The sequence below is a fragment of the Hibiscus syriacus genome, unplaced genomic scaffold, assembly GCF_006381635.1.
Source record: "Hibiscus syriacus cultivar Baekdansim isolate YM2019G1 unplaced genomic scaffold, ASM638163v2 tig00113124_pilon, whole genome shotgun sequence".
Classification (NCBI taxonomy): domain Eukaryota; kingdom Viridiplantae; phylum Streptophyta; class Magnoliopsida; order Malvales; family Malvaceae; genus Hibiscus; species Hibiscus syriacus.
The window spans coordinates 1,283,132-1,355,220 of record NW_024063444.1 but is presented as its reverse complement, the minus strand read 5'-3'; the positions used below and the strand labels follow the sequence as shown (position 1 = coordinate 1,355,220).

The following is a 72,089-nucleotide window of genomic DNA, read 5'->3' as shown; positions in this document are numbered from 1 at the left end:
TGCAACGTTATCTCAAAGAGTTCGTTCTGATGATTTGTTTCGACTTCCATGAGCTTCTTCTTGGTTTCCTCCAAGGTCTGGGACAGTGCAGCTAATTCATGTTCTTTCAAATCAGATTTGGACACTGTGTCGGCTATCAGTGATGATGCTTGTCCAACGACTTTAGCCATTGCTTTCAGATAATCAGATGTTTCTGAAGCCTTAGAACTCTCCTCTCCTTCGTTTGCGGATTTCGGGACGGAATTTAGTTCTTTCGATGCATCGGCAGCACCTTTGTTTGCAGATTTTGGGACGGAATTTACTTCTTTCGATGCACTGGCACCATCAACAGCGGATTTTGCTGTCGAATTTAGTCCTTTTGATGCATCAGCATCGACATTGGCAGGTACCGGGACGGAATTTAGTTCTTTCGACACATTGGCATTGTTGGTTGTAACACGTTCTTCAGATTCTGCTTTCGGCTTCAAGAACTCTTTCCCTGCTTTCGCCTTCTTTGGCTTCTCTTTCGTTTCGTTCTTCGGCAATGCCGATGAGCTTTTCAGGGCTTCGAGATTCTCGATCGGCTGCACATTCTGGGAAAGTTCATCAAGATTAGACTGTGCATCTTTGAAACGAGATTGTAGATTTGTCTTTTGGTTTTCAATACTGTGGTTCAAATCCTGAATCCCTTGCCACTTGAGCTCCAAGTTGATTATCTTCATCTTCAAATCCTGGTTTCCATCCACCAGGTTAGCCTTACCCTCTTCTAAGCTTTGAATTAGGCCTTGAAGTTCATCATTTTCTGATTTTAATCTATGAATAAGAGCTTCCTGAGACGAATTTGAAGTTTCTAGGCTCGTCACCTTATTCACCAGCACATCAATCTTCTCCGCCACGTCGACCTCGGAATCACCATCTCCAGCCTCCGATTCCGTATCGTGGGCGATATTATGCGCATTTTCTTTCCTTTTTTTCGCCCTTTCATCTGCAATTTTGGTCACTTCCGCTGCGGATACTTTCGAAAGGAACACTTTCTTCAAAGCATCCACCTTCGCCCTTGCTGCGATGATCTTCTTTTGTTCGACTTCGGCTTTGACAGCTGATCTCTCGTATCTCTTTATCAGCTCCTCCAATGTCTCTTTGCACGACTTAAAAACGGTCGCCGCCATCAAATTCCGAGCTTCGTTGTCTTCGATCACCTTACCTTCGCCGAATTCATCTTGCAAACTATTAACTTTCTGTTGCTCTTCCTTGATCTCATTCTCAACTTCCCTGTACTTGACCAATCTACTCTCATAAGAACTCTTAAAAAATTCCTTCTCGGTCTGCAACGCCAGGATTCGTTTCTGAATCCGATCGATCTCACCGATTCCCTCCTCCTTGGTCAGACCGGAGGACTTGTTCACGGACGAAACATGCTGTTTCGTCACCTTCTTCTCTTGCACTTTCTTCTTCGTATTGGTTATGAATTTCAATTCTTTAACGGGTAGCTTGGGAACACTGGGGGCTTTGCCCATGTTATCCGAAGGCTTTTTCGGGAACATTGATGGGCAATCGAAGTCATCGTCATCGTCCAAGCCCCTGACTTGATCGGGACAAATTGCAGCAATAGTGTTGTTGGCATTCTGTAGCTCGGTTGATAAGTGATCATATCGATCAGCTAAGGCACGGTAAGCTCGGAAAAATTCTTCCACGAAATTTATGATCTCAGGTCTCTTTCTGTAATACATTTCGGCTTTCTGGATAAAGGAGTCCCCATCTTCTTCGATCAGTTTAAGCACAGCAGATACCTTTTCCTCCATATCTGCAAATTTTCCCACTTTTCCAAATTAATATCCATATCCAAATTAGAATTCTTTTGCATTGGACATGTTAAACAAAAAAACACAAAAAAAACCCAGAAATTCTTATGCATTCAACATTAATAGATGTACATTACCTTGAAGGTTTTGCTCCATCCATTTTGATTGCTTAGTTCTGATATGGCTAGCCATCCACCATGAGTAGGCATTGCTAGCAGCTCTTTGCAACATCTTTGGTTACTTTTTTTTAAGAACAAAACCACCAAAACAGTTTGCAGAGGAAAGGTTTGTTTTAAGGTAAATTAAGACTCCCCCATGAAGCATCCAAAAAAAAAACCTCTTTTATCTTCCAATAAAATAAAGAGTAGACATGGGAAAGCTAATCAAAGAGAAAAATTGGGGAAGATGGAGCGAAGAATAAGATAAATTTTCCTAGTTTTGAAAGTGAAATATGAAAAACAATGAAATTTGTTGTGTTTTTTTGGTTTCATTTGCTTTTGTTATGGAATCATGGAAGCGAGCAAACCTCGCCCCAATTATATGCTTGAGACAACGAAGCTTTCTTTGTGGCATGTTTTTTTAAACAATCACAAGAGAAAAATAGTTTAAGAGTTTTCAGCCACTGACCTTTCTCCACGTGGCGACCTGTCTTTTTATCAGGGTGTTCACAGTTGTCGGATTGGGAATTAGGATATTTTCCCCTTTTTTCCATTTAACCGACTTTTTCTATTTTTATTTTATTTAATAAATAACATGTTGAGATGTTATTTTCTTTGGGAGATAATGTTCAGCCATATTACTATTTTTTTAAGGATGAATGATACATTCATTAGTTAAACTTCTCACTCGAGGAAGCATGTAAGATTTTATTATTCTTTTGTAATAAGTCGATGGTATAAATTATCGAAAGATTTTTTTTTTGATAGAATCGAAATATAAATTTTTAAAATTTAATGGACAAGATAAATAAAATAAGAAAGTATCTTATGAGATTATAAAATATTGTGAAGCACGAATCAAACTTACCTCAATAGTTAAAAGAATTATTATTGTTCCTAAAGGTCCCAAGTTTGACACTAACAATTACAGTAAGATAATTGAACGGTCATTGTCAAATATTTAAGAGTATTAAAAACATATATTGTCCATTATAATCATCTTAATTTAATAAAAAAAATAAAACATGCCGCGAAGAACTATAACTTACAAGTCTTCTTCATATGTGCAGGTCGTTTTGGAAGGCATTTGGAAATATATATATATATCTGATTGAATGATAAGAATTATTCACAGTAGAACTTGAGCTGAAAGCAAAGTCCATTTCTTTTCCTGCATATTTACAGCATAACTATCTACAGAAACCAAAAAACAAGAGCAGCCATTTTCTTCATGTTTCCACAGATCACTTCAACTGCATTGTAAGCAGAAAGGATGATTTAACAGAACAGAGTGACAAACACGAAACATTAATGTTCTCCAGAGTCCATCTTTAAGGCAAACATCTCGATTTTCCATGGATGTTGACCCCCTCACATTCCACCAGAATCTAAAGCAAATCATTGCCTCTTGCCGGTACCGGACACCTGTTCTTACATTATTCGCAAATACTAGAAATATGATCACTTCAAGTGTACTTTCGTCTGAAATATTTATGGGAGATTTCATCTATATAGTAGGAAACCACTGCTGGAAGGAGTCCCCTCTGCATATTTATAACCAAAATGCAATAGAGAATGTTGGTATGCATGAAGAATTCTTCAGCCTGCAAAAAAAGCACCGATTTTAAACACGAAAAATCCCAATGCAGCATGTACAAACATTGAAACACTTGAATCACACGTCTTCAAGTTCAACAGAGTTAAAGATGATAAATCCAAAGCTCCAGTCCGTGAAATAGAAAGCTCTCACACAACAGTGCACAGCGGATTGTGGTTGAAATTGTTTTCAATACATATGCAAAGCTTAACCGTTTACAAGTAAATCGAGCATTGGGAAACACAAGTTTCTTTACACTTCGATCTATGAGTCCATGAAACGTCGACTATAATGGGTTGCTCGAGAATAAGATTGCAACAGATGGTGCAATAAGTGCTCCCTGAAAACTGATACTGCAGAGCTTACTGATACATTTGGACAAGTTGCATCAAAGATCACCTACCAATACCTTTCTATCTGATGCTTTCAACTCAGAATCCACCTAAATCAGACCCTAATGCTCACGCAAAGTGCGCACCTTCCATGAAAAGAACAAAGGGGACGTCCCTTCAAGTTCTACATACTAGAGGTTGAGCCTAATGCTCACTAAGTCTAAAGAACCATGTTAAGTTAAACCAGTGCAAATGTGAAGCTCTAGATTTCGTCGAAATGTATGTCATTCAGAGGCTTTCCCTAGTAATGCCACCCACCACAGGGATTTTGTGCGAATAGAACTTCGTATCCAACAGATATCTGAACATATTTAGACATGGATATGAAATATGATACTCTAAGACTGTCTCCCATATTCAAGAAAAAAAAATCAAATAATCAAACATTCCAATATTGTACCCGTATCCGACGCACACATAAAGTCCAAGTAACAAAGTTGTGCAATGATCATCCAGGTATGCAATACAATACATCACTTATGAATTATGACACTGCCTTGCAAAATCTGTATCAACTTCAAAGTTCTCAACACCTTCAAAGTACCTAACACTGGTGTTTCCATCAGGCAGAAACAGCAAAAACTTACAATCAGGCATTGAAAGGAATGAGGAACGATCTCAACGACTTGATAAATATAGATATAGTCCTTTAACTTAACATAAGGATTCGGTACAATAAATTCTTGATTGCACTCGAGAGCTGGTTATTAGGGCCTTGTACAAGTTCTTTGCAACCACGCTTATAACAAGGAACCAGCACAACAAATCCACCATCATCATCATCCTCATCAACTTGAAAACCAGGACCATGGGGTTCTTCCCATCCAATCGACCATTCTGGACCATCAGATTCATATCCAGATAAAAGCAAACCATCCGATTGAACCACCCTTGTCTTCTCACAAGCTGGCCGCTTTCCCTTTGAAGGGGCTATCTTTGTTTGGAACTTAACAGTGTCAGAAGAAGACGATGAAGAGTTCAAAGAAGACTCATTTAAAATAAGTTGTTTATCTTTCTTCCCAACACTCCGAAACCACCACGGGAACCCAGAAAGAGAAACTGCCATTTTTTTTGTTGAAAAATCTCTACCTTTTTCTTGCAATGAACCACAACACTAGGAAATTATCAAATCGAGTTAATAGAAAAAACAAGATCAAATTTGGAAATTTAATGATTGAATCCAACAAATTTTTTGAATCAAAATTAAAATCAAAAGCTTGTGAACTGAACTCAAGTACACTGACTTCAGCATAGAGTTGTTTCTTTCAAAAAACAATCAAACCCAGACAAGCTTATGATCCAATCAAAAGAGGTTTTATTTTTTGGTCTACACTTTTATGACTCTTTTCTCTAAACCTCAAACTCGTCAAACCAAAGTTCATCAAAAAGTCGACAAACAGAAAAGCTCAAAATTTTACCAAATATTACAGCTTCTACTGCGAGAAACAGCTGAAAATTCAAAAGGTGATTTTCAGCGCTATTAACGGCGAAACTAGAATCGGAAGAAAAAAGCGTCAACGGAAGATAAAATACACGTTGAATTATCTGGTTAAAAAAGTAATAAAATAAGAAGGTAAAATTCAACACATGACTGGAGATTGGAGATTGGAGATGGGGAGAAATAAACTTTCAATCAAAGAAAAATTAAAGGGAAAATCGAAAACCCTAATATTATCTCTCACACATTTCCATTTTCTTGCTTTATTTGTCCTTCCTACCGTGAAGAATCAATCTGAGAGAATCTGTCTTCGTCCACCATTTATACAGTTTTCTTCTTCTTCTTTTTAATCAAAGAACACCAGACAGTTGGGCGATTTTCGGAGGTGATCTGTATATATACCGATCTAATATCGATTAGATTATATTTTTTGATCTAATACCCGTAGCAGTAAAGCGCGTCCCTGAACCGAACCACGTTATATGTTGATTTGGACTCCCCATGTACCGCGCTATACGCTGACTAAGTAACACGTGAGGTATAGCGCGCCCCCTGCTCCGCGCTATATGCCACGTAGGGTCCGCGCTATACGCCGTACCAAAATTATATTTAACGTGGTCCATGATCCGCGTTATATAATAATTACATATAATGCGTTACAAGTATCGCGCCTTATATGTTTATAAATACCTCCCGTTCTGGCATCTCTCCTCACATCTCATCGCATCTCTCATCTCTTATAAATTAATACAACAATTCCGTCAACGAGTAATAATTCTGACAATCTTATTATATTTGATTTAGAAGTTCGTGCGATTTTTTGTTATAAGGTAATTTTGTTATAATTTTTTAATTATACTTATTGTTTATTATCATTATTTAAAAAAATATTATACTAATTATTTTTAATTAATTTTTATGTTTGTAAAATTGAAAAGCGGGAGCATACGTCGAAATAGTTTTGCGGTGCAGGTAATAATATAAAATTATATTATTTAAATTATTTACGTTGATGTGTAAAAAAAAATTGTGTTATATTTTCGTTCATATATAATTTATTTAATCATGTTTGTTTAAGTTTTTTTTTGCAGATATAATATTGTCGTACTTTTAAACTCAAAGAATGACGCGACTTTCAGCTATTGTTTATTATGATGGTGAAATTCGAGAAGATGAAACCGGCGTTATTTTCGTATCAAATGAGCATGTTAAAATATCATTCAAGAGAAACATAACTCTTGAGGAGCTGATAACGAAGATTTCGAGGAAGATTCATTTTGGAAGTAACATATTCATGTCTGTAACAAGCTTCTCAAGAAGGCATGAAATGTTTCGTGTCACAGAGTTGTCGCGACCTCTTCAAGGGATTGAAGCTGTGTCGTTAAGAGTAAATCTAAGGGACAGAACGTGCGACTGCAGGTTTTTTCAAGCTCTGAAGTATCCATGCTCTCATGAGATAGCAGCTTGCTCGCATACACGTCAAGACTATAACCATTTTGTGGATTCTGTATACCTACTATCTGAAGTTTTTAAGGTATACGAATTTGAGTCTCCCCAATAGGTAATGACAAAGACCCTGATGAGGTTTAAGATTGGCTTCCGATTGTACCAAATCCGAGTTTATTGAGGGAGCGTGGTCGTCCAAAATCCAATCGAATTCATTGCGATATGTATATTCGAGAAAGATCTAGACAAGACAGAAGATGTGGCCATTGTAGAAACCCAGGACACACTAGAAAAACATGTCCATTTCTGTTGTCATCAAGTAACAATTGATGAGGAAATGATGTATTTGTTTATCAAATAATAATTTTTGTATTTTAATTTGCATTTACTTCAAGTTAATGTCATTCGATAATCGCTGATGAAGATTAAAAAAACGAACACAATCATTAAATTTTATCAAACTAATAACAATTTGGTATTTAAATACAACAAACTTACAATAAGAATTAAATGGTAAATGATAACCAAATTACAATAACTGATATTAAATGGTAATAAACAAAATTAACTGAAATATTTAAAAAAAAAAGTCCAAAATTTAACAAAATAAAGTAAGTATTAAATGAGAAATAAAAAAATTACAATTAAACAAAATAAAGTAAATACAAATATAATTAAAAAAATCTATCGATGCCTGCGTCGCGAATGTGTTCCGCAGGGCGGTGGCTGTCGGTCTCGAGGAGGATTTCTTCGTATCACTGGTTCTGACTCCTCGCTGTCATCGTCGTCATCGTCACCATCATCGTCGTCGTCGTCGTCGTCGTCCTGAGCAAGTACATTAGGTTGATGAGGAGCTGATGACGATGAAGCACCTCCATATAATAAGGACCTTGGAGGTGTATGACTGACTATCCCACCGGCCTGCGAAAACTGGGAAAACCCAGACATCGCTGAGTGTGAAAATTGTACAGGATGTGTCTGTGCTGTGGCCATGGGTGATGAGGCTGAACCCTCCAAATATCTAGCATATGAACCCCAAGTCGGATCTGCAAACATAGACCCATAATAACCTCCAGGAGGGGTCATCTGTGACGGTGGTGGGGTCATAAAACCAGGTGAAGGCGGCGGCGGTGGCATCTAGTAATGGAAAGGCGATGGCGGTATCATATATGGATGCGGCATCATATATGGTTGCGGTGGCTGCTGGGAAGGTCCTACTGATACAGCTGAGGATGAACCGGAAGCACCTGCTCTCCGTCCACGAGTCGGGGGACGATGGTGCTGTGTCGATGAACGTCTCTGTCGACGTCGTGGAAAGGTCTACCCTCGTACATCCTCGGGAAGTAGAAACGGTTTCCCGTTACTGTTGAACCACTCATAATAATCCTCAGCATACATCAAGAAGTCAGTAAAAATGGGCTCTCTACGTGGAAAGCGACGATGTCGATCCTCCCATAACACGACCCAATCATGATGTCTCACCAGCCAATCTGTATCTGTCTTGCCGCGTCTATCTAAGCTATGCAACTCGTCCATATTGCGAGGTGCTTCCGGAATTGGTTGAAAACAACCAAACTGCCGGAGCACACGATCAGTAGAGTGTCACTCAACGGTCGCATAACAGATCAGAGGGACCATCGCCATCCAAACATATGATGGACCCCTCAACTCAGGTGGGATCACCGCCCTCACATCATCAGTAGAATATGACACTCATTCAAACTAAAACAAATAATATATAATTTTTATCAAAATAATAATCTAATTATATAACTATAATCTAAAATCGATTTTTAAATATCAAAATTCATACATGTGTGCCAGCCTTCTGATCGATTAACACCCTAATTTTTTCTAAATCATCAGGTAGCTCCTGATGATTTTTCCTATCAGTAGACCACCTATTCAAGGAAAATAAATTTGTTATACGCTGTATAAAATTATTAATATACAAAATCAGTTTTATAATTACCTCAGAAGTTGTGGAAATACGAATGGGTTATTCACAACAGGACATAAAAAGGGCAATCGATATCATGCCCAAGACTGCAGCAGCAGGAGACATCCGCCGATAGCATTACGTTTATAGTCAGTGGCTCCACACATCTCCATTTACAGCAAAGCCAAAACTGTCGAGCCCCAACTGAATGATCCGGCGAGACGAAAATCGCTAAGATGTCGCATCCACATGCAGTGAACTAGGTTGCGCGATTTGTCCGGCATCAGCAACCCTCCTATCAACTGCAGTATGCATGCCCGTGCATACATCTTAACCTCATCCTCAGAGGCGTCTGCGCTCAACTCCCGAAAATTTGCATATAACCAATTTAACGGTATCCTACCTCCGATAAAATTTTCTGGGACACGTCATAGACTATCCCGACACAAAGTAGTCCAAGAACCGGAAGCTATCCCCGATATCACATCTCCATCCACCGGAAGCCCCAGGTGCATAGAAACATCCTCAAGCATGATCGTGCACTCTCCGCACGGAAGATGGAATGTGTGGGTCTCCGGCCTCCACCGCTCTACTAAGGCAGAAATCAGGTATGGCTCTATCTTACAGTGACCCTGATATCTACCTATGTAACCGAATCCAGCCTCTACTAAATACGGCAAGACACGGCTGGTTATCACTAACTTAAGATTCCTAATAAAAAGATCTAATACACGGTCATTCTCCTAAAAATAAATAATTACAAAAATTAATTCATACTCTAATAATCATGCATTAAATAAAATAACTAATTATTACTAATAATTTAAATTAAATTAAAACGTTAAAATGTTACCGTATCAGCAAAGTGTCGAGATATTTAATTCTTAATCTAATAATCATGCATTAAATAAATCAACTAATTATTACTAATAATTTAAATTAAATTAAAACGTTAAAATGTTACCGTATCAGCAAAGTGTCGAGATATTTAATTCTTAATATAATAATCATGCATTAAATAAATAAACTAAATATTACTAATAATTTAAATTAAATTAAAACGGTAAAATGTTACCATATCAGTAAAGTGTAGAGATATATGATTTCAACCGAGCGAAGTAGACTGTCTTCCATTATATATCTGTAAAAGAATTATATTAGTAAAATATTAAATAAAGTAAATACATAATAGTAAAAATATTATAAAATATACCTTAAAAGATAGAGTATTTGAGAGAAATTTAGAGAAATTGAGAGAATTTGGTGTGATAAAAGTGATTGAAGATGTGAGTATTTATAGGGAGGATGAGGACATGAAGGGATGGGTATTTAGGGGTATAGCGCGCGCCCTTCACCGCGCTATACCCCACGTGTCATATACAAATGTATAACGCGGATCAGAGGGCGTGCTATACCGTCGTGGCGTCAGATCACCGTATATCGTGGGACAGGGGATGCGTTATACCCACGTGATGTCAAATCAGCGTATAGCGCGGTTCAGGGGCGCGCTTTACTGCTACGAGTGTTAGATTAAAAAATATAATCTGACTAATATTAAATCAGTAAATATACCGATCACTGATGATTTATTGAGAAAATTATTACGGTCTGAATAAAATATTTGTATTCTAGAAAAAAAGATAATTGGCTAAAAGTTTCATTATGTTTTTAACCGTTGATTCAGCGACAAGTGGACTGACATCCCTCCAAATTTGCTCACTTGTGTAGTGTAAAGTCCAATCAGTGTCTGCTCACGACATCTAGATTTGACACGTGTAAATTAACTCTTGGTTTCTTAAAGAATAATAAATATTTGTTGTTCTGATAAAGATTTTCTAAGGTTATTTTATAAAAGAGCTGTTCAGTAATACAAGGTTAAGGAAAGATATTATTGATAATGTTAATAATTTTTTAATAATTTTAGTAAATTGTTATCTAAAATATTATTTTTTATTAAAAATATTAATATTGAGTGATATTTAAAATATTTAATATTTTCGGTAAAGCGTTAATTAAAATATTATTTTTTTTACAAGAAATGTTAATATTAGGCACTACCTAAAATAAATTTTTTACCAGAAACTAGGTAATAAAATTAATATTTACGGTAAAAAATAATATTTTAAGTATCAATTTATCATAAATGTTAAAAAATATTAATATTTCTTATAAGATAATTCCTTAATCGTATATTAATATTATCGTTTAGCATAACAACCCTAATAAAGTTATATGTTTAAACTTTTTTAAAGAAAAAAAATCAATTTGTTATTACGTAATTTAATTTTGAATTTTTTAAAAACAAAATTCTTATATTTTAAAATAAAACTTTTAATTTCTTTTAAAAAATATCACAAATTTCATAAAAACTCCAAGTAATTTTAAAACATTAATCTCGAAGCTTTTTTTAAGAGAAAATAATCTCAGTGACCGAAAATATCTTATAATATACGATTTTAATCAACTTTTTTTGAATTTGCCAAAATAACCAACAAAATCGCAACGCAAACTCTAATTTTTCAACTTAGTTTCTAAATTCACAACGCGAATATCCATATTCGCAACGCGGTTTTGAAAAATGTGTTGCGATAGTTAAAATATGTTGCGATAGTTAAAATGTGTTGCGAGAGTTTGAAAAACGTGTTGTTGTGATAGTGAAAAAGTGTTGCGATAGTGAAAAATCCAAAATAAGTTTACATTTTAACTATTCCAAATTCACGTGGAGTTTGAAACAATAAAGAATGTGTTGCGATAGTGTAAAAGATTCCCAAGCCATTTGTAAGATATTAGTTTGAAACAATAAAGAATGTGTTGCGATAGTGTAAAAGATTCCCAAGTGTTGGCAATGTTCAATCCCACATAGTATTGGAAACACTATTGGGAATGGGTATTTAAGGCTTGGATTTCCCACTTCCTTGTTGAGTGGAAGAGAACAAGGGGGACTCTCGCGCACCGCCGCCGCCGCCGTCCCGTCTCGGGTCGTGGCCGTGGTCGTGGTCGTGGTAATACGTGTCTTCAACACGTCCGCGCGGATACTATCTTTTTAGAGAAAATTCTTAAGAAACAAATGCAATACCACCAGTCGTTGCGATTTTGAAAAATCGCAATGCGAACTTCGACTATCGCAACGTGAACTTAGACTATCGCAACGAATTTGAACTAACGTAAATTTGGAAAATCGTAACGAATTTGGAAAATCGCAACGCGAACTTTGGACTATCGCAAAATCGCGTTGCGAATTCGCGTTGCGATTTTGTTGGTCATTTTAGCAAATCCAAAAAAGTTAGTTAAAATCATATATTATAAGGCATTTTCGGTCATTGAGGTTATTTTCTCTTTTTTTAATTAATCACTCGTATATGATCTATTGACCGACTAATTCATATCGGGTACTATAGAGGCGAGGGCGACCCTCTCAACCCAGTTTACTCCATTCGCAAACGTCAGGATTCGAACTTCTAACATTGCTTAAGAGACTAAATGCCTCATCCCACTAGACCAACTGGTTGTTGGTTCTTAAAGCTTATTATACCCGTCAATTATCACTATATTTTCGAACACTCATCCATCGTCCGACTTCATTATTGATTATCCTCTTATTGTCATTTCAGTTTGGGATGAGCATGAGTCGGGTTGGGTTTTTTAATATTTTTAGTAAATTATTATCTAAAATATTATTTTTTTATCGAAAATGTTAATATTGGGTGTTACCTAAAATATTTAACATTTTCGGTAAAACGTTACTTAAAACATTATTTTTCTACCAGAAATGTTAAAATTAGGCACTACCTAAAATAATATTTTTTATGGGAAACTAGGTAATGAAATTAATATTTACAATAAAAAAAATAATGTTTTAGGTATCACTTTACCAGAAATGTTAAAAAATATTAATATTTTTTTGTAAGACATTTCTTTAATCGTATATTAATATTATTGTACAACATAACAACCCTAATAAAGTTCTATGTTTAAACTTTTTTAAAGAAAAAAAAACAAATCAATTTGTTATTACATAATTTAATTTTGAATTTTTTAAAAACAAAATTCATATATTTTAAAATAAAACTCTTAAAATTTTTTACAAAAATATCACAAATTTCATAAAAAATCCAAGTAATCTTAAAACATTAATCTCAAAGCTTTTTTTTTGAATTAATCACTAGTATCCGATCTATTGACCGACTAATCCATATAGGGTACTATAGAGGCGAGGGCGACCCTCCCAACCCAGTTTGCTCCATTCACAAACGTCAGGATTCGAACTTCTGACCTTGCTTAAGGGACCAAGTGCCTCATCCCACTAGACCAACTGGTTGTTGGTTTTTAAAGCTTATTATACTCGTCAATTATCACTATATTTTCGAACACTCATCCATCGTCAGACTTCATTATTGATTATCCTCTTAATTTCATTTCAATTTGGGATGGGCATGAGTCGGGTTGGGTCGGGTTTTGGTCCACCCAACCCGACCTGAGAACAAGACCCGATCCGACCCTGAAAAATAAAAAAAATATTTTTATTCAATAAAAACAGTGGCTTAATTGAAAAAATTATATATATATAGAGGTATTATTGTAATTATTCCTAAATATATAATGTAAAATTATATATTTTTTCGGGTCGTGTCAGGTCAAATATTTTTCACTCTAAATCCAAAACCGACCCGAATTCACACTTAAAAAAATCCCGACCTGACCCGAACCCAATTTTTTTAAAAATCCGACGCGATTGGGTCGGGTCGGAACCCGTCGGGTTCGAGTTGAGTGCACATCCCTAATTTAAATCCCTTAAATCACTAAACTTAAATATCTAATCTCCTTAGATCTAAAATTATTAAATCTATAATACCCGAATCTCTTCCTCCTCTAATCGTTCCTTCCCCCACCCAGAGGTGAGTTTTTGATATGTACCATTAAGATCAATTATGTACTTTTAAATTCAGAGACGGAGCCAAGATTTCAATTTGAGGGGGTAAAACATAATTTGTCTAAAGTCAATAACAATTTCATGATTATTTCATAAATATTTAAATTATATATATAAATTAAATGTAAAAAAATTGTTGGGTTAGGGGCCCATGACCCCTCCCATTGCCTCAGTAGTTTTGTCGTTATTTGTATTGTTTTGTCTAATTTAGTAATAACTATTTATTTGTTTATAATTTAAATTAATATAAAATATTGATTTAAAATTTAAATTATTATATAAAATATTAAATAAAATTAGATATTTTACTAAATACATACATAAAAAATCCAAAAGGAAGTTGAGGTGTTTTGACAAAAAAACACATTCTGTAAAAAAATCCACCCTATCAGATACATATTTTTAACTATTTCCCGATCTAACACATTTTTTTAAAAAGAGAGAAGGAGGCGTTGTGCACAGAATGCACTTTTGATGGGGGAGAAGGAGCATCACATAAAATGCACCTCCCACCTAAAGCGCGTCCTAGGAAATGTGCCTCACTTGAATGGCACGTCTTGCGGCACAAGCCTCTTTGATCGGCGATTTTATGTTTAGGGGTTTAGTTTAAGATGATTTTAGGGTTTTGATTAGTAGTTTAGGTCATTTTCTTAGTGGTTTAGGTATGGTTTAGAGTTTTTAAAGAAGTTTAAAATTGGTTGTATGTTAGGATGTTTGTGTTTTTAGTTGCATGTTAGATTTTAAGAAATAAACGTTAAACATTTAACTGGAAAAAATAAATAGATATAAGAAATAAAAAAGTTGAAATCACATTAATAAAAACTAAAAGGAACTGGAATAACATAAGTTGAAACATAAGATGATATGATTAATTGAGGGGTGGTTAACGGTTACGTGATGGTTTGTGGTCGGGATTTCTACAATGGCCACATCTTAATTTTTGTCTTGACGTCTCTCGAATATACATATCACAATGAATTCGAGTGGATTTTGGACGACCTAGCTCCCTTAAAAATTTTGGATTTGGTAAATTGGAAGCGAAGTATAAACCTCATTAGGGTCTTTGTCATTACCTATGGGGAAACTCATATTCATATACATTGAATACTTCAAAAAGTTGGTATATGGATCCACATAACGCTTATAGTATTGACAAGAAAATGAGTAAGTTGCCATGACATTGGAGCATGGACACTTTAAAGCTTGGAAAAACCCACAATCACATCTTTCCTGTATATTAACTCTAAAAGAGTTAGATTCAATCCCTTGTAGGGGTCATGGCATTTCTGTGACCCGAAATAATTATTGGGTGCTATAAAAGTTATTACGGACATGTTTTTTGATTCTATAGTCTTTTGCTGCAGAACAATTACTAATTGTGGGTGATAAATATGATTGTTTTGTATCCAAGTAAGAGTTTGTCCCCCCGAGCTTGGCAAAAAGTTGACACAAATGAAAATACGTCATTTTAGGCAAAGTAGTCATTGTTAAATGGCAGGCCCCCTTTAAGGTTGAATTGATTACCTCAGCCAAGTTGGTTGTCATATGTCCATATCAATATTTACCATCGTATGCATTTGTCCACTTTTCTTTGTTGATTTCATTGATGTAATTGTATTCATGTTCATTTTTCTCGCAATTCTTGAAGCATATCCTCAAATGTTTGAGGTGAGAGTTCATAACCTAAGAAAAATGAAGTAGTTAGTATAAAAAATGAAAATAAGAGAGAAATGAAATTGGAAAAAATGTAACATACTCATGCGTATAATTAATTGTCGTTCATCGTTCTTCTTATATATGCCATGATAGTTTGCAGCAATATGTCAGATACAGAGACGATGTTGGATGTTTGAGGTTTTTCACATTGGGCCCAAAGAGTCCATTGCTGCTTTGATCCAAACTCCTCGATCTGAAATGATACAAATATGGTCCCAAGTGATGACATGTAGCCGTAGATTTCTTAGGAAAAAACCCAAGACTCAGTATCTTCTCCTTCAACAAGGGCAAAGGCAACGGGAAGAATGTTGTGATTACCGTCTTGGATAACTGCCAATAATAGAACTTGCTTGTATTTCCTATACAAGAATGTACCATCAATTTGGATAACGGGTTTATAGTATTTAACTGCATTAATGCATTGTGCGTAAGTCCAAAAAACACATTGAAATTGGCAATGATCTCGAAGAACTCGATCATTGTGGTAGGTATGGTGAGTTTTGAACTCAGCTACTGTCCCAAGATTAATTCGTTGAACCAGGTTAAATCATCTGGGTAATTCATTGTAAGATGAGTCACATTCACCGTATAGTTTTATAATGGCATTTTGTTTTGCCTTCTACGATTTTTTTGTAGGAGACAGTGTACTCATATTGAGATTGTATTGCAGAAACTAGTGTGAAAAAAACCCGATCAGACTGATCCGATCCGTTGATCCTATCCGAAAATTCGGATAACTGATCCGTTTTTCAATTTTCGGATAGTTCGGATCGGGTATCCAATTTTTTTTTGGATTATCGAATCGGATACGTATAGAAAAATACTATTTTTGGATTATCTGAAAACCCGAATTTTTTTGCTATTTTCAATAATTCAAGATGGGAAAAAGAGAGAAAAGTAAGTGAGCTATTTAAGGTTCCTAATGAAAATGAATCAAATATATGAGATATAGTTCTCCGAACCTGACGAGACACTTCTGTTGAAGCTACTAAAGACATCTCCACATTATTACTTGCTCTAGCTATCGTCTCCAAATGAAATTCCTGAAATAGGATAATTATTTTATTCTGATGCTAAGAACAATCTTTATTTTCATCTCATACCACCTCATATACTTAGCCTAGTTTACATGAACTTCCGAAGGCTTTGGAGTACTTCTAGGTAATGAAGGTAGAGGTGAAGCTTCAAAAATCTGCATCAGAGATGGATATGAAAAACAAGTTAAATAAAACTTACTGGAGAAAAATGTTAAGCAGTAAAGAACAAAGAAATATCATTTTGACACACATAAACCCAGATGGTATATGCATTAGACCTTCTTGTTCAGTGGTCTCGCTTTGAACTTTGGAATTTTAGCCATCATTTCTTCCTCAAGCTCTGCAGGACTCTTCACTGTAACTGGGCGCATTCTCTGTGCCATTTCAAATTCAAATTCAAAAAAATTGGATCCGAATATATGGATATCCGATCCGAAATTTCAGATATTCGATTTTTTCGGTTCGGATATGGATCATTATTTTAGGTATATAAAATTTTTGGATATCTGAAAATTCGGATCGGATAATATTCGATATCCGATAGCAGAAACCAACTCTGCAATAGGTACGTGGGAGCTTACTTTGACCAAGGGCATGATGGCTTGGCAAATGATGTTGGAGTCCAAGCTTAGATACTCCTAGTTGATCCCCTTGTGCACAATATGTACGAAGTTTGTTTTATTTTGTTAGTTCTCATATGTCAGTCTTATTTCTCTTTGAAACACAAACCATCCAGTTGCAGCTGTTATCGCGTTGGACACAATAAAAAATATACTTTTCTGCGGTAGATCGATCGACTATAGAGTGGACTGAATTAAAAATATTGTAATTCTTAATTTTCATCATTGTTTCTTCTTTAGATGTGAACTTTATTCCACGATATAAATCACCATCATTAACTAATGAATGCCTCCCATAGTCTCTAAGATGAGGCATATCAAGAAATTTTTCCTTTACATCGCATCATAGTCAACTTCATATATGTGTGCTAGAGATTCGTATTGTACTGTATTTAAAGGAACTTCGTCTGCATCATCATTAGAGTCCATGTTGAATTGCATTGACTCAGGTTCAACGAATAATCCAGTTTTCAACACTATCTGCTCTTGGCTCAGGAAGAGGTTCTTATAGAGGAGATGATGGTTCTTTGTGACTCTGATGTTTTGTTCAAAGAAGTTCGCAGATAAATGCCTTCCTCTTGAACTTGAAGGGATGTCACTATATGGTTTATGAATTGAGTGTTGTGTGGAAGGCATGACCATATCGAGGTTGAAGGTGCTAGCAGATGAATGTCTCCTCCTGGAACTTGAAGGCATCTCCATGTTGAGGTCAGAAAAAATAGAAGTTGATGTCTTCCCTTGGAACTTGATGCAATGCTAACATGAGGTGGGTTAGCCATTATTGAGTTGGACTGTCAAGTTGATCAACAGATTTAGACAATCCATAGTGGGAGGAGAATGATATACCCTGAATTGCAGGCACGTCAACAAAAGTGACATATATTTCTGTAATAGAGTTCAAATTTTGACTGGAAGCACCAACCATCATAGTAACATCATCGTCGTTTGAGAGATTGAACGATGTATATGTTAACGAAAAAATTTCAGTAAGAAATATGTACTAAAGTGTAATCAATCTTCTATTGTTTCCAACACGAGCATTCCTTGAGATTTTTGTGATTAAATAGTAAAGAGTAGTGTTTCTCCTGAATGATAGAAGAATATAATGATTGGATCAGAAAATAACCCCATATTGATCTTCATTGATTTCTCCATCGTAATAAACAACAGCTAAAATATGAGCCATTTTCGTAGTTTGAGTGTTTTGAAGTTTTGAGAGTTTGAGAGTTTAGAGTTGATGAGTTTTAGAATTTAAGAGTTTAAGATGTTTAGGGCTAGGGAACAATTCATGTTAATTATGTAAAGTGGTAGAGATTCTATGAATAATAATAGAAAATGTTTCCATGAAACGCATCTTTCATTTCGGATGGGATGGAACACTCTGACATGGCAAAGATTCTTTAAATAATAATGAAAAAAGTTTGCCCCGAAATACGCCTTTTAATTTAGATGGGATGGAACACTATGACATGACAGAGATTCTCTGAATAATAATGGAAAATGCTTTCCCGAAACGCGTCTTTATTTCATATAGGATGGAACACTCTGACACGATAGATATTCTTTGAATAATAATGGAAAATGATTATCTCAAAACACACCTTTCATTTCAGATGGGATGTATCACTATTATAATCCAGATATTCTTTGAATAATAATGGAAAAACAATTCCTTGAACGCGCCTTTTATTTTGGATGAGATAGATTATTATTATAATCCAGATATTCTCTGAATAATAATGGAAAAATGCATCCCCTGGAACACGCATTTCCTTGTTGGTAGATTTTTTCTTAGAATCTCAATGAACTCAAGTTTTATTTTTTATCAGGATGGGAACGTTTAGATTGAAACACGTTTTCTTTTTCTTCGGATTGAATCTTATACAGCGTCAGACACTATATATATGAAAGATGAAGCAAGTGGTCCTCAGTACTTTACCTTCCGTGTTTCTTTATTATTATATTATATATCATTTTTATAGATTTTTCAATCGTTTTCAATGGCAACTAAATGTTCATTATCTTATCTTCCAAATGATATATTAGCTCGGATTTTACGTTGCGCTGCTTCTAATTCTATTAAGGACTTTCTCCACATTCTTTTAACTTGTTGGGACTTCTGTTTGGCATCCAATTATAGAATCATATTTGTAAATGTTCGACTTCATCAGTATACCTTGAAACCTTTGGATCGTTATGAATGACTGCTTATATGAAAAGCTTATGTTTCCAGAAATCTAGATGCATTGTTTAGGGAAGGTATAATGGAGTGTTTTTCTAAATATTGTGCCAATGTTGAACTTGATTTTCATATCTTGAAGGAAGCCTCTACCATGGGTGTCATCGAAGCAACTTACGCTTTAGATATTTGATTGTTTCACATAAAATAGAGACTGCAATAAGGGTATCAAGTGTTGTCATGCCTAAACCTAATACATTTAAATATGAAGCAAAAAAAGCTTCTTCACTGCAGATATATGACTATGTCAACTATTGCCAAAATATTTTCAGTTTTTTACCTTAAAAAGATTCCACAAACATATTGCGCATGTGATGACACATTTAGAAGTTGTTTTTATTGTTTATGGAATCGTGAAAGCAATATTGTAATTGATTTTATTCTTAGTAGGATTAATTAAATTCAATACGACATTTGTTATAGAGTTGGACTATAAAAACAACAAACCATGAACATTACATTAATAACAAACTATTAATCATGGCATTAAGAATACCAAACCAACGAGTTAGAAATATGACACATCTATTGCACACCTTAAACAATAAATAAAAGCATAGTAATACACCTTAAACAGTAAATATAAACATACACGTGTGTCCTAAAACAGACATTTTTAATGCTGTTACGATGTCTGATTGTGTTTGAACCACGCTTCTGGGTCTTCATCATCTATCTCTGTGTTCCCGAACTAATTCAATTTTATTTGTTCGGTAGTCGAACCCGAAGCATCATCATCAACATCATCAAACTCTACAAACAAATCCACGTGAGATACAGAAAGAGAGTAATATGTTTCAATCATTCCACAAAGGTCGACATCATCACTTAGAAGAAAACCCTTAAATAAAACAGACAACCTAAAATATACCAAAGAGATTCTTATTTTCCTCTTGAGATTAACCTTTTTTTTCTATTTTACGCTTCAACTCCTCAAGTGATTTTTGTTGTTGAAAGATATGCTTAAATTTTTGAAATAAAAAAACATTTGCCTAAATAGTAGCCATCATAGCTAAACAACTCAAGCTTTTTCCTGGATAGATCAAACTTAGATGTCACCTCACACATATATATAGCCCTTACAAAGCGCGTCATATAAAACGAGCATACCTAATTTACTGTATCATCTTTGTCCTTTTTCGTAAAAAAACATTAAACATCATTCAAAAACATATTTTTTATAAATACAAAATAATGAATAAAGAAACATAACAAGATTGAAAACCAAATAAGCGACAAAAACATAAAGAGAAACATAACAAATTGATACAAAATACATAAAAAATAAGATTCAAATACATAATAAAGAAATAATTAATAAAAACATTACAATTTTATTATATCTATCGATCTCTCCTAGAATGTGTTCCGCAAGGTTGTGGTCGTCTAGTTCGAGAAGGTTTATTCTTATCTGTTGTTGCTCATCTTCACTCTCCTCCCCACCATAATCATCGTCATCATCCTCATTATCGGCTTCAACAACATTATCTCGGTAAGGGGTGAATATTGATGTATCACCTCAGTAAAATAAAGATCCTATAGGTATTTGACTGACTATCCCACCACTCCCTAAGAACTGCAAAAAATGTGAAAAATCAGACATCGATGTATACGACGCATACTGCAGACGTAGTATTTTTGGTGGAGAACCACCCGCAAGATAATTCACGTAAGAACTAAATGTCAAATCCGCAAGCATATACGAAAAATACACTCCATGGGGTGTTATAAAACTCTGCAGCCTCTGTGCGTAGCCATGAACCGACATATTTGGAATCTCAACTGGTGGATATTGCATATGATCCAACAACGAGGGCATCTGAAACGAGGTGGTATACCCATGTAAGATGGAGGGCTAGGGATGTATATCGGTGTCACTGGCGGTTGGTGTGAAGGTCCCGGTGGCATAGATGCAAACAACCCGGAAACACCTGCTCTTCGTCCAGTAGTGGGGGACGATGATGTTATGATGTCGGACGTCTTGGTTGCTGACGATGAATTGACCCCCTATTGTTTCCTCTGAAAGTAAGAATAACTTCCCGTTTACATTGAACCATTTTATATAGCCAGGTCAAACCATGCAACCAGTTTCTGATATATATTATCGATGGGGCAAGCATTGATGTTAGATCTCCCACATCACCAACCAATCTATGTGTTTCACCAACCAATTCACATTTTTTGCCCTGCCTATCAACATTATGCATGTTGTCCATATTTCTTGGTGCTTCGAAAATGTATTATGAAAACCAAATTGATGAAGCACGCGATCAATCGGATGTCACTCAACAACAACATACCAAATAAGGGGAACAACTTCCATCCATACATCCAATAGCCCATTCAAGTTAGGTGGGATACAAACCGTAAATTCATTGTTCAAATACGACAACCATTTGAACTAAAATAAAAAATATAGATTTATTATCAAAATTAAAATGAGATTCGAATTATATCAATACTATTAAATTAAAAATGATAATAAAAAATGTACTTTTCCATCAATAATGGAAAGGCATATGGGTCATTCACGATCGGGCACAAAAAAGGCATACGATACCATGAATACGATGATTTTTCTTTTTATTTGACCACCTAATATATATATATATATATATATATATATATATATATATATATATATATATTATTCTATAATAATAAATAAATATTATTTAAAAATAAATTTACTCTTGATACCATAACAGTAATGGAAAGACATATGGTTCATTCATTATCGGGCACAAAAAAGGCATGCGGTATCATGTCCATGATTGGATAAGCATGAAACACCCGCTAATAGTAGCCTTACTATATTTTTTCGGTTGACATATTTCTTTAAATAAAAATGCCAACACAGCAGCCCCTAACTTAAAGTGTCAGCTTCTTTAAAATCAATAAGATACCACAACCACATACAATGTACTTGATTCCGAGATTTGTCGGGCATCAATTTCCCTCCAATGAGTTGTAGAATATATGCCCAAAAAAAATACTTTTGCGTTGTCCTCCGAACAATTTTCGAACAACTCTTTAAATTCACTTTTCAACCACAGTAATCTTATTCGATCACCGTTAAAACTGGGCGGCATCTTCCCAAGATACTCCATGCATAGACCCCCCCCAATCATCATCTGCCACACCACATATGACAGTTCTATCTACTGGTAGCCCAAGTAAATATCCTTCAGTGTAATCATGCACTCCCCATATGGTCGATGGAACTTGTGACTCTGGCCTCCATCTCTCAATGAGTGCAGAAATCAGGGCGGGTTCAAGTTTACAACCTCCTTAAACTTTTTCTAAGTAATCGTATCCAGCCATAGACAAATATGGCCAGATATGCCTCGGTGTTGTCATCTTCTAATTGCAAATAAAAACTTCTAATTTACGATCATTTTTCTAACAAATAAATTCTAAGCATTAAAATCTGAAGTACTATTTATGAGTTCTTTAAATAAATTCTAACAATTTAAATCATATATAATTGATTCCATAATATTCGTAAATTTAGAAAGAATATAATTTTGTATTCTTATCGTATCTACAAAATGACTCGAAATATGTTCAACATCTAATCGTAACAACGCTCCTATTTTTTTTTACTTGTAATTAAAAATATTAATTAAATTAGTTTAAAATAAATAAAAAATTAAAATAATAATAAAATTACTAAAAACTAAATAATTATATAAACAATTATAACTTGTTTATATATATAATATATTGAAAGAAAATAGAATTTATGTGTGCTTTTTTTAGCTGGTAATGGGATTTATATAGAGAATGGGTTGAGGCGGGAGAAATCGGGCGAGAAGGCACACCCTAGGGGTAGCGTCTGTCAGAAAATTAAGGGGAATGCGAGCTCCGTAGGATGCGCCTTCCAGGGGATAGTCAATCCAAGCGGTTTTACAGGAAGGCACGTTTCATTGAGTGCGCCTTACTATTTTCCCTGATAATGCGCGTTTTGTTAAATGCGCCTCATTCTCTCAAGTGTTAGATCGGAAAATTTTTTTGACTCGATGACTGATAGGTAATATTTTATTTCAAAAGTAATTTTTTTTCAAAAAACCGGAAGTTGAGGTATGCGGCCTATTTGATGGCGTAATACGACAAAAAAATACGCAGGTGGTGAGCTACAAATAGATTGTCCATGTTTGATGAATCGATCACATCGAAAAGATATATTTTTGGTTATTGATAGCAGATTTCAAGACCATGTCTGGCCCAAATACAAAAGAAAGGCCGGTTCAAGACCATGTTTGATGAATTGATCACATCGAAAAGATATATATTTGGTTATTGATAGCAGACTTCAAGACCATGTCTGGCACAAAGACAAAAGAAAGGCCGGTTCAACCAGGATTTGCTTCATCAACTCTCTTCATTTTATATATTAGCTCCATTAGGTCATCACTGAAATATCAATAACACAAGCCCCTTGTTATTTCTTTATTCTCCTTTTCTCTTATTCTTTCCTTCATCTAATAGTCCATATCTTCGTTCCCTAAAAAAGAGAAACAAAATTAAATTGAGTCTCACCGTGAATCCCTCTATGATCCAACTTCCTTGATGAGTCATGAACTGTTTTCCTACTTAACTATTTTAGTTAAGGGATCAACAAAATTCTTCTCAAGACATCTTGAACTCCATATTTCATACTCATATTTAATTCGATTGTACATTCTCTTATCAATATGGACTTTTTTTTTAACACAGTTTATAGCTTGAATCCTTAAAAACACAATGACTGTAGTTTTCTTTACCCCATAAGAAATCTGAATAAATAAATCTACCATTCTCCATATTTTCTCTGTCTTTTATCTATTTTTTTATGCTGAAGTGAGAGAAATTTTTTACATGAATCACATCAAAACTAATTTTTTTTATGTAAAAGGATTAACTTTTATCTTCTTCTTCTTTTTTATTGGTTGCTCTTCCGATTCTCAAAGCTTCGCCTGACCTAATCCATATCGACCCGGGTAGTACACCTAGTTTAGGCGGGTAAGTCTCCCAACGAAGATTTTCTGCATACACAAGGACTAGAACTCGATACATATTTAAATAATTCAAGCTGCTTACCGCTTAAATCAACCCGTTTGTATTTTTATCTTTGATTAAACAAATAAAATTTAAAGGATAAAACACTTTAGCCTCGTGAAATCACATAAGACTATCTAATTCATGCATGCAAATCAAGAATTCACATATTGCACGCGATCAAAATTCATAAATGATTTTAAATATTTACAGTTTTTAATATTTTTAAGATAGAAACAATTATTTCTTAAACACAAAGTACCTTTATTAATATCATATAAAATATATAAAAAAATTCTCTCAATTTTACTCAAATATATTAGAGTGGACTAGTTAATTGTTAACGTTAAAGAAAAAACACTTAATATCAATATAGACATAAAATGACTTAAGATTATTATCTATTGTATTTAATAGCACTATTCTCTATTAACTACTCTCTCACAATTAGGGATGGGCACGGGTCGGGTTTGGGTTCGGCCAACCTGACCCGAAAATTTCACACCCTCCACTCTATCCGATCCGACCCAAAAATATATGCCCTCCACCCGGCCTCACTTTTCGATATTAAATCTGAATTCGACCCGACCTGAAATAATTAAAAATACTATTTTTTATTCAATAAAAATAAGGATTTAACTGGAAAAAAATATATAGAGGGGGTATCATTGTAATTATCCTTAAATATATAAGGTAAAATTATATTTTTTTCGAGTCAGGTCGGGTACTTTTCACTCTAAATCCGAACCTGACCTGACCCCTAATTTTTTTAAAAGATTTGGTCGGTCGGAACCTGTCGGGTTCAAGTCTCATAACCATCCCTACTCACAATTCACAAATAAAAAAATGACTTAAAATTCATCATAGTAATTATTATATATTATGACCAAATTAATATTATGCTTTACCAGATAATCAAACTTAATTCTTAATCTCTAGAGATCTAATTTTTCATGGCAATTGTAAATTAAAATAGTAAGCATAGTTACGAATAATGTATCATGTAAATTTTCATGAAAGAGATATGTACAAGATACACACAAATACTAAATCTTTCATGAAATAAATGTTAAACATACACTTTCAAATCAACCATTTAGGAATTTTCTTCTTTCTTATTATTAGCTTGTAACAAATTATGCTTCAATACTTTTTAACTCAAATAGTATTTTTAAAAGCATACACACTTTAAGCTCAATCATTAATTTAGTAATTCTACATTGCCCTAGTTTAATCTAATTATTCTCCCTTTGTAGAAGATTAGTCTTTAAGGCTCAACAATTTATAAACAATGTACAATAAAACATGAATTAAATAGTAATAAGTTAAATTTAATCTAATTTTATAGGTGAAGATATAAGATCTAGGCATACTTGTTCATTTTTTATGCGTTGGATAGTTCAAATTCTCTTAACATCATTTTTCATCAGAATGATCTTAAAATTTATTACGAGAATTGTATCAACAACAATATTAATAAAGACAAGTAAGAATATACACTTTTCTGTTTACTGGTATATACATATCCTGCTCTTAACTCGCAAATCTTAATTCTCAGATCAGTAAATTCGATTTCTGATGTCCATATTTTTAAACCTTTCAAGGGAATAATTGTTGTAACCTTAACAGCAACACTTAGCTGTTCGAGACCACACGTGAAATCGGTTCAAGCTGGTGCCATGCTCCATCCAAGCTTCACTTAGCTGTTCTATATTCGGGTATTACCTTGGCATCAATAGGAGGCCTGGGAGTGGTTCGTTTTAGTCAAAACATAAACATTCTAACCTTGACTGACACTAACTTCATGCAAACCATTACTGTCACCATGTGGACGAATATCAGATATGACTTATGAGCATCGAGGAGAAAGTTCTGCCTCTATCAGTAGACGAATCCGACCTGAAGCGACTAGCGATTCTAAGTCCATTATTCTGCATCTTCCATTATACTTTGGTTCATGGCCTGTAAATGTCCATAGCTTAGTAAAAACGAATATATCCAACGTAAATAGAAAGGTCAATCATAGCTAAAGTAAGACCAACACTGAATGATAAGCTAAAACATGTTCAATCATAATTTATAATGAAATTAAGGTTAAAATTTTGGTTATAAAATTGGTTTTCTGGTGTCAAAATTTGTGGTTGGATGGCTGTTGTAATGAGGACGTTTTTCTTCTCCATGCATTACGCATGGGAAGCGTGCGTTACTACCCAACAAAATCAAAGAAAAAAATCTGTAGTTGTGCTTGCATTGAGAGTCGAAAATGAGACTTCTTGCTTACTAATCAGGTTTTCTAACAAACAGAGCTACGAAAGCTTGCTACATAAATTGCTTTAAACAAATTATTTATGATCTCAATAACACCATACGCCTACTGAACGGGAGCCAACCGGGAACGAAATCTTGGTTCTTGTGGCTTAGATTAACATTATTTTGGTGAACTACTTACGAAAGCGTGGGTTTGATTAATATATTTGCATCAATAACTTATGATCTGAATAATTAAAATTCAACTGGAACTGCTGAAAAGGGAGCAACTCTCACTACATAAATCAACACGAGAGAAATCCATGGCAGGAGCGTGTTCTAAGATATTTGCATATTCATTTCGTGTCTAATTACACCCATCAACCACTGCTAATTGCTAATGAACGAAGTAACTACATACTTGAAGCTGGGTGCATGAAAGAAGAAACCGAAAAATCCTTTTAATCTTGATGCTATTTTAACTAGTCAGGGTTATCAACATACTCGTACTCTAAAGATCTACAAGAGAAAGTATCAACTCTGCTTCTCTTCCCCCTTTCATGTATCAAGCAAAACACACAGAACCATATCCTTCCTACCATATCATTTGTCATCCCAGCCAACGATCTGCTGCTTAAGTTCTTCGATTTTAGAAGCCAACTCCTCCCTGTTTTTCTGCAAAATACCAGTGAATGCGGGATTAATACCTTCCTTTATGGCATGCAATGATTAATTTAGAACCTTGATTGTTTAAAAGCCAGGCTGCACTTACCTTGAATATCATGTTAGAATTCAAATCTAATTTTACTACTTATGCTGGCAAGGCATGGATAATTCTAGAAGATTCTTGATTAATGAAGCATGATCTTGAATTACTTAAGAACTAAGCATGGAAAATAAACATGTGACAATTGATGATTGAAGAGAATTTCATTAAGACAATGAACTTCATCTGGCAATACAATAAGAATTTAGAAATGCCTAGATCTTTCATTAAGGAGGTTAATTACCCTTATAAATATATGTCTTTAGCATTAATATAAATGTATGCAAAGTGAAAGAGAAGGAATATGAGGAAAAGCTTAGAAAAGCAAGAATGAGAGATAGCTTAGAAAAGCTATGAGAGAATTGAGTAAAGCTATTAGAGAGAAGGTAAAGCTTAGCAAAGCATAGAATATCGAAGTTGTGTTTGTAAACTAGCAGGAGCTAGTGTTATAAAATAGTGAGGTTGTGCTTGTAAACTAGCCGCAGCTAGTGTTATAGTGTTGTAGTATTGTAATGTTGTAATATTAAGGTAACGTTGTTGTAACGCATTTTGTTTCATATCAATAATAATTTCGAGTTGTAAAATTATTGAGTGCCCACCTACGCTTCCAACATATCAGATATCGGGAGGTGAACCAGAACGTGTAGCCAAGACCCGCAACTTCTATGAATTTAGGGAACTGAATTTTATGATCACAATCGTTAGCGAAAAGGAATATGAAATGCTTTATTCATATGGTCCAAAGAAACTCGGAATTCAGATTTAAAACGCACCAACGGAATTGAATCAATAGCACCGACAAGAGCAGATGCTAGCCACAAAGCAACCAAGGCACCACTTCCATATAATATGATTGAAAATGCATCTTCATTGTCAAGCTGCAAATGTTTAGTGATCCAATCGTCAGAATTGATTAAGAGACCATGAGAAATGAATAGTACTGTAAAAAAGAAGCAAACTACAAAACGAAACTCTCAAAGTATGATGAATTGAATGTGAGCAAAGTTACAAAACTGTTTGAAATCGAATCATTTTTATACCAACTATAGAAACAGGGATAAAAGAAGGACAAACAAGACAAAATGATCAGCCAAAATCATGGGGAAAGCGATCGATAAGAATTAAACAAAGAAAATGAATTTAAACAAATTTAGTTGCTCTGGTAACCGCTCAGATCGACATGATAGTCGATGATTCATAAAATTTTCATAAATTGTACTAATCATCATAGCAATCAAATTACAAATTCATAAAAGTTGTGAAACCCCCTAAAATGGAGCTAAATGATAGAAGTGTGAAAAATGCTTCAAAGCTCTAAGGTGAAAACACAATATATCATTTCAGGACAGAATATATGTGCAAAGGGAATATGACCCTCTAAGGATCTTAATATAGAAAAATAAAACAAAAGCATATCCTAAACTCGCAAATAAGTCCAAAATCCAAATAACAATGAGTGAGAGTGTTGAAACGCTAATAGATTGAAAAATTTTCTATTCCATAATGAATATCAGTATTTCAACTGGTCCTTCTATATACAAAAAATCTTCTAACCATCTAACTGAATATCTAACTAATTACAAACTAACTCTCAACACTCCCCCTCAAGTGTTGAGGGTTTAATGTCTTTAACCCCCAACTAGTTCATCAGGTAGTGGTGCTGTTGGACTCCCAAGGCTTTTGTTAAGATGTTAGCCAGCTGTTCTGCTGAAACAATATGAGCAGTCTGCAGCAGCCCTTCTTGTATCTTATCTCTCACGAAGTTGCAGTCGATCTCTATATGTTTTGTACAATCATGAAAAACCGGATTTGCAGCTATTTGTATCGCAGCCTTACTGTCTCAAAAGATCGTCACTGGTGTTTTGGTTTTACCTTCTAATTCTGCCAGCAGCCCTTTTAACCATATAATTTATGCTGTTGTAGCTAAACTTCTATACTCCGCTTTAGCAGATGATCGAGCAACCGTGTTCCAATTGTTTTCTCATTTCCAAAAAAATATTTTATATGTTCTTTTTGTACTTTACATTTTAATAGTATTATTATGTTCAAAATAAAACGATAAAAGTGGCTTCGTATGGGGAGTATTGATCCAATTGCTGAGATGGCTCACTTTGTTTTGTCTCAACTTCTCTTCTTAAATTTTATTGTAATTTATTAATTTTATACATTGATATAAAAGTCTATGTTCGTTTCTAAATAAAAGTATTCTCAGGTATTACGTAATTTACTTGGAAATAAATCCACTACATATTTCAGCTTCGTATTTTTTTTTCAATTTAAAACTTTGGAAATTGGTTTTAATTTATTAGGTAAACAAAGGTAATGAAAAATAGAAACTATTAAAGTATAATATTTTTCATCGATTACTTAGATCTTAGAATCCAACTCATGTTAATAAATTGACCAGAGGTTGATTATAATATGAATTTTTAAAATTATAGTTGAAAATTTAAAATTATAGGGATTTTGGGTGTATTTTTTTGTTAAATTTAATAATAAAAAAGTTAAATGGTTTTTAGAGACAATTTGTCATTTTCAGATAATAGTATTTTTTATTAATTCAACATGTTTTTTTATCATGTATTATAATATTTTATTTACAATATATATATATATATATATATATATATATATATATATATATATAAGATTTTAATGGTTGAAGGAAAATATAATGAAATTAACCCAATAATTCTCTTCTTCTTATTCTTCTTTTTCCATTTTGTGAATGATAAACATGTTGAGAGAACAAAAGGCAAAGGACATGAGTGGAGAAACCAGCTATAAAGCTCACATCCAAACCCATTTGTTTGGTCTTATTCAAAACTCTTGCTTCAACACAGAGTTTGTAGTTTTACATATGATAAATAGGGATGGGCATGAGATTCAAACCCGACCGGGTCAGGTTTTTAAAAAAAAAAATATATTCGGGTTAGATCGGGCCTAATTTTTTAAAGGTGATGTTCGAGTCGGGTTCGTGTTTAGGGTGAAAAAATTCAACCGGACCCGATCTAAAAAATATAATTTTATCTTATATATTTAGGGATAATTATAATAATACTCCTCTATATATTATTTTTTCAATTAAATATATATTTTTATTGAATAAAAATAATATTTTATTATTATTTCGTGTCGGGTCGGGTCAGGTCGGATTTTATCTCAAAAAATCGAGTCGGATTCAGGTCGGGTGAAGGGTGTAAAATTTTTGGGTTGGCCGAAACCCGAGCCAAATCCGACCCCGTGCCATCCCTAAATTGATAAAACAAATTGATTAATTAATAAAAACTATAATATGGTATGCTTAAATATAATTAATAAGAAATGTAATACGTATACATCTATTTATATTTATGATTGAAAGTATTACACATTTAGAAAAATTATGTTATACTTATATTTCTAAGGTTGATTTAAAGATGTGAATAGTAATAATAATAATAATAATAATAATTGAAAACTCGTTATAAATAAAACTCATTTCGTTTAATGTTTAATAAACGTTAAAATTATTTGGACAATATGGAAAATAAAAAGAATAGTATACGGAGGAAGTCCATCTGGTCACTTCATGAAGTCGGTCAAATGTAAGGTGTCTTTCGCATAGCGCCTGAGCCGTAGAGCAACAAGAGACATGCAAAGTGGCCCTATCGGCTTCTCTCTTGCACTGTTCATTTTATTTTTTCAATATCCCTATGAATTATTATTTTTCAAACCATTATCTCATCATGTTTTCCTTTGATAAATAATAATCTGAACAATAATTGTTTGAAGCAAGTGTGTATATATAACTATTTCATATTTTTAAATTATATTTTCAACCCAACTTAATTTTCGATTTAATTTTAATTCAAAACATGACAAAGCAAATAAAATCCAAGTGAGCATCCAAAACCATTAAGGGAATGTTGTTTGTGTTTTGATCGTACGGACATTACTTATTCGTCCATATATATATATATATACTTCAAAAATAATATATTTGGCCAGAGAAGCAAAGTTAATCGCAAATAAAATATAAATGTCAGCCCAATTATTTGGAAATGATTCCATCACTTTAGTGTTCTTAATGTGAATTCTTGCGAATGACAGGAGAGCATTTTCTATTTCTTTTAAAATATTATAATATTTTATTTCAATGTATTAAAATAATATATATCCTTTATTTTTTATTGTTGTGAATAATATTATAATTAACTTTATAACCCATTTTTTTCTATTTAAATATGTTAAAAGAATGCCATTCACGTAAAGATATATAAAAAAGTGTATATATGTATACGCACACACATGATTTCATTCTTTTTTGGATGGAAAAGCCTAATTTGACGCCTTTTTCTTATTTTATTTTATTCATAAAATATACTAAAAGTCTTACTATTAGATTTGGCGAGTGCAGTACACATGTACTTGAGGAATCCCCCCCCCCAATCTTCGACTGGCTAGGTAGTTTGTTTAACTTCATTAATTCAACTCATCTATTGATAATTTTTTTCCAAAACACATTGAAATTCTAACAGAAACTAAGATAATATAAATATTTTTGACCTTTCAGTTTCGTTTTAATTATTCTCTCATAAAAAGTTTCAATTATAAAATTAAACTTTTTGAATTGTTTCTTTTCATCATTAGAACATTAACGATAAGATGTTATGATATTTTAATATGGACGTGGAAGTTCATTCTTTTTTATTTATGTTCGTGATGACTTGAATTTTACTTTGTTTTTCACTTCATCAAAAATTAAGGGTTTTTTTCTCATTTTCAATCGCCGTAGAAAATGTTGTTCTTCAGCGAAGGGAGAGTTGGTGTTTATTCGAAAATTCAGTGAAAAACATTTTTCTTAAAAGAATAATAACATATATCGAAGTTAACCTCATTGTACGATCAAAATATTCAAAGATTAAAGTTTTAGATGGATTTTTATTGATTTAAAATTTATCAAAAAAAAATCTTATGATGTGTTATATTAAAAAATCTAAAATTAATGAGAAAATTCATTTACTAATAGAAATGAAAATTATAAAAATCAGATTACAAAAAGTTACCAAATTGACTAAAGTGGTTTTATAAAAAATAAAAATAAAAAATCGCATCTCCTATATAACCCTCGACTATCTCCAACAACCCACAAGCCAAGCTTCCCATATTTTAACGTTAGGCAAATCAACATGTCCTGCCCAACAATTGCGTCCACCGCAACCCACTTAACAAACGGCGGCGTTACCTCAGTTGACTGCCAGAAACAAGTCCGATCATGGCGGCTCCTCCGTTCCATCATGGCACTCCTTATGCCCACCTGCAACCGAGCCATCATCCAAAACCCACAAACCAAACACCACCGTCTTTACACTTCAAATTCTAGTGTTATCACAGGCACCATCTTCGGTTACAGGAGGGGAAAAGTCCGGTTCTGCATCCAAACAAACTCCAAGTCCTCCGACCCGATTCTACTCCTCGAATTCGCAGTTCCTACGCCGGTTTTGGCTCGAGAAATGCGAGGCGGTATACTTCGGATTACGCTGGACTGCACCGACTCCGAGTTCAGTTCGTCGATGCCGCCCTTGTGGACTATGTACTGCAACGGAAGGAAAGTCGGGTATGCGGTTAAACGCCGGCCTTCGAAAGCCGATACAGATGCTTTAAGACTGATGAGTTCGGTTGTGGTCGGGGCCGGAATGATTAGTGGGAAAGAACTCGAGAATGAAGATGATGAACTTATGTACTTGAGGGCTAACTTTCAGAGAATTCGTGGCTCAACTGATTCCGAATCTTTCCATTTGATTGATCCAGAAGGGAATGTTGGTCAAGAACTTAGTATATTCTTCTTCCGTTCTTGATCACCTCGTATTTGATTTCGAAATGATCGGATTGGTGTCCGGAAATAGGTTTTTTTTAGCAATGCCCCCCACTTTTTGAGCTGTGCTGATTAGCATGGCTTTAACAACGTGGTTAAAGAACCAGATTTCCATTGCTAAGATCACTAACTTTGCCTTATTTTTACCTTAATATTGTAATATTTTGATCGATCTCAATGTACACTTTTTCAAAGTGTTAATTGCATTTTATTTGACTAATAATTATAACGAAATTTAAGATATGATGATTAGATGCTGAAAGTATTAGTCATAATAATTTTATGTCTAATACTATCGGTTTAAATCATTATAAATATCGCTCAATCACGATTGATAAGAGATCTCTAATCTCCATAATCTTAGCAGACTTCTACCTTCTCCTTATTGTTTCCTCCTCACATGGGAAGACATCACATGACGATTGTTTAACTACCGACTACAATTCTTCATTAAAATTGAAAAAAAAATGAATTGTGAACAACTAATCAGCAAGTGGTGTTTACATCAAAGACAAGGAATTCGCATTCCCTCGGAGAGCACAACAACAGCAAAAGTTGTCCCCATAATCCAAAACAAACCCACCATTCGACATCTAACTGGTTTCAAACATTCAAATTTGGGTTAACAATAATGAAACTGTGTTCTAAAAACAGTAATCTGATATATTTACCTTCTCCCCATACACTTGTGAGTTAAGTTATAAAAGACTAAAAAAAATTCGTCCGAACCAAATGGATACTAAATCCATAAAATAATTCGAGTTTTTTCGTCTGAATAAATGTAAGATGCGAATATTTTAACAATACAGTATTGCATGAAATGGTTGAATATAAACCAGGCGAGTTCATTAAATGAAATGCCTTCATATGCATATATCATGAGAATTTGCTCAGTTCACAGTTCCATCACACCAATATGTATATCATTTAGCAGGAGCAAGAAAAATTCATCCCCTTTTATTATCTTCCAACTTGTTTTGTTCAGATTCTAACGAATTTTGAATTTAAGTTTATTTATAATATTTATATATATCTATATTAGGACGATGATGTTATTAATAATCGTATTGATTGTGGGGACTTAGTTCAAATGTTAGTGTGAGCTGGTTTTGATTCCTTGTGTCGTTTTAATAAAGAACTGGTCGCCGCCGGAGCGTGTGCAAATATTGTACTATGCACATGCAAGAAGGATCTATACTCAAATTATTTTCTTTACACGTACATACATATGAGATTCCTTTTTTTTTACGAGCCTGTTATTTGTTTTTTTGACATTACAATTTTGGGTCCATCAATCGATTTTAATGGCTAAAGAGAGTGATATTTTCCTTTGAAGTTATGAGTTCTATAAGTAACGTATGTAAGGTGTATGTAAGCGTTCATAACAATTTATTGAAATAATTTTAAACATATACTACCTTATAATCATCTCACGTTAATAAAAAAATTACAATTGAAAATGATATACTAGTTCATTATTGAGTCTTATGGCACACTTGTTATGCGGATGAAATACATTTAATGGGAAAAATCTTCAACAATATATAAATGACCTTTTTGGAAGTTATATTTTAATGACTGAGATCGCTTAATAGGTTAAAAAGGAATGCTTTTTAAGTGTAGTTTGGAAGCTGGAAAACGTATTAAATCATGCCTTCACGTTGCAATATTTCAGCGTCTGTTATTGCCGTTACTTTAGTTTTGGCAGTTAATTGATACGAGAAACTTACTGACAGCCGGCAACCTTGTGCTTAACTGTTACTTGTTTAGATTTTAAAATAATAATATAAAAACTTGTTTTTAATACAATACCGAAATCATCTAAACTTCAATTCGCCGCTCATAAATCAGAAAATAATTGTAAAGGAACAATGTTCTTGTTAAATTGTTTTATCCTTTTCCTATATGGAATCCGAAACTAAAACCCAAACCCAGTTGATGACTTTATTTTTGATACTAAGGCTAGGGCTGGGATAAGGGAAATGATCACGTGCGACAGTCTTAATATACGGTTAAAAAAGATGTTATTGATTTTGTTATTATTTAAATAATAAAATCGGTAAAAAATTACTGGAAACATTATTATTTCTACCGGTTTTGTTATTATTGAGCGTTTTACCGAATTTGGTAATATATATACGATAGAAAAATAATATTTTAGGGAGCGCTTTACCAGATATATTATCAAGCTCAGTTAAGCGTCTAATATTAATAAAATCGATAAAAATAATAATATTTTAAATAAATTTTTACCGATTTTATTATTTAAATAATAACAAAAACTGATAATATTTTTTTAACCATATATTAAAGATGCGCAGCGTAGAACTTTACGATAAGGGTTAGAGTCTTGGGCTATAAACTACTAAAAAACAATATAAGAATTGATTATTTAATCATTGCTTCTTTTTTAAATTTTAAATCACTCATGTTGAGCATATAATTATACTGAAGAATTCAACAGAAAAAAAAACCATAAAATTTAGAGCTATATTTAGGTACTTTCATTACCAGTCAATCATAAGACGTCAATGATAAAAAATATATTTATTCTAAAAATTAATATTACTTTTTAATTTATTGATAATATGTTTATAATTTTCTTAATTGAAGTAACCAGTCTTGTCAAAAAGTAAAAATATTCAAAATTATAATAATTGTTTACAACTATTATTTTAAACTAAATATAGAATTTAATTATTTTTCTATAACATTGAAACTAGCCATTTTAAATCATATAAGAATTATACATAGGAAAAGTTAAAAACTCAAGCAAAAGACTCGAACAAAAAATAGATATGAGCAAATCTGACTGCAATGACGAATGAACCACAAAAGGAGATTAAGCTAGTGAAAGACCACCGAGAACTGCAAATCATAGTCGAATGTCTTGAGAAACTATCCATGAATGCAAAAGCACGTATTCAAATTCAATTCGGTGGTCCATATCAGGGAAGATCATCAGGATTACAAATAAGCATCATCTTGTTAAGTTATGGCGTCGTGAAATCCAATCTTGAGAAAACATAAAATAAAAAAGAATATGATCAAACGATCGAGAAAAAAAGATGAAAAACGTGCTATAAAGTTAGATAAAAACGTGTCACAAAAGTATAAATATTCTTATTAAAAAACTAAAAAAGAAACAAAGAGAAAAGAGAATTGACGATTATTAGATTAAAATCCATAGTTATCAACACATATTTTTTAATGCATATTGTTATCGTAAAATTTAACATAAATTAAGTGACCAATAATGTTATAAAGTCATACGGTATTATAAGTATCATGAAAATAAAAATATAGATACTATTAAAGTTGTATTTATATTTTGATGAGGGACATAGTTATAAGTACATACAATAATTGATTCTTAAATCAGTTATATAAAGGGTTATGGTCCACAAGAAATAGATGATCTCGTATTTTCTCTTATCTCGTCTGAAAGTTTATACTCAAGAGAATTCTATCTTCTTGGAAGATCACAATCGAAGAAAAATTCAAGGATTTCAACATATCAATTAGTTTAGGTACGCTTCCGTATCTAGTATTTATTCTAGTGATTTAGCATAATTAGATCCTGATTAATTTTCATATTTATTATGGTTTGATTATAACAACGATATACAATCAACATCAAAACTGGTGTTGTCGTCGATTAAACAAAATCAAAGAAGAAAACTTTGATTTGATCTATAGAAAACGACACAACCTCTAAAGAATTATTTTAATTTAATCACTAATCTATTAATTTTTCAATTAAATCATTTAATTATCAAATGATATCAATTAAGCTATGTGTTATCATTGAATAAATATTTAACGGGATAGTTAAAAGAATTGTATAATTATACATTTGGTCTTCGACATTTACACATTTTATTGATTTACTTTTCTATTTAGTTTAATAAGTTTGGATACCTAAACAGAACAAAAGTAATAGTGTCTTTACTAAACGTGTAGTTTACCCTAAAAATATTGTAGAGATTTCATCATTCTCAAAATAGAATATAATAAGTTGTAAAGTCTTCTTTCTTCCAATATAAAATATTACAATACAACAATCAACTCCACAACAAAAGTAAACCCCTTATACTACAATTATCAAAGATTTACTGAAGTGATTCAAATGCAACTGAGTGTAATTTTTTAAAGGTAAGCAACTAAGCAATATTATATTTATTAATTGGAGTTGTTTAATCTTATATTTAATTTTAGTATATTTAGTACAATATCACTCGTGGATGCATTTCAAGATTTAAAGGAGTGATGTGTATATTATGATTATGTGATAGTTATGTCTTTGACACATTTTAAAATCGTGCATTTTTTATTATTTACTTTAATTTTATTTCTAATTTTTAACTTGTTGTTTCATATAAATGATAGGACTAATATGTATTTGTAATGTTATCATCTATATTTGTTTAAAAATGAATAAATAATTAAAATAAAATTATGTGTAAAATTTAAAATTGTAAAAAAAATCCGACCTGTGTTAAAATTAAGTTGTGGCTCCGTCTCTAGTGAGAGGGGTGGAAAAACCTCAACCGCTAAATCAAATATTTTTTTGGTTAAAAGTTGTTTTTTATTAAATAAAAGTTGTTTTATATATCAAATATATAAATTTATATACTACCAATATATCAAATATAAATATTAAAAATGATATTATATGTATCTTTTTAAAAGAACATCTTTACATGTTAGTATGTTTTTAGTTTTTCCACACCTAATGTCATTGAAATATATTTTCAATTTTCAACAAAGATGGCTCACAGAGGGTGCAGTCCTGAAAAGAGGGGGGGGGGGGGAATCAAAGAAAGGGGTCTTGACAGAGTTTGCCTTTGTATGAAAAACGATGAGCATTATTTGCCTTTCCATTTCAAAGGGACCCTACGTTAGATATAATAATAATATCATTTCCCTTTTTGCACTCTCTAACTCATAATTTGTATATTTACATCTTATCTATCTCTAATAAGGTTTGTGTTTATGGGATTAAGGAGTTTGATTTACGGAATGTAAGATTACATCCTGGAATAACATTACTGGAATGTAAAATTACTATGATAATGATATATTACCTTGTTTGGTTCGTTTAACAGAAATATAAAATTACAATGTTTGGTTAAAAAATTATAAAATTATTTGAATACATATTTTACTAAATTATCTTTGTGATTTATGATTTTTAAAAAAAAGTTGAACTTTAATATTAATTGTAAATATTTGAATGAAAATTTATAAAAATATTTTAATCATTATACTATATAACTTTTGAGAAAAAAATACATTTAATGTATAATTAGTATATTAAGCTTATATTTTAAATAATTTAATAAGTATCATCTTTATTTATATAAAATATAATATAATAGAAAAAAATAATATTTTGATCTTGAGTGTTCAAAGATATTATTTGTCAATGTATAAGATTTATTTTTTAATAACTTAAAGTTAGATATTATTTTAAATAATTACATTTTTACAATCATATTATTTTTCACCTCATAAAATTATAAATAATTAATATATTGAATATTAAAAATATAAAATAATTTTAAATAATTAAATGTATTAATATTTTATTAATTAAAACTTTGTATATTATTATTATATTTATAATTTTGCGTAAAGTAAAAAAATAAGAATTGAAAAGGATGGTTATAAAAATAATTCATTAGTCTTGTGATATTCTTGTTCAAAATTGTGGGGATTTTCTAATACTTAAGAATTTGGAGGTAATGACATTCCCACCATTTTAACAAGTGAACCGAACGTGGGAATGGTATTCCGGAAAAGATCATTTCCCCTTGGTAATGTTATTTTCTACGAACCAAAGGCCCGTAAGGGTAACTCATTGGTTGTCAACGTTTCATTTATTTTTATTTAAATAGAAAGTTATGATTAATAAGAGGACAATCGTTGATTGATGTTTGAATGAGAAAAATAATCGATTATGAAAAAGAATGAGAAGGGTGGTTATAAAAGGTGCCCGCCTTTTTCCTAACTGTGTTGAAAGATATTTATGTGGTCTTTAGTACGTGTGAGTGGTAAGATGATGATAGTTATTTGTTGATCAACATACTAAGTAAATCTCGTAATTAGATATTGAATTTCATGATGACATATCATGTAGTTTTGTCAGAGGTCTTATTCATAGATCTTGTTTATACGTTTGTAGTTGACTCGAAGGTTTCTTTTTAAAGGAGCTATGTTGTTTGGAGGTTATGATAATTCAAAGGGATTTGTTTAGGACTCTCAGTTAACAGAGAACTGATAATTTCTAAAGGTAACTCTCTGAAAGTATAACAATTTGGTGTTTTATGTATTTATATTATATTTATTAATATATCATAGGTTATATTATATTTTGGTTATTTATATATTTTATTTATATTTTTTATAATATTTAAACATACTTTTTTTATATAATTATAATAATAATAAAAATTGAATAAGGAGTATTGTACGCGTTGTGCATAAATAAAAAATATTTAAATAAATATTATCTTAAAATTACTTTAGTGTATTAAGAATAAGGAGTTTTGTGTGCTCGACGAGCACGATGAACACCACTAATTATGAACATCATTAATTTAATTCATAAAAATTTAAAATTCTAAAAGAATAAATGTATAATTATAAATTATTAAAAAAATTAAAGGTAAATTATTTAAAATAAAGGGAAACTATATCAGTGACACCTAACTATTGCCCTTTTTCATTTTGACCACCATTTTTAAAATTTTATCAATCAGGTCACTCAACTATTTAAATGCATTCAATTAAGCCACATGTCGTTAATATTTAACGGAGAAGCTCATGTGACATTTAAAATATTTGGTATAATCACACATTTGATCACTTTTACTTATATATTCTATCAATTTAATTCTAATTTTAATAAACTAAAATAAAAAAGAACTGATTTTATTCTATCATATATAATAATGATATATATATATATATATATGGAGTATTATTTAGCCATCAACCCCGTCTTTGTTGTTATCAATTCAAGTACTATATCTTTCAACATATAAATACTGATTCAACAAAAGCTTTTATATTTACTTTAATGTAATATGTCCATTCTGTACTTTATAAAATTAATAGAAATTATACTTTCACAAAACAATGAATAATGATAATAATAAAGAAATTAAGTATATAATAAAAAAAGTAGTCATTATAAATCATTTAATTTTCTGGATTCTGGGATATGAATAAATGATTGAGAGTTATTTTAGAACATATATCATCTTGTACTTACTCCAAATTAATATGAATTTTAAAGGCAAAAAATGTATCTTTTGCCCCTGTAGTATACTCAATTTATCACTTTCGTCTGTATAATATTTTCGCATCAATTTAGCCCTCAAAGTTGCTCAATTGCATCATTCTATAACCATACCCCTAACTTAAAACCCTAAATTATAATCCTTACACCCTAAACCATAATCTTATTACCTTTAAACATTAACTTAGGGTTTTTAAGGTTTTAAGTTAGGGGAAGGATATAAATTGATGCAATTAAACAACTTTGAGGGCTAAATTGATGAAAAATGTGATACGGGCGAAAATGATAAATTTAGTTTACTACAAGGGTAAAGGTGGCCCTTAAGCCAATTTTAAAAGTTTTTTCTTATCACAGGTAAAGAAAGTTTCTCAACTAAAAAAAATTAATTATGTATTTAATCACTTAAATATCACTTTGGTTCTGTTAGGTTATCTATTTTTTTTTTCAAAATCTTCACTAATGTTAGATTTTAATTTCATTTTAATCATCTACTGTTAAAAATTAACAGAACTATTGACTTGACATTTTTTATTTTTTCAATGATGATGTGGCATTACCTTATGGTGACATGTTAACATCACCGTTAAGTTTTTAACGATTGTTGATCAGAATGAAACCAAAAACGTAATTTTAGTGATGATTTTGAAAAAAAAAATAGTTTGGTAACTAATACAAAACCACATGAATAATTAGGTTTCTAAATATCTAATTTACCCTATATTTTATTCAACTTGAATTTTTACTGCAATTCTTTTTGTAAATTCTATCCTGAAATAAATTCTTTGATTTTTTTATACTTTAATCAATACCTTATTCTTAAAATATTTTTATAAAATATAAAATTATAAATATATCTAATAATTTTATATAATATTTAATTTTAATAAATTAACATTATGGCTAAATTGATAGAATATATAAGTAACAATGACCAAATGTGGAATTTGTACCAAATATTTTAACTGCCACATCAATTTTTCCGTTAAATATTAAGAGCAAGTGGCTTAATTGAATGCATTTAAATAGTTGAGTAATCTGATTGACAAAATTTCAAAAATGATGGTCAAAATGAAAAGAAAGAATAGTTAAGTGGTCACTGATATAATTTATATTTATTTTAAATAATTTACCTTTAATTTTTTAATTAATTTATAATTATATGTTGAGTCTTTTAAAATTTAATTTTTTATAAATTAAATTAATAATACTCATTATTAATGATACGTATGATGCTCGTATAGCATTATAGAATTTTCCGATAATTATATAATGGTATCATGTAATATTATTCGGTCTATATGTGCAGCTAATTAGGACAATGAAATGCCCAATTCAATGCACCTTTGGTTGGGGTTTGTCTCGAGGGTCCCAAAATTCAAGGAACAGAACAGAGGAAACAGTGGGGGCATACCATGTCATGACGTAGTCATGTTGCATGATTGTCCATAATAAGTCTAATCATCATATGACATATTAAATTCAATTATTAAATTATTTAAACTTAACTATAAAACAATTATAAATTAAATTAATAATACTCATTATTAATGATACGTATAATGCTCGTATAACATTATAGAATTTTCCGGTAATTATATAATGGTATCATGTAATATTATTCGGTCTATATGTGCAGCTAATTAGGACAATGAAATGCCCAATTCAATGCACCTTTGGTTGGGGTTTGTCTTGAGGGTCCCAAAATTCAAGGAACAGAACAGAGGAAACAGTGGGGGCATACCATGTCATGACGTAGTCATAGTTGCAAAATTGTCCATAATAAGTCTAATCATCATATGACATATCAAATTCAATTATTAAATTATTTAAACTTACCTATAAATCAATTAAATATAAATTTAATATAAAAATAAGTGTTCAAATTATGTGTCAAAAAATATTTTAATACTTAAATATTTTTTTATTAAAAATAAGTGTTTAACGTTTTATCAGTTATATTTTTAAGTTTCTATCGTTATATTTTTCAATTTTTGGATCTTTTATAAATAAAAACATTATTTTTTTTAAAAAAAAGGAAAAAAATAAAACTTAATTTATTTATAAAGAAACTTCAAGTTTTCTAAAATTACAAAATATGGTTGGGTTTTCGCCCAAGCTTGGCACCGTCTTCCATGGCAAAAGGAGGTGCTACTAGATGAGAGAACAGTTGGGTTTTTCTTGGCTTGAGGTGGCGTTCTCACTGGTGGAAGCGGTGACAGTCACGACTGGTCAAAAAAAAATTCGACGGTGAAGGGCAAAGGACGATTTCTTACTGTTTTGTGAAGATCGTCGATTGATTTGGGTGATTGCTAGTCGGGGTTGGGGTCGCGAGGCGTCGGCGAAGCTGGTGGCGGTGGCGATGTGCAATGCCGATGAAGTGGGAAGGGGAAAGGGAAAAGGGAGAAGGGGGAGGGAGGAAGGGGATTTTAAAAAAAGGTTTTTTTTAATATTATATTTATTTTTTAATAAAAATATTTTTTATTTTTTTTAAAAAATTAAAATAAATTCTCAAAATATCAGAACTTGACACGTATCATTTCACGGAATAATTAGACATCTATTTTTAGCAAGTAATTCTTTAGACATAAAAACGTTTTTCGAGTCATAATTCGAGTAATTATTTTTGTATTATGCGTTCAAAATATGATATAATAGGTGAATTGATAAGATACATTATACATTTTAAAGAGAATCTAAAATTTAAAAGTGCGGAGTAATTATGAATTACAAACATAAATTCGATTACATGTGGTCAACACTAGTAGTATATATCACTTTGGAGGATAAGTAAATGCCGTAGAGGAACTCAAGAACGAACGTTTTTCAACAGTAAACATGTAGCGAAAGATTTTTCCAAGCTTTGTAGAGAATAACTACATAAGAGTATAGATATCTCGACATTATTTATACGTAACAAATGTATCTAAACTCTCTTGACTGGGTGATAGAGAGATTGTGGGGGGAAAATAGAGGTAATTCATCGCTCTTAGATTAGAGACAACTCGACACTCTCAATAAAGTACTAGAAGATGGACGGAGATATCTTCACCCTGGTAGAAATAATGAAGAATTTTTAATTTTATCTTGTTAGGGTAAAGGTATCTCAACATTCATAAAAGCAATGGAAAGATTCTTATTGTTGGAGCTGATACACCTCAACTTTCTTTGGAGGATTCTTTAAGCTGTAACAGCTAGAGTGAGAGGCAACTCAATGTCTCCAACAGAATACCAAAAAAAGAGAAAAGATATCTCGACGCTTTCAGGATGGAGATATATGTACATTCCCTGAGCAACAAGGGAGAGAGACTTATTTCTTGGACGGAGGCATCTCGACTCTCTTTTGGCTGGTGGTTAGAGAGATAACAGAAGAGTCCATTTAATTATAGAGGAACAAAGACATCTCAATGCTCTCGGCCAGAGAGGAGGCAAATCAGTCCCTAGAGAAACATTGTAGGATGAGAATAGACATCTCCATGCGTCCAGTGAAATACGTGGTATGGGCTGAGACATCTTCGTCTTGGTAGAAGCAATCTGGGGATTCTTCTCGCTAGGGCGAAGACATCTCGATGTTCTTTAAAACACAATGAGAGAACTCCTACGCTAAAACAAAGGCAACTCAACCACCCTAGTGGATTCAAAAATTATAAACAAGGGTGGAGCCAACTCTACGCCCTTGTAAAGATACTATAAGATATGCTAAGGCATCCCAATGGTTTTGAAGAAATACTGCAGAATGGGCGGATGTATCTCAATGTTACTTATCCGTAACAGGATTCAAAAAACTATAAATTAGGGTGATGACATTATATTTTCTTTTTGTATGACACCAGATCAAACTTTCGATCTAGAAATCTACCTTGATAAACTCATCTTTCGCATCATAAACTAGCTCTAGATTTTATCGAAGTCTTTCCGAAAACATCATCACTAATACCTCACATGTGTCTATCACCTGACACAAGCTTGAGAGTAGGATTAATAAATTTTTCAAAAGATGAAAAATTGCTTTATTACCTGGGATGCTTTAGAAGGAGATGGGAGGTCAGATTAGTTATTTTTCGAGAGTTCATCTTGAATGATTCTCTTCGATCAGGAAGTGATTCACGCTCACCACATCAATTGATGATGAGAAAATTATGGTTATGACAGTTGTTGACAGTCCACCCTTCTAGTTTAGACGAATAGTTACTTTCGATTCCTCAATTGAGGGAAAATAAAAAGCGAACAGGCTGAAGATGACAATGAAAAGTCATCAGGAGAGAGAAAAAGTTCCCTCTTGAGCCTTGTATTGTGATTTAAATATTAATTATTATGGTTTGTTAGGCATAGGATGATGATGAATATTCGAAGTTGACAAACCAATTAGATCTGACTGTCCAATGGGGGATTACAGATCACGTGGGCCTACTGATAATCTTGACAAGGTGTTGTAGCTTTCCGATAATATGAAGCTCCAGATGATTTGAGAAACGCTGAAAGCCTTATGGAGCTCTAGAGGCTTTGAGGATTATAAAATTCCAGAGGTTTAGAGGAATGATGACAATAGAGACATGGTTTTCGAGCATAATTCAAAGGAGGTAAAACAATATTTAATTTTTTCTTAAACTTATAATGAATTGTATGAAAAATAGATTAATAACCTAGGTTAAATTTATAATATTCACTTAGTACATAGGTTAACCAGGAAAAAAGTTGTGGGAGAGGGAGGAAGAGTGAGTTTTTGAGGTAGATGATTGCAGAAACTGGGCCTCTAAACATGTATAAATGGTTGTGTTAGTAGTCACATGGTCTTCGACATAGATTCTCCAACCTGCCATCCTCCCTGCTTCTCTCTTCTGTCTTTGCCCCCTTCTTTTTTTATATTATTTCAGAACATTCATGTCCGACAAAATCATACAGATCTAATTATACCTTCTTTTTTTTTTTTTATCTAATTGAAGGATATCTGCGTGTATAAATAATATATAATTTATTAAGAAAGTAGAGATTATAATGCAAATGTATTATATCGAAAAATATCAAATAAAATCATGAGATACACACATGTTTATACGCACCAATATGAGCACAAAAATAATTTACTCGATTTTTTCAATACGAGATTCTTAGTATCTAATAATTATAAAGGTCTGGATTAAATTTGAAGTAGAATTGAATCAATATATGGGCGAAGTTAAGCTTTGAATAGGGGTGTCAAATGACATAACAACTAATTTAAATCATAAAATATAAATTAGTATAAAATAATAGAGTGAATCTCGTCGTCTATATGTTTCTGGTATATCACCATTATTCACAAGTTCTTGTTTTGGCAACAAAGAAAACTCAAAAGCTCTCAAATAGAAAATTTCAAAACATGATTTCCATGGCATTAGAAACCGTAGTGTTCCAGCAAGACCCTTTCAGTTGTGACTGCCACCTCAAAGACTCGTTAAGCTTAAAACAAAATGATGAAAGTACTTGGGCTAAAAGTAGAGGCTTTGGTTTCGGTGCAACTTGTTCTTCCTCGGATCATAATGGCTTTTCCGCCGCCAAAAGCGCTCCACCGTGCCGTAGGAAGAGATGGCGGAGAGACGGTGTTAAGAACAGGGAGGAAGTGGAGCATCAAAGAATGAACCATATTATCGTTGAGAGAAAAAGGAGGAAACAAATGAATGATTATCTTGGTGTTCTTAAATCCTTGATGCCAGCCTCTTACGTTCAAAGGGTGCCTTTTTTTTATTATGCGTTTCATCTCATCAAATTCGTAGATATAATTATTCAAAAAAAAAAAAAACAAATTCGTAGATATAGCTGAAAATGTCTTTATTGATCATAGGGGGATCAAGCATCAATTATAGGAGGAGCCATTGATTACGTAAAAGGAGTTGGAACAGCTTCTTCAATCTTTAGAATCACGGAAAATAAGGGGAAGAAACTCAGAGAACTGCACAGATTCTTCCATTTTCTCGGGATTCTTTTACTTTCCCAAGTACTCTGCTGCGAATGTCGAAGTAACAATGGTGGAAAGCCATGCAAACCTGAAAATACTAACGAAAAAAACACCCAAAACAGCTGTTGAAAATGGTGAATGGGATTCTTGGTGCTACTTCTTAATGTCAAATCGGTTCAAAATCTGGTCCATTATTCTTTCAGTGTTAAGGTAATTTAATTAACCATAATCATCTGGTTCTTCAACATTCGAGTATTTTTTTTTTTAACGGAATTCATGTTTTCATTTGGAACAGATTGAAGATGGTTGTACGGTAAGTTCGGTGAATGAAATTGCAGAGGCTATTTATGAAATGGTGGGTCGGTTTCAAGAAGAATCACCTGGTTAATTAAGTTCGTGAGGTTTTGTGCCATAAATTATCATGTTCTTGTTCTATTTTCTTGATTAATTCTAGTTCATGCTTTTGAATAATTACCTGGTGAAGGTGAGGTTATTCAAGTGAAACAGGGGGTTAAATTTAGATTACAAACCGTTAACATAATTGACAGCGTCACAGTTCAATAATGTTGTATAATATCATATTTGGTCCTCGTTATTTATATATCCTATTAATTTAATCCTAATTTTAATTAAAAATAATTTATATTTTTTTCTTTTAGGTTTATATTAATAATGGGATAGAATAGAAAACGAACCTAACAATAAAAAAATGCAATTTAGAACATTAATATTTTATTTTGAAAGACTGAAAGAAGTCTTGATAGAAATAAGTTTGCAGTAACTAAAAACATGAACAATACGAAAACGAAAACCATATTGTATAACCCCATGGCAGAACAGTTCCGACCACCGTTCATCAGCCTAAAATCAAAAGCAACCGAATATTCTACTCGATAGCTTTTCCATCTGTTTCAGAACTTGTACAAAGTAGAGTTTATGTAATAGCATCCAAATGTAGATGCAAGCAACACTTGTAAACGGGAAAAGTTAAAAAAAAAAAAATCATTTACAAGAACCGGTATTGGATGATTGTCGAACTGTAAGCAATAGTTCAAAAACTAGATGATGGCCATGTGAAGAGCTCTCAAATGGCCATAACAATCGTCACTGCTGCTAAAGAACTCTAAACATACCCAGCAAACATGCCTCCCGCACCTACATTCAATGTGGTTGCACCCATCGATCTTCTCGATCGTGTACCCGCACACGGGGCAAGTTTTTACCTGATCTTTCCCCTTGCACCACTCTTTCAAAGACGAATCAGGGTCTTCCTTGAACTCTTTGTACTTCTCACATGACACATACGGATGATATTCAAGATGGCACCTAGTACAAGTTTCGGCATAGCATGCTACACACACAAATAGCTCATCCGAAGTGTTGGGACCAGCAACGCGATAAACGTTGGGGCAATCAGGAGAGGGGCAAAACCGATAGACACCGCCACTGGATGCAACAAATGCACCCAAAGATGCCCTGAAGAGTTCCTCTAACTTCTCCGTCGACAGCAGAGACTTTAAATCAGTAAGCAAAATGGGAGCTTTACAATCTTGGTGAGCACAGCATACAGGAAAACTATCCAAGTTTCTAATGGCAGATTCGCATTGCTCCACCAAACACAATCGACAAAAGAGATGTGAACATCCTTCGAGCCGGTAGCCATCTTCTATTTCACACAAACAAATGGGGCAGGTGACTTCACTATCAGATCTCTCAGCTAGATCTCTGCCTGCCTTGGCAATATCAAGGACAATTTCTTCTACCTTTTTCTTCATCTCTTTGTCACCACGAATCGAAATGATATGGTGTCGGGTGTTAAGAGTAAATTCAGCACCAGGTATCTTCTCTTTGAGACCATGAAGGTCTGGCCCAAATCTTTTAACCACTTCCTTCATAATATCAGGAGGCAGGTCCCGACCACGAAGTCTAACCTCAAGCTGCTTGCTCTCGTGGTAGGACAAAAGGGAATGAATCAATTTTTGCTCGGCTACAGCAGCATCATCGAAAGAGCCAAAGATTCTCACATTGAGACTATGCCGGTCAAAAGATACGTAGGTTCTCGTCTCTTGTTGCAATGATCTCATTAGATTAATGCCATCTCTAGAGAACAGGTGCTGCAATATGGAAGGAGTAAGGCTGGCATGTTTTACAGTCCTTCCATTCATTAGCTCTTCCACCGGCCTTCTCAATTCTGCCACGGTTTTGGTGGCATTGGCGGATATTCTAACCCGACAGGAACCATTTTCATTTTTCTCTAGGAAGAAATCTGCACCTGTAAATGATGTGTTGACAATTTCAGAAGAAAAAAATCTAAACTCCTTAACCCTTTTCAACATCAAGAAAACAGATTGGAGAACCTGTTAATCAATTTTAGAGGATATATTGTGATAATTATATGCTAAAATGCACCTCGTAATCAATTTTACTATCACCCAGGCTTGACAAAACTAATCATCTATAGTGCACTGCAGTTTAAAATAGTTTAAAACCGGCATAATTGCATTAAAATCCTAAAAGGTGATATGAAATGTCAATCAAGTGTGACAAGTTTGAAAATAACCCAAAGCAGAATTGATTAACCGGAAAGAAAAATAATCGATATAACTGGAAATTAGATGCAAAACAAGAAACTCGCTGACAAACTCTGGCCCGAGGCATATCTCTGCACACAAAAGCAAAGCCGTGGCATGCATACTATGTTACTTGACTCTAGTGTGAGTATTGAAATAATAACAAAGCATTCATAGACAACTGTATAGACAAGCACAAAGAACCTTAAGACAAACAGAAAACTAATAATAGTGCTATGACAGTTCACGTACCTTTTACATGTCTGAAGCTCCCTAGCAAAGAATCGAGCTGCTTCTTAATAACGGCATAGACAAAATAAGAGCAAGATATAGAAGTATGAAACAACTGCTGGCATCTTATCTTCTGCCATGAAAGACATCCAGGTAATACTTTACCCTCTAGCTGTTCTAAAGCTTTTGCAGCCTCCAAATGTAATCTTCCATCAAAGGCGATCAACGCTTTCATGAAAGTCTCCCTTGGTTCAGGCTCCAAAACCTGAACCTGACAACAATTAGTATATGGATTCCCTTTAGGCATAAAGGGGGATATTTCTCTGAGGAGTGCCTCCTCACAGGCACCACGAGTTGGATTTTCCACAGCATCTTCTCTCACGAGAAAAAAATCACAGATTTTCCTTTCTGTTTCCAAACATAGTGTATCTCTAATTTCAGCTTCAGAAAGCTCTTTATCAATTCCATATATCAGAATTGAATCAGCAGATTTCCTGCTAACTTCACAACGAACATATTTTCCGGCTATTACTAGACAAGAAAAATCATCCAAAATAGCCCCTACATCAACCAGATCACATTTAACGATTCCAAACCCTTTACTGCCCCTACGGGGCCAATGAACTTTTGCTTTGACAGGAGGGAAAGAGAACATTTTATGATCCCCCCCAAAGGATGTTTGTGAAGGAAGTACCTTCAATGCAGAGCCAGCAAAGTTGACCCCGTCCAGCTCAGCAGCTTTTCTGGCAGCATCAGGAGTTAGGAACGTTATCTTGCCCCATTTTTCCTGGTCATTCGCTTCCTGCCCACTGGTTTGAAATTTATGGACAGAACAAATATTGCCATTAGAATTCTCCTCAAAGAACATCAAAAGCTCCTTATCATAGAAGGCATTAACATCTGAATGGAATACATCAACAGTCAAATATCTTTTATCAACTTCAAGATGCTTGATCTCTGCACCAGCTCCAAAAAGTGCCATAGATGGTGAGGCTCTTCGTCCATGAAATAGAGATTTCTCTATGCATTCATTAAGCAACCATTTCTTTTCACATTCCAGCACCTCAGTTACAAAGTCCAGAACCTTCTGCATGTGCACTGATGAGACAAACAGAAGAATCTCATTCTGGTCAATATTGACTTCAACACCAACCCACTCATTCATACAAGCTGTCCTAATCCGCGATGAAAGACATCGAAGGCTGTGGTTAGATCTCCCACAGAATTTTTTTAACAGTGTACTACCAAAACTGGTTATTGTTTTCACTTGCAATTTCCGTCTTTCCATCAAAGATGCATCAAACAAGGGAGGAGGATTTAGGGTAGCCAAAGATTCAAAATCAAACGCAGTTACACAGACCAAATACTGATTATTGACAGATAACATTTCACCGAAGACAACCCAACTTGGCTTCTCACCAAATATCAGCAACGAACATGAAGGATGCAGTTGAACATGCTGCCCAGTCAATGCCACTTCATAACCAAGTTGATCATGTCCAGAATACATGGCTACATTTTCAGCCAGGGAAGAAAGTATAATAGCCTTCAAAATTTTATCATGCTCAGTGGACTTATGAGGATCCCATATTAAGTAACTTGGAATAATAACAGCAAGCTCCTTTTTCATACAACTTTCCAATTCAGAGACTGTGTCTTGGCATCTACGCATTGACTTTGCATTTATGCTGTTTTCCCAGCACCATTTATTTTTCCTGTCGGATGGAAGAGCTTCCCATTCGTTGTACACAGAGAGCAGAGTAAAGAGATCACCATTGCGGTGGCAAAATTGCACCTTAAGACAATCAGCTTTTGCTTTATCATTATCACTTCCCACCCTGCAAAATATGCTACTGGCATTTGCCATAACAGCGGCAAGAACAAGGCCCTCCCTACGCAAGCCACAATGAAAGCAACTGAGAATTAGTTTACCAAGACGAGGCTCAATCCCCAATTTTAGCAGGTGCCGTCCTTCATCACTTAATTCAAAACCCCCATTTTTTTCCACAATGGCTCCCAACTGGACAAGATTCCTAGTTGCCGAGTCAATGGCTTTAAGACTAGGTGCATCAACAAAATCAAAACTCTGAACATTCTTGATTCCCAAAGCAAGGATCCTCAGAACAGCAGTACCAAGATGAGCTCTACGAATCTCGGGCTCCTGATTAGGGGCCATTAACTCAAAATCACTTTCCGTGTACAGTCTGTAGCATCTTCCTGGTTCTGTCCTCCCAGCACGACCAGCTCGTTGATTGGCAGAACTCTGGCTGATCCAGCAGACTTTGAGAACATTCATTCCAGTGCCAGGTTCAAATTTACTCTCCTTGACCATACCAGAATCAATTACATACTTGATACCAGGAAGTGTAAGCGATGTCTCTGCGATATTTGTTGCAAATACAATTTTTCTTCTCCCTGGGTCATTCTGGAAAACATGGCATTGCTCTTCAAATGATAGCTTTCCGTGCAATGGTAACACAATTGCATTTGGAGCTTCAAAATGATCACAAGCCCATTCTACTTCCATCTGGGAAGTCAAAAAGTTAAGAATGTTCCCTTCTTTCTCTGTTTTATGGACCTCAGCAGCCATCCTCAAGACATCAGAAACATATGTAGGAACCATACCATAACTAGAAGTTCCCTCCGTTACACAAGGAACATATCTAATATCAACAGGAAAGTTCCTCCCCTCTACATGAAAGATTCCACACCCGAAAAAGTAGTCTGAGAGTTGATTTGCATTAGCTGTTGCAGACATTATTACAAGCCTCAGATCAACTCTTCGGACAAGTAAATCTTTAAGCATTGCCAAGAGAAGATCAGTATTCAAACTTCTTTCATGGGCCTCATCAACAATGATGCAAGAAACCCCAGACAAATTCCTATCATTCATATAATGCTGCATTAAACAGTGGTCAGTCATATATATTACCTTCGAATCAAACTGCTGAGCAGATGAAAATGTCGGACAACAAATGATTGAATTATCATTGTAACACCCAATGCTTTCTTCTCTGACTCTTTTTGCTAATGAGATGGCAGCAATCTTTCGTGGCTGAGTACATACAATTGACTCATTTGCAGCGATTCCTGAATCAGAAAGAAACTGAACCAGCTGGGTGCTCTTTCCTGAACCAGTCTCTCCTATCAACACCATGATCTGTGCATTAAATAGTTATAAGTGAAATCAAGGAAAGAGATAAAAAAAAAGCTACATCATAATTAGGTTTAAACACCCAAGTAATATAGGAATAAAATGAATATAAAATGACAAAGAGAATAAACTAAAAATCTTGCAGTTATTAGCCACTACTGCATGGGAAGGCAAATCACTCCCTTTTTTTTTCTTTTCCTTTTGTTGGATTTCTCATGGCAAAGTTAAATAAACTTACTTTCAAAGGTTTTCAAACTCTATTGCACTTAAGCCTACTTTTCAAGTTTTTCAACTCTAAATTACACTGTCAAATTATAAGGTGATACTCCTCTGAATGAACAAATCTGATGTACATATAAAGCTATTATTCGTGATCGACTAATCTCCAAACCAAATTCCACATTTTAAATTGCATCACTAAGGTATTACATTACACACAATACATGATGATAATCCAAAACTATATACAAATGCATCATAAAACCCAAAACAAAGCTGAAAACAGAACAGAAAAATGGGTTAAGAAATAAATGATTTACCTGTTCCCCATGTATTCTATTAAGAATCTCTCGTCTGTGAGCATAAATGGGCAAACCATCTTCCAACCTCCTACATTCCCTCAAAACCAGCTGATGAATTCTTTTCCAATCAAGCTCTCCTTCAACACTGAAAACCTCCACCCCTTCATCATCTTCCCCATTCCCTATTATCTCCCATCTTCCAAACACTTCAACAAGCTCCCCATCCCTCCCTTAAACTCCTTCAACCGCTTCGAAATTGTCAATCTCTCCGCCATTAAAGCATTCTTCGTGTCATTCAACTCATAAAACATTTTATGCGAATAATTCCTCTTACCCATCTGTCTCGACAACTGGGCTATCTCATCGGATTTTTCTTTGATTTTATTCTGCCAATTCTTAACCAATTTTCCTTCCATCAATCCCGTAATATGGCTCGAGAAAAGGGTTTTAAGGTTTTTTTGGAGTTCCACCGCGTCGGAAGGCACATTGATGTTGGAAATAAGCTTGGGAGTATAATGGTGGAACCCATCAAGGCGGGAACGCCATAGATGAAGAGCTGAAGAGAGGGTTTGGTTCCATTCTCGGAACGATAGAGAAGCTGCGACTTTCCCGGTGGAGTAGATGCGGTAGCTTTCGGGGGATGGGTCTTGTTGGGAAATAAGAGTCTGGAGGTTGTTGGGTTCAGAAGGGGAGGGGGAATGGTCGTGGAGGAGTTGAATTATGAAGTTTGGGCGGCAGAGGACGTTGGAACCAACGGTGGTGGTTGCTGACGGAGGAAAACGGCGGCCGTAGTGTTGGTTATTCACAGCCTGAACACTAGGACGGTAGTTGTTTGGGTAGCCAGGCGGTGATTGTGGTAACGGTGGTACGATATATGGCCACCAGGAGGCGGCGGCGGGTGGCGGTGGTTGGAGGGTGAAGAGGAATCCTTCATGGCATAGGGAGGACAAATCAAAATCTTGAAAGGCAAAAGAATTTCAACTGTTTTTTTTTTCTTTTTTGAGACAGAAAAGAGTGAGTCAGCGAGCGAACGAGTAGAAGAAGACAAACAATTGAAGAAAACATAGGACTTGTATATATTAAAAATTAGGGTTTAAGCAAATTTATTTTTTAAAAACATATGTTTGGGGGAATTAGATCCCGATTTACAAGGACGATAGCAGAGGCAAACAATAAAGCAATTATTATTATTATTATTACAGAAATATAAATATTTATATTTCTTTTATATTGTTTTTAATTCTATATCATATTAAAAATTAAATTATATATTCGTATTGATCAAGTAAAGGAAATGCAATTTGAGGTGGAAATGACTTTGAATTTTACTTTATGCTTTCACGTTTCTAACTTATCCCTCAAGTTTAATCCCAAAAAACAAAAACTTATTCCTCAAGTCATCCCAAATATTATATAGGGTAAATTATATAAATATTCACCAAATTTTTAGGGTACTCGCGTTTTGATCGCCCAACTTTTAAAACATACAATACAGTCATCGAACTTTTAGTTCGTTTTCAATAAGGTTATTGTCGTTAATTACCGTTAACTCCTCCTCCTGGTTACCCCATGCCCTTTCATCTCCAAGAAGCCCAGAATCGAATTGGACCGTCAATTGCTTGCTATTCTGATTTTCGACGATGCTCGTCCATCGAAATTTGATCATATATGCATACGTTTATTTATTTCTTTTTCTTGTAGAAGCAAAAAAGGTCTATCGGAGTTAGAACTAGGTAAAACCAAAGCTTTTACTAAATCATGAAAATTGTAATTTTTTTTCCTAGTTATTGCAGTTAAAACTTAAGAGGTTCAATTCTATTAGCAGTTTGGATAAATTTATTTTGGATTTGATGCTTCTATGTTTCTTTCGGAGTTTTAGTTTGGATAAATAACTCAATAGGAATGGCTTGCTTGCTAATGAAATCCATAACATTAGCAAACACATTTTCATCGACTATCTGAACATATGGGAATAGAGTTTTGTTGTTATTGTTGTATCCTGAAGAACAATTTCTAGACTTTCCAAAAAGATACTTATTAGGTTTCTAAATTAGTGTAAGAATTCAAATCAAATAATAAACTAAGATTTTATCCCCAAAGTTTTTATTACCACATCCGACCTAACTTACCAACTCAAAAAAGTATGCCCCATTTTGGCTCGGTTGATCTCCTACTAGTATCTACTGTTGTAATTAGACCCTGCCGGGAATGGCCAAATCGTAACCTTTAAGCCCGACGTACTTTGCCGGACTGTTTGTCACCAGCCTCATCGTATGAACACCGAGATCACGTAGTATCTGCAGCAAATTGAACGCAACATTCAGGCGTTGCCATTGATGCTGCCATTATCAGATCGCGCTCATTTTCCCCCTCTTCATCACTACAACAATTACGAACTGCCAAGTTTCCTCAAATAAAATTGTGATAATCATTATAAAAGAATCCTCAAATTTTAATGAACGCTCGTATCTAGGATATAGGTAAGATAGTACGTGTTCAAAAAATTTTAATTATGTGATAATGATTGCTCGTATATTTGACATATGCGATACTCGAACTTAACATTTTTTTTAATACAAGTGGAAGAGAACAGAAAACAAACTAAAGAGCAGTAACCAAGTCTGCAAGTGTCATTTCCACCATTGGAGGAGGTCGAGTGTAGTAAACTAAGCCCATCGGATGCACCCAAGCTAACCTCACCATGCCATCTACAGCTTTGTTCCCCTCACGCAGAATATGAACGAAGCGAACCTGCCAGTCCCGAGAAATCAGCTCGCCGAGGTAGGGAACAATATGGGATATTTGCTCCATGTCGTCCCCTTGCAACAAGACCTTAACAGCTTCACGACAGTCCGTTTCAACGACCAAGTTTCGAATACCCAGCTCCCACGCCATCAAGAGTCCCTCGTACACTCCCCAAAGTTCAGCATCTAACACCGAACAACGGTCCAACGCATTCCAGAAACCCTTTAACCACGCACCATTGGAATCCCGAAGGAGTCCTCCGCAAGTAGCCACTCCCGAGCTTACCATATGAGCATCGTCCACATTTAGTTTTACCCACCCCACCGGAGGAAGACGCCACTTTGTAATTGCCCTTTGAGTCCCCATCGGACCTCCTCCACCTTAGCAGCAGCATGTCTGGCCTCCGTCCAAAGCTTACTCGCCATATTTAACGTGCTTTCAGCCGCCATCAAATCCAGGTTGAAAATAAACTGGTTACGCTTTATCCAAATGCACCAAATTATCGACCCAAACAATAAATCCCAACCATCCACCTGTATCGGAAAGTACATGGGATTTGCAATATTTACTCTAATCCAATCACCAGTTTCCATTTGCATGAACTCATCAAAACGACTCGGTTTGATAAGAAGGGCCCAGGCAGATCTTGCAAACAAACAATCTCGAAAAATATGTGAAATGGATTCAGGAGAAGAGTTACAAACCGAACATCTTGAGATGGCGGACAGATGACGGCGAACTCGTTCCTCGTTTGTCATCAACCGATGCTTGCCAATTAACCAAAGGAGCATACGAACATGAGGGAGCCCTTTATATGAAGCTATGGTCCGCCACAACTCAGGGGAGGTGATATCCTGTCTCCCAACTCGCTTCGTATAGGCACTCGAAGTCGTAAATCTTCTATTGTCATCCCATTTCCACCCATGTAGGTCCTCACGACCCAACATCATAGGAAGCTTAACCTGCAATGGCAAGAATGACATGATTCAGAAGCTTAACTTGAAATTCTCTCCACCTTCAATTTCTATCGGAATCTACTGTTGCGGAAGACGGCTATCAGATAGAGCAAAATCGCAACTAATAATTTGAGAAAATAAAGATAAAAGAAGACACAAATTTTACGTGAAAAACCCCTAAATAATATAGGGTAAAAACCACAGGCAACGGTAGAAGAATTTCACTATGAGAAAATATGAATTACAACTTCTCTCGATCTACCAAGGAGAAAACAATGACAATTCTCTCTTGATAAAAAGGAGAAAACAACTCTCAAGAAACTCTCTAAATTCTCTAGTATTGAAAGAAAGCTAGAATGCTTTGGGATGATTTTGAAGCTAAATGAGCTAAGGTATTTATAGTTGAAGCTTAAGGACTAATTTGTAAATACCCTAAATTACAATGACTAAATTGTAATTATCTTTTACCATAAAAATCAACATTTTCCAGCTAATTGTTGCCACTTGCACCGAAATTGCATGTGCACCGAAAGTGGCATGCAATTGTTGACTTTTCAACAATCTTCCACTTGAAGATTTGATTGGAACAATCATATCTTCACACCATTCTTTCTACCTTGTACCTTCATGTTGCTTACGTCTCTGACAGGCCACAGGAGGATCGACACCAGGTAAATTTATCAGTGTTGATCGCCTTCGTCATGAAATCTATTATGTTGTCTTTGGTATAGATATTCTGCATATCTATCGTTCCTTCTTCCACCTTTTCACGAATGAAATGGTATTGAACTCGTATGTGCTTTATCCTTGAATGAAATACTGGATTCCTTGCTAAATGCAAGGCGCTTTGACTTTCACAAAATAGAAAGACATACTCTTAATTGTGCCCAAGCTCATCCAATAGCATCTTCAACCAAATTGCTTCTTTACTGGCTTGTGTAGCTGCTATATATTATGCCTCTGTTGTGGATGTAGTCACAACTAACTGCAATTTTGAAACCCATCTTATAGTTCCACCAGCAACTTTAAACACATATCTTGTAGTAGATTTGCTTTTATCCAAATCCCCTGCATAGTCATAATCAACATACCCATTGATAAGTAAGTTTGATCTTCCGTAACATAATGCAACATTTGAGGTCCCTTTGATGTATCTCAAGATCCTCTTAACTGTATTCCAATGCTCTTTGCATGGATTCGCCATGTACCGACTAACCATTCCCACTGCTTGTGCAATGTATGGTCTTTTGCATATCATAGCGAACATTAAACTTCTCACTGCTGATGCATACGGTACTCGAGACATCTCCATCCTCTCTTCTTCACTGCTAGGACTCATACTATAGGATAATTTGAAGTTAATAGGAAGAGGGGTAGAAATTGTCTTACAATCTTGCATACTGAATCGTGACAAGATCTTCTTCAAGTAATTCTTTTGTGAAAGCCAAATCTTCCTATTACTTCTGTCTCGGTGAATTTGCATCCCTAGAATCTTGTTTGCTGATCCCAAGTCCTTCATTTCAAATTCCCTAGCCAATTGTGCCTTCAATTCTTCAATATGATCTTTGTTGGGTCCTACAACCAACATGTCATCCACATACAACATCAATATAACAAAATCTTTATCAACAAACCTCTTGAAATAAGCACAAGGGTCTGCATTAAGTCTGTTGTATCCAAGGCACATAATGAAAGAATCAAATCTCTTATACCAACACCTCGGCGCCTGCTTTAGACCGTACAGAGATTTGTTCAACCTGCAAACCAAGTTCTTCTTTTATTTTTCTTCAAAACCTTCAGTCTGGAGCATGCAAATCTCTTCTTCAAGATTTTCATGAAGAAAAGTTGTTTTAACATCTAGCTGCTCTAGATATAAGTTCAATATAACACACATTACCAAGACTACTCGAACTGTTGTTAGTCGAACCACACGAGAAAAGATTTCATTGAAATCAATACCTTCTTTTTGAGCATATCCTTTGACTAACAGTCTTGCACGATACCTCTCCACTTGATCGTCACCATTTCGCTTGATTTTGAATACCCATTTGTTACCAATTGACTTCCTTTCTTGTGGTAGTGACACAAGGTCCCATGTATTATTTTTTATGAAGGGCTTCAATTTCTTCTTGCATCGCCATCATCCACAATGAAGCATCTGAGTTGTTTATTGCCTCCTGGTATGTTGATGGCTCACCGTCCTCTGTTAAAAGGCAGTATGCAATATTATATTCTATAACATAATCTGAGTGTCAATTGGGACGTCTTCTCACACGATCTGATTGATGAGTTGTTGGAGCTTCAGAACTCTCTGGTTCTTGTTCATCATGTGTTGGTTCTGCTTCAGAAGAATCTCCTTGTTCAACCTCTTTTTCCACATGTATCTATGTAGTTTCTGACTTTTCAGCACTATCATCATTTTTTTTCTTTGTAGTTTATCTTCTACAAAGATAACATCCCTACGGATGATCGCTTTGCAGGCAGTGGGATCCCACAAGCGATACCCCTTGACTCCATCAGCATACCCCCAGAATTTACATTTCCTGGATTTTGGATCTAGCTTTGAAATTTCTTGGGAGTTGTACATCACGTACACAATAATTCTAAAATACATGGAGGTTTGAATAATTAACTGGTTTACCAGTCCACATCTCCATTGGTATCTTCAGCTCTATTGCAGTTGATGAAGCTCGATTCACCAAATAACAGGCGGTATTGACTGCTTCTGCCAGAATGATTTTTCTAGGACTGCATCTCTCAACATTACTCTTGTTCTTTCTAACAAGGTTCTGTTCATCCGCTCTGCCACTCTATTTTGTTGAGGAGTGTTCGCCACTGTGAACTGTCTTTTGATGCCTTCTTTCCTGTAAAAGTCATCAAATTCTTCGCTTGTGTATTCTCCTCCATTATCTGTTATGAAACACTTGATCTTATTTATAGAATCAAGTTTCACCCGCGCTTTGAAGGTTTTGAAAGTTGAAAACACATCTGACTTCTTCTTAATAGGGTACACCCAACATCTCCTAGAGTAGTCATCAATAAATTAGACAAAGTATTTTGCTCCACCTATGGATGTAACTGGTGCTTGTCATATGTCATAGTGAACCAATTCTATAACACTTTTGCCTCTAGAATTTGATGTGTTGAATTTCAACCGGTGCTGCTTACTTGTTATACAATGTTCACACAAAGTAAGTGATACCTTTGTTAAGCCTAGAAGTAGCTTTTGCTCCACAAGGACTTCCATTCTTTGTTCTGACATGTGTCCAAGTTTCTGATGCCATAGCATTGCATAATCTGAACTACATGAGGCAACAGAGGCTTCTTCTAGTAAAGTCTCTCCCTTCAGCATGTACAAGTTTACAGTTATCTTTTCGTCTTTCAGCACCACAAGCGCTCCACGAAACATCTTCATGATTCATTCCGTGTTTCAATCTTGCTTGCATTATTATCCAACAATCCGTAGGATAATAAATTTTTCTTCAGGCCTTTCATGTGCCGCACATCTCGAACAACTTTAATTGTTCCATCATACATCTTCAATTTGATTGTTCCTACGCCAATGATCTCTAAGGCATAATCATTGCAACTATATACAGATCCTCCTGAGATAGGTTCATAATGATGAAACCATTCTTTTCTTGAGGTCATGTTATATGTTACTCCCGAATCAATGAGCCATATATCTGCAAATCATTTTTTTACCTTCCACGGTTGTTGACACTTCACAAAATAGAGCATCTCCATCATCTGAAGTATTTGCGGTATTGCCTTGTGGATTGGAGTTTTTATTTAGACTCCAACAATCATTCTTCAAGTGACCCTTCTTTTCACAGTTGTAGCACTTCAAATTTTTCTTGCTCCTCGACTTTGATCTACCATGTTTGTGACTACTGTTTTGGTCATGTTCTGTTGATCTCCCTCTCATCGTTGTCAACGCTTATGCTTGTTGCAGATTTACTTGTCAGTTTTCCTTGTTCTTGCGTCGATTTTCTTCTTGTAGAACAACAGTTGCAACGTCATCGAAGACTAGACTGGTGACATTACTGTTTGTCAAGTTGATGATGAGTTGATCATACGAATCAGGTAGACTTTGAAGTAGAAGTTCAACACGTTCTTGTTCTTCTATTGTACATCTTAAGGATGTAAGCTGAGAAAATAAAGTGTTCAGCGTGTTTAAGTGCCCCGTCACTAAAGTAGATTCTGGCATACGGAGAGTGTACAATTTCCTCTTAAGGAAAATTTTATTATACAACGATGTGGCATCGTACAATTTGGTGAGATGATCTCATATCTCCTTAGCTGTCTTCTCCTCCTCGATGCTTGATAATACTTCATCTGCTAATGCTAGATGAAAATTTGCCATAGCATTCCCGTCTATTTTGATTATTTATTGTCATCTGTGAAATCTACCTGCCTTTCACTGATAGCTGCTAGACAACCGTATTTCCTCAAGATGGCCTTCATCTTCAATTTTCACAATGAGAAATTTCTCCCATTGAGTTTTTCAATATCCAATTTCGTTGTCATAGCTTTCTATTACGGATAGCTCCCACTATTTCACTATCGTGAATAGTTCTCTGGAACCTTCAAAGAATGGGTAATAACTTCTTACTTTCTTATGTTGGAGGTTCCACCTTTTGGTGGCAACCACAAAGACAATAAGCATATATTACACACTCTAATTTGGCTCTGATACCAATTGTTGCGGAAGACGGCTATCAGATAGAGCAAAATCGTAACTGATAATTTGAGAAAATAAAGATAAACGAAGACACAAATTTTACGTGGAAAACCCCTAAATTATATAAGGTAAAAACCACAGGCAACAGTAGAAGAATTTCACTATGAGAAAATAGGAATTACAACTTCTCTCGATCTACCAAGGAGAAAACAATGACAATTCTCTCTTGATAAAAAGGAGAAAACAACTCTCAAGAAACTCTCTAAATTCTCTAGTATTTGAAGAAATCTAGAATGCTTTGAGATAGTTTTGAAGCTAAATGAGCTAGGGTATTTATAGTTGAAGCTTAAGGACTAATTTGTAAATACCTTAAATTATAATGACTAAATTGTAATTATCTCTTAGCATAAAAATCAACATTTTCCAGCTAATTGTTGCCACTTGCACCGAAATTGCATGTGCATCGAAAGTGGCATGCAATTGTTGACGTTTCAACATCTACCATATCGAACCGGAACAAAATCGTTCAGTTCCAATTGATTTCCAATATAATGACTAGTTAGAGTGCCTGTATCATCAACCCACTCATCCCTCCAAAAATCATTTTTTGTGCCCTAACCAAGTAGCCAAATTATACCTTTTCTCACTTCCTCCCATACCATAACCAAGCCCGTCCAAATACGAGAATACCCATTCTGAAATATGGTAATCGACAATTCGTCAGTCATTTTATATTTGGCTCGTAAGACTTTCGTCCATAGTTGGTGCTTATCCATTTGCGAATGGAGTAAACTGGGTTGGGAGCGTCGCCCTCCTCTCTGTAATACTCGATATGTATTAATCAGTCAATAGATCGGATATCAATGATTAATTTTAAAAAAAAAATCATTCTGCGCCCCAATTTCTGAAGACCAAGCCCCCCTTTGAATGGAATGCACACTTATCCCAACACACTAAATTAATCCCTTTCGGAGAGTTCGTATACCCCCAGATAAAATTCCTCGTTAAATTCTCAATTTCCTCACTAATCGATTTTGGCAAACGATTAGTTTGCATTATGTATGACGGAATAAAATTTAACATAGACTGAACAATGTAAGCGAAAGTATCCTTGGTAACTCGCTTATGGAGAGAAGGAACACCCAAGTATCTTCTAAAGTCTTCAACTTGTGTAAATTGAAAACCTTCGCTAATATCGCTACGAAGGGTCTGATCCACGTTACTTGAGAAGCAAATATAAGTTTTAGCTTGGTTTACCCAGTGACTAGAACTATAGCCAGGGGCGTGGCTGAGGGTGTGCAATGTGCGCGACTGCGCAGGGCCCCAAAAAATAGGGGCCCCGAAATCGAGTCTATCTATCAGATGTTGCCATTAAGAAGCCCTAAATAATATGGGCCCAAAAAATAGGAGCCCCGAAATCAAGTATATCTATCAGTTGTTGCCATTAAGAAGCCCAAAAAATAGGGGCCCAAAAAAAAGTTTGAGATTTAAGGGCCCCATTATAAGAATTTGCACAGGGACTCCGACAATCTAACCACGGGCCTGACTATAGCATAAGTCATTGATCACTCATTGAACTACATCAAGCTGATCTAGTAATGCTTCGCCAAAGAGAACTAAATCATCAGCGGATAAAAGATGGGTTAACGGAGGGCTCCGAGTGATAACACAATGGGAATCCAATGTCCATAGTCCACCTCCTTGCGAATCGCCTGGCCCAAACGCTCCATACACAACACAAACAGGTAAGGCGAGAGAGGATCACCTTTCCGAATACCCCGATAAGGCTTAAATTCATCAAGTAAAGATCCATTCCACTGGACTTGGATGGTGCTAGTCGATACACAGTTCATAATTAATCGCCGAATATCACTCGGACACCCCATGTCCTGTAAAGTGTCATCAACGAACGACCATTCAAGGTGATTATATGCCTTTTCCAAGTCAATTTTGATAGACATCCATGCCTTCCTTCTTTTCGGACCAAATAAATAACTTATTGGGCAATTATTATATTCTCAGTAATGCTACGCCCCGAAACAAAACTTGTCTGATTTTCCGAAACCAGATTCGGCAAAAGAGTTTTTAGTCTGCTTGAACTTAACATTTTAAAAATAACAATAAATTCATTAACCACTAAAATCGTTTGATTAGTGATTTATTTATTATTATGATATTAATTTTTAAATTTTTATAAATTATATATTATTAAAAAAATTAATTAATTAACACATCACCGAACACATTAAATTACAATTCTTAGATACCTCTTCTAAAAATTATATATGAAGATGCCATAGGTACCCATATACTGATATACTCGCAAACTAAAAATTGCATTTGGAATGAATTTTGGGTTCATTTGCATTTGCTTGCTGATTGTACCTACCCTAGTCAGAATCTAACCCAAATATGACCCATCTGGCTTTTATTTAAACATACGGGGAACACTGCTCACCCACCTGCCTCTATTTCTCGGCTTTCATCTCTCCCTCTCCGTCACATGTAGGGCTGTAAATGAGACGAGACAGATTATGAGCTATTCGAGATCGATTTGATCAAGATTCGATAAATGCTCGAATCGAATGAATTCAACTCGAGCTTGACCTCGACTCGAGTTCTTAACGAGCCAAAACGAGCTACTCGATATTCGACTCAAAAAGCTTGTGAGCAGCTCGAAAAAAATATTATATTATAATTTTAGGTTTTTAAAAAATACATTATTGATAATTATAAAATTTTAAAAATATATTAAAAATTCTATAATACAACTACTCTCAAATTTTAATTTTTTTTAATTAATCAGCCCAAGTCTAATTGTTACATTGCATATTACTAAAAGAAAAATAAAAGCTCATTTAATTAATCATATGTTAGATTACACGTGTTTGGTTGATTTTTTCTTTCTTTTTTAACTTTTTACTGCACATGTACTTGGTAACGTAGAAAAATAAAATAAAAAATAAAAAAAAAACAACCAAACAATATTAAAATTGAAAATGGTTAAAAATTATTTTTAAATAAATATTCTTATATTTATTTTAAATTAATAAAAAATTATTTATTTAAAGATAAACATTTAATATATTTCTAATGATAATATTTTTAATAAATAATTTTTAAATTGTTGTTATATTTTGAGGTTCCGGGTTCAAATATCATAAATATCAAGGGTTTGAACATTTAATATCAATATATTATATTGTAATTACCTCATAACTAATTTTTTATTTCACAATAAATATAATAAATATAATATAATATAATAAAAATATGATTCAATTTAAATATTAATAATTTAAAATATATATATCAAAATAGAGTGTAACCGATTTTATAAAAAATTAAGAAAGAAAAAACTCATTTAGACTTATATTAATATCTTAATTAACAAAATTAATGATATCAAATCATATTTAAGAGAAAATGATCATCCCTACTACTAACATATACCATATAAAGTAAAACAAGACATATATATATATGCTTTACTAAATTCTACTTTGAAAAAAAAGTAATAATTGTATAGTTGGAAAATCAAAGCAGTAAATAAAGAGAAGACTGAGAAGAGAAGAGTAAAAATCAAAATGACTGAAGCTTCTTATTAGATTTTTGTTCTTCAGAAAACAAAACAAAAACAAGTCTACTCTCTCTCCTTTCACTAAATCATCTCATTCCTTCTAATTAAGTGATAGGGTTTAGGATTTAGGGTTTAAGATGTAGGATTTAGGATTTACAAATTTAACTAAGGACTAAATTTAAATAAAGTGAAAATTAAACACACAAATCAAGAGTTAAAATAGGGTTTAAAATAAAAAGCACGCATAAATATAAAGGACTTAAACTTAAATAATCCAAAAATTACAACTAAAACTAAAATTAGGAAAATAATAAAATCGGGACAAATATAAATGGATAAATTAAAAAAAGTCCTTACCAGTGACTAAAGTATAAATATACGGCTAAGTTTAGGGGTATGAGAGTTATTTACCCTACATTTAATATATAAAAACCTAATTATAAACTAAACCTAATATTAACTAAAACTATCATCTTCAGCCGTTTTGCTCTCTCCCTCTCTATTCTTTTCTTCTTCTTCCCACAACCGAGAGCCTCAAAGGCTAATCACATCGCCACTCGCACCATCGGCCACCATGACCGACGCTTGACCACCGCCCCAACGGCCTCCATATGCGAATGAAAACAACCCTTATGAAGCCTTAAGTTGCTGCCTTTCTCTTTGGCCGAGACCTCATCTACTCTCCACTCACACAAACGACGACTGTACACCAAGATCCCACAACTCGTCGATAACGCATATGGTGAAGGTAAGTATCACTCAAGCCTTTCCTTTTCTTCTTCAACCGAAAGCTTTGAAATCCTCTACACCGTTTCTCTCCTCTTTACTCTGGTGAAGATCCAAACACAACAAAGGTAAATAGATCTCTCTCTCATTTCTATTTCATTTTTATTTTAGAATCTGAACCGATGAACTAACCCCCAACTCCTATGCAAGGTTTCCCGAGCAACCTTCAATGCTTCGGTCTCAAGCCTGGTGGCTCAAATCGGTAAGCTCCTAATCCCTGTTTATTTCTGTTTTTATACTTGAAATCTCGATGGATGAAGACTAAACAAAAAAATCGATGTGCAAGAATTAGAAAAAAAAAACTCACAGCATTCTTCTGTTTGTATTAATAATAATAATAATAATAATAAATATTTATAATATTTTTCAAGTCCGGTCAAAAACGGGTGTCTAGAGATAATACGTTCTTTTGCACTTTGATGAATCCTTGAAAAGAAGACAGTGATGCATTTTCTGGGTTTTATGACTTGATTCATAAGTATAACTTAGTATACGATAATACGAATGATAGCCAAATTCAGTTTTCATATGTTTATTTCTTTTATATAATTTCTATCAGCAGGATCCAGCTGTGAGAGGGAAGGCATCTGGACAGTCTAAATTTAGAGGCCTATTTTCGAAGGTAAAGGAAACCCATGTTTACATAGTTTCTACTTTCTAGGGAATATGTCAAGGATTTGCAGTCTTTGTTGTTGAAGATAAATTCCATAGTGAGATTGTGGTGATCAACCTAGAAACAAAATTCTTTTTCTGATGCTGATAGGTTTAGCAGTTAACTTGGGTGTGTCGAGGTTTAGGATGAATAACTTCAGAAAGAATAGGTTGCTTGCTATATTGTTGTGATTTGGTCATCTCGAGTTTCGCCTTTTAGCATTGCTCCAACATTGGGAAAACTGGAAAGTTTTCTTATATTAAATACTTGCTTCTTGAATATGTACCATGAATAAATTTTCAGAATGTTCCAAGCGCTCCACCCACATCAAACTCAAGGCTTTCACCACTACCTCCAGAACCTGCTGGTTTTAATTACGGTCGTGAGGCAGCAATCGACATTCCTCTGGATACAGCTTCAGGAGGATCATCTCAGGTTATACAAGATTGAAAACTTGTCTCTGTACTGTTTTGATTGTTTTGGTTAAGCGCTTGATCTCGCTGTTATGGTTTTACTGCATAAATCTAGGATTTGAAAAAGAAAGAGAATGAACTCCAAGCTAAGGAGGCTGAACTGAATAGGCGGGAGTAGGTATATTGTGGAAAGAAAATTTTGAACTTCTAATTCATTCTTATTTTACAGATCATAGGTTTATTTCTGTTCATGCATATATGTTTCATAAAAAAATGGCAAGAACATTATTTGTTTTCTGCCCTTTGGCACCCTATGAATCATTTGATCCCTACAATTTTCGCTGATCAGCTTATTCCATACAGGAAGTGAGACGAAAAGAAGAGGCAGCAACAAGAGTACCTTTCATTATATACTATTCACATTGAAAACATTAGTTGTTCATTGTTTCAAGTTTTGTTAAACATAACATTTTTTTGTAAATTTTTTTTGACTTGATTCTTTTTTTTACCGTGAGCTAGATTTTGACTTCTCCATTTTGCAGCTGGAATTGTTTTGGAAGAGAAAAATTAGCCATCAAAACATATATTAATTATCCTAAATTTCTTGTAATTGTATTTTTATTTTTTAGATTTTTTATAGTTCATACATTCATATTATAATGTATTGGTGATGGTTGATTAAAGAGAAAATTATTTATATATTTTAAATGTAATATAAGTTTTTTTGTAGGTTCAAATTCGAGTTTTGAGTTCGAGCTTGAATCGAGCTTGAATCGAGCTCGAGTCTCGAGCTTCAATCGAGCTCCTGAATTTTTTTTGAGTTCGAGCCTTTTCGAGTTCGAGTCGAGTTTCAATAATATATTTCGAGTTTGAGCTGAGTTTTATAATTTTTAGCTCACGAGTTTTCGAGTCGAGCCTAAATTTAAAGTTTTCGAGTTCGAGTCGAGCTCAGCAATACTCGAGCTCGATTGGACTCGTTTACACCCCTAGTCACATGACATGATAAAAGCATCTCTTTTTCTCTCTAAAAAATTTCCTTTCCAGATTTTAATGTGAAAGATAAAAAGTATTTTTTTTAGTTTTGTTGGTTTCTTTGTTTTTCTTGTTATGTTATTTGATGGAAACTGTGTTAAAGAAGCACAAAAATGGCGGCGAAGTTAAGACGGGACAGTGATTACTGCTCTTTTCTTGTAAAATGTTACAACTTTGGACAATTTGGTTCTTGTTTGAGTTTCAGTCTTAGTTGAATCCCTTTATCAACAATGTTCATCGACAATTTTTAAAGAAAAAGATCTGACACCCAAAAAAAAAAGTAAAAAAAATTGTTCATTTCGTTATCAAAGTTCATCGTCAAGTTCGTCGTAGACATGAAGTGATCTGGAAGCTCAGATTCTTTGGGTGCTTTGATGGCTCTTTGCCCAACGTCAGGTCTAATAAAACAAATATATATATTTTATTTGAAGACAACAATCTTTGATGTTCATCAGTGTCGTAATCGTTGATTATGTTTTGATTTTGGTTCAGATGAAGATAGTCCCGGAAACAGCAACAATGTTTACAGTAGGGAGTTTCAGTCGACGTTGGATGGATTAGATGAAGAAAGTTGTTTGGAGGAATTGGCGGTCGGCAATGGCGGCGACGGGAAGAAGAGACGATTAAGTGTAGATCAAGTGAAGGCATTGGAAAAGAATTTCGAAGTAGAAAACAAGGTCGAACCCGACAGGAAAATGAAACTCGCTCAAGAACTCGGTTTGCAACCACGACAAGTTGCTGTCTGGTTCCAGAATCGACGTGCTAGATGGAAGACCAAGCAATTGTAGAGAGATTACGGTGTTCTCAAAACTAGTTATGAATCTCTTAAACTCAATTACCATACCCTCCTTCACGAAAATGAAGCTCTTCTCAAACAGGTAAATTGATGATAATCGATTGATTTATCATAGTAAGCTAGTAATTTGTAAGCAAAGTTGAAGGTCTGAAAATGGTGCAGATTAATGAACTGAAGGAAAAGATTAACGAGCATACGCTGGCGGGACTGAACTGTGGCAGCGGGTCTGTAACACCCCCAACCCATATCCGACCCGGATACGAGTCCGAAGTATCACATTGACTTTTCAAACCTTGACTCTTAAGAAAAATCCCGGGAAATTTAAAACTTTATTTAAATCAAAATAAAGACTTTATCAGAGTGCTCGTACTTAATGACTTATTACATGTCAACACTTTATACATAACCAAATACATACTTTGTCAATATTTTGATTTGATTTGGTAAGGAAACTGACCTGTCTTGCTCCGCATCACTCTTTACTCTTCTCGAAACCTACGTGTGAAACAATCACACGCTAAGTCGAGATTAGTGAGGCATAACAACTTATAATGCACTTTAAAACATATATTGATACATGCATGTTCTGTTCTATCATGTTATACCAATCCCATGCATTTTTCATATCGTATAAAATCATATCAGATTAATTGCTGTAAATACATACATACACATAATTCATCATTAACAGTTTATCATAATCACACTTTTTCAATCAAAACACTATACACGCAACATCATATCATTTCTATATCTTTATCATACCACTAACTTATATTTGTTCATATCTCTGGATTAGCCCATGTACATATGTGAGAACTATCGATATGTGAGTCTATAGAAGTTGTGCACTAATGCTGTCACCACAGCTCGTATAATTGCACCGAAGTGCCGCGTAGAATTGCACCGTAGTGTCATATAATGATGTCCATAAGGACCACATAGAATTCCTTAAGAATCATATATATATACTAGGGATTTAGTATGTGTCTTTCCAGACTTCACACATATTCCAAAGAATAACATATGTCCCGAAGGACCGGTAGAATTGCACGGAGTGCCATATAATGATGTCCATAAGGACCACATAGAATTCTTAAGAATATACATATGCTAGGGATCATATATGTGTCATCAGACTTCACACATATTCCAAAAGAATATATATATCCCGAAGGACGCGCGTAGACCCTCGACTCTTGGCATGCCAACTATACCCCTAGCTCTCATGACACATAACATGGGCGTTATCATTTATTTCATTTCAAATATTCACAGAAACTTGTAATTCACTTTCACATATCACGTATCACATAGCTTCTTTTCATATGATCACATAGTCACATAGTTCACTTACACGTAGATCATTTCCATATAATTCACATGTCACATATGTCTGTTTTCATATAATTTCTATCATTTCTCACCAATCACCTTTATTCATGTAACATACTTATCATATCTTGTTCACATAAGATCATATACTTCATATAAATATATCGAAACACCTAGAACACTTTCACGTTAGTCATAAGTCTTATCTCATAACATATACTTGTTTCATATATATATTTCATATATCTTACCATCACATAATTCATTTAACATACATAACATATTATGTAATATTATAATAGAAATACCTATAAGTCATATCACTTAGAGCACATATATACTTATAGTCACATTGCTTATATCTTAATCTTAAGCCTTCTCTTAGATATATATATATTCACATGTTCAGGTAATCCACCATTCATCACATAATTATGTATTCATATAACATTTCATTTTTATCTATATATATATATATCTTCAAGATTTATCCTATATAAATCATATAGCACTCTTATAATTCCTATTCATATTCATCTAGGGCAGACTTATAAACACATCTCACTTCTATTATTTCTATATATATATATATATATATATATATATATATATATATATATATATATATACATAATCTAATCTGTTTACTTAATTCAATTTCATATAACTCCTATAATCTTCTCATATAGCTTCATAAATTTCTATCATACAACCCATGTGTTATAGTTTTATTTAAACATATAAATCTTTCCCATCTAGCTTATCTTATATGTTCATCTTTCATTTATGTTCAAATCTCCTAGTTAGTGTACTATTCTCACTTCATCCTATAGATCAATATTATCCAGCTTATTTCACTTATCATATAATAATATAATTATATTTACTATGATCACATAGTTTATATCAATAATTCATAACCTTTCTTATGTAATTACTTATACTTTATCATCTAACACATAAAAGAACAGATCAATCCATATAATCAAACATACATACATGCATATTCCACTCATGCCTTTAATCATGAATTCATGTGTAACACTTTAGGAAATAGACTCATCGCAGTCTTATTCCCATCGCACATTGTATACTATTGAATATGCACTCACCTGGCCTCACTAGTCAATTCCAATCTCTTATCTTTCCCTTGATCGATCTTACTTGTCAATGGTTCCGGAACTCGTTTAAGCTCTGAATCTACATAATTATATTTTAAGGCAATTGTTAGATACCTACACCTTGTAATTTGATACTAGCAACTTAAACGAACTTATTAAACCCATATTCCCAATTTTCCTTTAGGGGGAATCGGTTCCCCCTATGGGGGTATCGGTTCCCCCATGACATACTGAAAATTCTTGTTCGTTTGAAGGGGTATCGGTTCCCCTTGAATGGGTACCGATTCCCCTTGCCCAGAAATCATATTTTGAGCTCGAAAATCCTTCATTTTCAGCTCAACACATCATACTTCATTCCCTTTAATATTCCTAACTTTCATACACATACTTAAACTCATTTTCTACTCCATAATCACTTCTTTAAACTCAAAATTCTATCATTTACATGGCATTCAAGAATCACACTAAATTTCCAACATGTTCTAAAACCCATTCTATCACTTCATATCTCTTAATTTAACCATTGACAAGTCAAATTCAACTTCACAATCTATTATCTCCTTCCATATCAAAAATTCACTTAAAAACTCATTTTCTTAATTTCTCATAACTTGTTAATCTTTGAGGTTTAAGCCCCTAAAGCTTTCCTTAATCTTTCTTAATATCCCAAGAATCAAAACAAGCTTTAAAACGAAAGAATTAACCAACTAAAGACCCACTTACCTTATACCAGGCTTCACAGTTGAGAGGAGGAAGAAGAAGACTGAAGAATGCTCTGGACTCTTCTTCCTACGTGCTTATTACCCTTTATAAATGGAAATAAAAATCTTCCCTGAAAAATTACCATAGTACCCTTAATATTTCCAAACTTAATCATTAAATCCAACATCAACTTTCTTCAATTAAATCCATGAACTTTTAACTTATTTCGAAATCGAGCACCTAGTTTACAAAATTTGCAATTTAGTCACTAACCCTGATTTGGGATGTTACAGGGTCAGTCGGTGGTGCTGACGGCGTGTTCCCGGAAATAAAAGACGGGTCGTCGGATAGTAATTCGAGCACTATCTTG

At 34.0% G+C, this 72,089-nt stretch overlaps 5 protein-coding genes and 4 pseudogenes across 6 annotated transcripts in view; 4 read left to right on the top strand and 5 right to left on the bottom strand.

Moving 5' to 3' along the window:
* LOC120185722 (protein NETWORKED 2D-like) overlaps nt 1-2,084 on the bottom strand; it is a 3,042-nt gene extending 958 nt beyond the window's left edge. Inside the window, exons 1-2 of the mRNA XM_039189866.1 lie at nt 1,919-2,084; nt 1-1,783 (exon numbers count right to left, since the gene is read on the bottom strand). The exon at nt 1-1,783 is cut by the window's left edge and continues 958 nt beyond it. Of these exons, the coding sequence (XP_039045797.1) occupies nt 1-1,783; nt 1,919-2,012 (1,877 nt within the window). The 5' untranslated portion in view covers nt 2,013-2,084. The remainder of the gene's footprint in view (nt 1,784-1,918) is intronic.
* Nucleotides 2,085-4,405: 2,321 nt separating this feature from the next.
* Nucleotides 4,406-5,457, bottom strand: LOC120185721. Its single transcript, XM_039189865.1, has 2 exons — nt 4,603-5,457; nt 4,406-4,478 (listed from the first exon to the last, which is right to left on the bottom strand). The coding sequence occupies exons 1-2, from the start codon at nt 4,992-4,994 to the stop codon at nt 4,406-4,408; spliced, it is 465 nt and encodes a 154-aa protein (XP_039045796.1). The 5' UTR covers nt 4,995-5,457.
* Nucleotides 5,458-27,183: 21,726 nt separating this feature from the next.
* Nucleotides 27,184-30,152, bottom strand: LOC120185720 (protein CURVATURE THYLAKOID 1D, chloroplastic-like). Its single transcript, XM_039189864.1, has 4 exons — nt 30,125-30,152; nt 28,120-28,286; nt 27,942-28,025; nt 27,184-27,255 (listed from the first exon to the last, which is right to left on the bottom strand). The coding sequence occupies exons 1-4, from the start codon at nt 30,150-30,152 to the stop codon at nt 27,184-27,186; spliced, it is 351 nt and encodes a 116-aa protein (XP_039045795.1).
* On the bottom strand, nt 28,501-28,580 carry LOC120185875 (annotated as a pseudogene).
* Nucleotides 30,153-32,517: 2,365 nt separating the features above from the next.
* On the top strand, nt 32,518-33,186 carry LOC120185799 (protein MIZU-KUSSEI 1-like). The gene has a single exon (XM_039189910.1). It carries the CDS (start codon nt 32,518-32,520, stop codon nt 33,184-33,186), a length of 669 nt encoding a protein of 222 aa, XP_039045841.1.
* Nucleotides 33,187-45,874: 12,688 nt separating this feature from the next.
* Nucleotides 45,875-46,829, top strand: LOC120185719 (annotated as a pseudogene).
* A 411-nt stretch (nt 46,830-47,240) lies between these two features.
* LOC120185834 lies at nt 47,241-53,934 on the bottom strand (annotated as a pseudogene).
* Nucleotides 53,935-65,359: 11,425 nt separating this feature from the next.
* Nucleotides 65,360-67,130, top strand: LOC120185836 (secretory carrier-associated membrane protein 3-like). Of its 2 annotated transcripts, none has more exons than XM_039189943.1 (7): nt 65,360-65,630; nt 65,720-65,736; nt 65,819-65,870; nt 66,231-66,290; nt 66,624-66,755; nt 66,849-66,911; nt 67,097-67,130. In XM_039189943.1, the coding sequence occupies exons 1-6, from the start codon at nt 65,622-65,624 to the stop codon at nt 66,909-66,911; spliced, it is 333 nt and encodes a 110-aa protein (XP_039045874.1). In that variant the 5' UTR covers nt 65,360-65,621; the 3' UTR covers nt 67,097-67,130. The 2 variants fall into 2 exon arrangements, with proteins under 2 accessions (XP_039045874.1, XP_039045873.1); XM_039189942.1 differs by having other exon boundaries at nt 66,228-66,290.
* Nucleotides 67,131-67,774: 644 nt separating this feature from the next.
* On the top strand, nt 67,775-68,843 carry LOC120185835 (annotated as a pseudogene).
* The last annotated feature ends 3,246 nt before the right edge of the window (nt 68,844-72,089 follow it).

Coding starts and splice junctions, on each gene's coding strand:
- LOC120185721 (XM_039189865.1), bottom strand. CDS start 4,994: ATGGCAGTTTCTCTTTCTGGGTTCCCGTGGTGGTTTCGGAGTGTTGGG. Junction 4,479..4,602: donor AGTGCAATCAAGAATTTATT/GTACCGAATCCT, acceptor TGGAAACACCAG/TGTTAGGTACTTTGAAGGTG.
- LOC120185720 (XM_039189864.1), bottom strand. CDS start 30,152: ATGGGTTTGGATGTGAGCTTTATAGCTG. Junction 28,287..30,124: donor GGATGTGAGCTTTATAGCTG/GTTTCTCCACTC, acceptor TCTTTTTTACAG/TACTATTCATTTCTCATGGT. Junction 27,256..27,941: donor TATGTTGGAAGCGTAGGTGG/GCACTCAATAAT, acceptor GGTATTTTGCAG/AAAAACAGGGAGGAGTTGGC.
- LOC120185799 (XM_039189910.1), top strand. CDS start 32,518: ATGTCCTGCCCAACAATTGCGTCCACCGCAACCCACTTAACAAACGGC.
- LOC120185836 (XM_039189942.1), top strand. Junction 65,871..66,227: donor AAGCCTGGTGGCTCAAATCG/GTAAGCTCCTAA, acceptor AATTTCTATCAG/CAGGATCCAGCTGTGAGAGG. Junction 66,291..66,623: donor TTAGAGGCCTATTTTCGAAG/GTAAAGGAAACC, acceptor ATAAATTTTCAG/AATGTTCCAAGCGCTCCACC.